The sequence below is a fragment of the Perna viridis genome, chromosome 2, assembly GCF_037379345.1.
Source record: "Perna viridis isolate PV_CMFRI_1.1 ecotype Kerala chromosome 2, ASM3737934v1, whole genome shotgun sequence".
In the NCBI taxonomy this organism is placed as follows: Eukaryota; Metazoa; Mollusca; class Bivalvia; order Mytilida; family Mytilidae; genus Perna; species Perna viridis.
The window spans coordinates 35286969-35347916 of NC_142446.1; the positions used below are offsets into that span (position 1 = coordinate 35286969).

General features: G+C 32.5%; 1 protein-coding gene across 3 annotated transcripts; it reads right to left on the minus strand.

Annotated features, from left to right (window-relative positions):
- Positions 1-28282: 28282 nt before the first annotated feature.
- On the minus strand, positions 28283-49871 carry LOC148624816 (kappa-type opioid receptor-like). Of its 3 annotated transcripts, none has more exons than XM_088567740.1 (2): positions 49649-49871; positions 28283-32865 (listed from the first exon to the last, which is right to left on the minus strand). In XM_088567740.1, exon 2 carries the CDS (start codon positions 32822-32824, stop codon positions 31670-31672), a length of 1155 nt encoding a protein of 384 aa, XP_088423866.1. In that variant the 5' UTR covers positions 32825-32865; positions 49649-49871; the 3' UTR covers positions 28283-31669. The 3 variants fall into 3 exon arrangements, 2 of the variants coding, with proteins under 2 accessions (XP_088423866.1, XP_088423865.1); XM_088567739.1 differs by lacking the exon at positions 49649-49871 and adding an exon at positions 41261-41692; XR_015919784.1 differs by lacking the exons at positions 28283-32865; positions 49649-49871 and adding exons at positions 39999-40798; positions 41261-41768.
- Positions 49872-60948: the final 11077 nt, after the last annotated feature.

Sequence of the window (60948 nt, forward strand, 5' to 3'; positions counted from 1 at the left end):
AACTGTTTATATTGAGGATATACATTGTAGTCTCTGGTGCAGTGCTGCCATGTAGTTGAGGAGGCAATGGTAATACATGATTTGTATTTTTGTCTCTTCTCTGCTGATTCCGCTTTCGGTGTGTTTAATTATGTCAATTGTTGTTGAAAAACACTACTTTAAGGAACAGGAGACAGCAATTATTGGTTGCTTAAAACTGTTTTACGCGTAGATTGAAGTAAAGGGAAGTACAGGGATAAATACGTGGCTGCACCAAATCGTGACTACCCATCATTATTTCCCTCATATTAAGGTCGGACACTAAAGATAAACTTGATATCAATTACAAAAAAGAAAAAAAGAACCTCAACATATCCACATCAAACTGAAGGAAAAATAGTACCACCTCTCAAAATTATCTCTAACTGTGACATTCATTAGCTCGATGACACTGCAAAACATTTCAGGTACAAAAATGTTTTTCACTTCGTTATACTTGATTTGATTTTGTGGTGATTATTGATTCGTCTTCTCGATTCGAAGATCCCTTTTGTGTTATTTATGTACAGGCCAACCCAAATCTCTCAGAAAATCGACAGTAGTGAATGATAAATAGAAGACAACATTAAGTTGAGAACGACATATAACTAGCAGAAAATTCTGATATCCCGATTTGAAAGAGTAATCAAGGTAACCAAGGTTTTAGCGGTAATCAAAAGAATGTAATCCAGGGACAAATCCCAGACATGGAAAACAGATATACACAACAAAGAACATAAAGTAACTAAAAGGAAGTGAGAAATTAACTATGTTCACTTATTTCAGCAATACATGAAAGTTTTATTTGTGTGTAAAGTTTAGATTAATTTCACATCAATTGAACATCGTCAAAACTACTTAAAACGATATGATCAAATATAAACTCATATACAGATAAATTCTGTAGTATAGTTTTAAACTGATAATAGTATATGTTAACTATCTATGGTGCACGAATATTCGAACTTTCAAGACTATAATAGATCAAACATTTAATGAAAGTTTCCAAATATCATAAGCGGAACGTATTAAGTTAATGACATTAATTCCAATCATTTGTATTTATTAAGATTTATAAAAAAAAATCGACTTAAAAGCAATCCGTATTAAATCTAGGTATACTTGAATAAGTTCTTTTGTAATCTTTTTTAACAATAACTGTCTAGACGAGGCAAGTAAATTCAGCCGGTGCCGACACAATTAAATGATTGTACTGAAGACAAGCATTAAAAAAAACAAAGCATCATATTTAACAAAATTGTAGTCCAATAGAAGCTACTCAAGACAAAATTAGTAGGCGTTCAGAAACTCATGCATTAAATATTATTAATAATCCCCTCCTGCTCATAATAAAACATGATACAGGACCTTCACGTATAATTTACTTAAAGCTGTAATCTTCCGTTTTACCTTTAATCATCATAAATGAACAACAGTATTCCTTCATTCATAAAATGAAAATTCCGTTTTACCTTGCATTTTAAAATCTTTAATATTAATACAAATATTCGATAGTTCTGCTGTTTGAACTACTATTTTCCTACTGGTAAAACCAACCTCTGATATATTGGTGCTTTTATGCAAAATTGCTATGGAAATGTTGACAATTCTGCAACAGTTTTATTTGGATGCATAGTCATTTACATAACTTCCACAAGATACACTGGAGTTGACAAAATAAATGTATGTTTATTTCTTTAAATATTTAAAATGAAATACAAAATTGTTCGAATTATTTGATTTATTTACCATTTCCTTCATTAAAATGTAAACTAATCTTTCCATTAATTTGTACCTTGCTCTCTTTCTAATGCCAGTAAGTACATCATTAGCATTCTACCAATTTAATTCTAATACATTATGTAGTTTCATGACGTTAAAGCTTCAATAATTAGCCACAAAGAGCCTAGTATTGAACTAAGATACGTAGACAAAAATTCCATCATTAATTAATTTGCATAAAAACAGAAAGAGCTTCATCGTAAATATAAAAATACGTCCGACCTAAGTTAAATTACTGCATAATGTATACAACTTCAAATGTTGCTTATAGTAAATCATGACACAACGATTAAGGATGATAACATAACCAAAACGAAAAAACAAAAACAAAAAAACAATAAACAGATTCATAAACATAAAAACAACACAGTGCAAATCAATATTAACATGATAATGAACGCGTTTTTGTGCCAGCTATACTCTCCCTCTAGTTCACCCAACTAAGTACTTTTTAGGGCGATGATTCCGCAGCTGTGTCCCAAAAGTACCCACCAGTATCCCTGATTTGTCATAGAAAGCTCCGCTGCAATGTCATTGACATCACAGTATTATACGATGTCCCCGACAAAGTTAGGTGCAAATTTCATTTAAAATGCATTGTATGTGTCTTTTTTGAAGCAAATTGAAAAGTCTAGACATATTTATATAACACAAAACTGTTTGAATGACGTCTAAACATTATAAACAAAATGAGAGGTTTATTAAAATCACATAAACTATGAACTTTGTCTCCTGTTTTATGATAGCGTCATACAGTAGTCGACATATTTTAGGGGAAAGCATTATAATGGGCAGTGAATTTCCTTTGATAGAAAAAGTTACATAATTAATTCCACCACTTTAGGGCCGTCATTTCGTTCAATTTTAAAAATAAGGGAAATCTATATTTCGAGTTTATTTTCCGAGTAAATACCATTTCCGCGGTAAGAGTTTACTTATCTTTTGCAAAAGAATAATGTTGAAAATAAGCAAAAATATATATATAAAAAAATAACAGATAATAAAAGTATACTTGTTAAATATTAAAGACCAGCAAAAAAAGAAACCAAACAAAAAACAACAAAAAAAAACCCAAAAAAACAAAAAACAAAACAAAACAAAATAAACAAAACAAAACAAAACAGAACAAAAACAAAACAAAAATGACTAACATAGCTACACAATTTTCGAAAGCATACCTACCGAAGTGAAAATCTTATATTGCATGACACTGAAGTCAAAACTGAATAATTGGTTTATGTACAGTAAACATTTTAGATGTCTAATTAATTTTCCTTTAACAAAATACACTAACTTATCCAGTTAATGACTCCAAGTTATTTAAATTACTCAAGCAATTTGTTAAAAAACTGCAAAATAATAAACCGACAACTTTGAAGTTTAGATGCAATTAGTAGGCTGTCCACTACTAAAACACAATAGTTGTTACGCTGAGCAAAGATGGCAAGTATAAACGAGTTTTTTCTCGACAAAATATCTGTCGCTCTTGTAGTTACAATTTTTCAACAAGATATCGGCTTTCCAATCGGCAATACTTAGGCCCATTTCGTAACAAATCTATTACCCTATTCTAATGAATAGGAGTTCCTGTAAAATCTCGTGAAAGACCGTAAATTAAAATGAGTAAATTCTCCATTAAAAATAACCCTAGATTTGAAAGTGTAATCAAGGGAACCAAGGTTGTAGAGGTAATCAAAACATATAATCCAGGGACAAAAACCAGACATGGAAAACAGAAATACACAACAAAGAATATATGTAACTAAAATCATACATACAAAGTAACAAAAGCAAATGAGCAATATGGAGCATGGACCAGGTGCACCGGTAGGGTAAGCGTTTAAGCTTTATAGAAACACCCGCCGAGTTGCTCATAAAAAGTCAAGTCCGGGGTAGACAAACGAGGAAAGGGAAACTATGACCCGTTGAATAAATCAGTTTTCATGGCGCAGATTGATACACCATAACGATCCACAAGTTCATGATGACGACAATAAAATTTCTGTAGTGATGACTTCAATCTTGTAGCAACATATCCCTGTTCCAGAAGCTTGATTGTTCGAGTTCTAGCGCAATACAAAAAACCTGCGTAGTTTCGGCATGCTCTGGCATAACGTATGAGTTGTGATATGAACACTCCGTACGCAGGTGCTGAAGGGATGTTGCCACAGATGAAAGGAAAGTTGACAATTCGGAATGAAAAGTAATCACGTTTGTCGTAAAGTTTGGTCAAAAGTTTTTCTTTACCATCGATTTCTAAGTGTAGGTGAAGATATGAGGCTGACTTCACAGTGTCTGTAGTATCCTTTATCTCAAATTCCTTGGGGTAGATGCGATGTATCAAATCCCCGAAATTAGGATTGTTTAAAGATAATACGCCTTCTATAAAGAGGAAACTGAGATCAAAGGATCTAGACAAACAATATTCTTTCTTTCAAATCAGACCAGCAATAAAGTAAGCCTCATAAGAATGAAGGAATAGTCAACAAGTAAAGGAGCACAATTGGTTCTCCTTGTTGGAATGACGACCCCTTGTTGAAAGAGTAATCAAGGGAACCAAGGTAATCTAAAGAATGTAATCCAGGGACAAAGACCAGACACGGAAAACAGACATACACAACAAAGAATATAAAGTAACTAAAATCGTACATGCAAAGTAACAAAAGTAAATGAGCAACTCGGACTCCACTAAAAACTGGGAGCATGGACTAGGTGCACAGGTAGGGTAAGCGTCCTCTGCTTTTCTAGAAACACACGCCGAGTTGCTCATAAAAAGTCGTCCGGGGTAGACAAACGGGAGAAGGAAAACTATGACCCGTTGAATAAATCAGTTTTCATGGTGCTGGTGGATACACCATAACGATCCACCAGTTCATGATAACGGCCATAAAACGTCTGTAGTGATGACTTCAATCTTGTAGCAACATAACCTTGTTCCAGACGTCTATTTGTTAGAGTTATAGCGCGATACAAAAAGTCTGCGTAGTTTCGGCAAGCTCTGACATAACGCAACACACGTCCACCACACTGGACAAATATGTTGTCCTCTGTATATTTGGAAGATGATTTGGAATTATTTCTTACATAGTATGAGGAATCTCTACCTAAAACTATATATTCGTATCTAGGTATACCATCTTGTTCGGAAAAACAACGATTTATAATGTTTTTAAGTCGCGATTTTAACTGTGTATGAGGAAGAGAAGTATACAGTGTTGAAAAATCATAGGTTTTAACGCTACTATATTCAGATAATAGTCTTGAACTGATTGTCTCAAAAAGATCTTTCGAATTTTTCAGGATCCACATTGAATTAATACCAGTACGGGAGTAACACGTGTTGTGGTAGGACTGCAGACCCTCTTTGACAGTTGTGAGTATAGAAGTTAAAAGTTTTGAAAGAGGTTTGGTGGTACATTTTGCAGATCCGGCTATGAAACGTTGTTTGGATTATTGTGGAGTTTAGGAATCCAGTACATAGACGGTAAATCACAATTATCGTCCTTGGTAGACCAAAAGAGGATAGCACAGATTTATGGTTTTCCACAATCTCTTCTTTGGAGAGTGTGGTAGCAGTATAGGTCTTATCACTGCTATTATTTTCTACGTTTACCTCTGATAATAAACATTGGATGTAAAACGTTTTGCAGACAAAAACAATGTTGTTTTGGGCTTTGTCTGCTGGTACGACAACATATTTGTTATGTATAGTAGACAATGTTTTTGCTACATCGGGGTCCTTGAAAACTGATGTAGCCATGGCACTCATTGACCTACTTAAAACTTTCGTTCGTTTCAAAATTAAAGACCTCATGGCCTTTACCCACTCTGACAAAGAATCAATGTCTTTTTGTTGCATAGTCCTCCACGGCATCCATATGAACTTTAAAGTTGTAATTCTAATTTATGGAGCTTGGTTCACGGTACTTGGGACCTTTAGAAAGGATATCACGCAGAGGTTCGTTTTCGATGATGGTTAAATCTCCATAACGACGTGACCAGAAGGACCATATTTGAATAGAGTTTTTGCAAGAACAGTCAGGTGGTTTAGCCTTGAAGTCCTCATTCTCGAGGTTCTGCAATAGCCTTTTATAACTGAAAATTTTGGATGCAATGGGTGAAGTATAGGAATATGAAATATTTGGTTTTGAATTGTGTTTGAAATATGGGGGAATTTCGTTGGTAACGTTTTTGTGATAGAGGATGCTAGCCAAATTAATCACATCTATACCTTTGTTGACAAACAGTAGTGGAAGAAATGATCGTTTTTCTTCATCTTCACTTTTCTCACAAACTGGTTCAAAGAGTCTGTGGAAACCAATATTCAAAATGATGGCAACAAAAATTGACCACATTGTAAATAGGTTTAGGCAGCTCTAAAGTAAATTGTTTTGAATCAGAACTGGTAGAATGAAATAAATTAGAAATTCACACACGTTGCACTATTTTCACCAGTATACTTTGATAGGTAGTTAAATAACACTATAACAATGAAGTTGAAAACGATCACACTTTCCGTATATCCGTTACACCCTTCATTTCGTGCATTATAAAGCTAGGAAATCGTTGATTCTAGCAGATAATTCGACTGTCTTTGTGGATATAAACCACTAGAATCCCCATACATCTTTTGTAACACAGTTTTAGCCATTATTTGCACGATATTAGAGACGCTGACTATCAGCGGACTTTTCCTATACTTGGTTATTTTTTTTTGTTTTCGTGCTAAAATATATATTCAATACTGTTAGACCCGGTTTGCACTCATATTTGGTATTTGTAGTTCATAACGGACTGGGGGGTTTCTTAACGCCCTTGACAATTATTTTGAGTCTCTCACGGACGGTGTAAAGCATCGAAGCGTTATACAGTCCCCGGGCATAATCATACCCGCGAATGTGGGTCATGGTGTATTAGGGGAAATTATAGTAGTCAGTAGTCATGTGACCACGTTCATTCATTCAATTCATTAAATGCATAAACTTTTAGAATTATCGTCTGGAAGCCTCATATTTTTCAGAAGGAAATTCAGTTTTTTTTAAGACTGTGACCACAACCTATAACCAAATTTCGTTGTAAAGAACAAAATTAGAAAGTTCGGTTTGAGTCATATGTATACTTTTTATCGTCAGACCCTTCTACATGTATGCCTATGTTATTTTTCCTATACCAGTTTGACCCGATGGAGCATTGAAGCGAATAGAGTCGTCACATTCTGAGACGTATATATAATACTGTTTTGTTATGATATGTATCGTTAATTTGATCCTCAACCTCCATAACAGCACCTAGAAGAGCTGTTCCGTACTACCATACATCATGCACTAAGTTACAACCCTAGATCAATCCTACGAGGAGGAATGACTCGGTCAGCCAAAGCTATATTGTACATAACCTAGCTGGCCGATTGGTCTAGGGCGCTTGACTTAGTACAGGCGGTGTTGCCATAGATGTCACAGCGTTATATATCATTTTTGGTTTCAAATTAGTAACCTAAGTTATGAGAGAAGGCACCGTAGTTATGACCTCATTTAGCAAGTAGTCTCTATGAATTTCTTCGTAGAATAAGCTACACATGGAATTAGATAAACTTCGACCATTAAAGTTTATTGCTGCATATAGATGGTCTTATGACAGGTGTGAGTTATATGCTCTAAAGCTTGAAAAGATGGAAATTAAATTGACATTTTACTGTCTTATACACCTTTACATGAAATGATGCCACTTTTTTTTTACTGTAGAACTAATCAGAACGTGTTCATGAAGAAGAACTATAAACTTTACAATGCATTATTTACCAATTGATTACAATATTGAAACATTTAATTACCTGGTTTTTATATAGGGAAAACATCATGTGCATTATTTATCTCGCCAGTCCATTATAGTATTAATCGGTCCTTGACCTAGATTTTCGGACTGGTCCATTTTGATTTATACATAGGGCATTGTACGTCATCATAAGGTATATGATAGCTGTGCAAGCGTAGGGGTGTAAATTTCAATTGATATTTTCTTGATAAAATTATGCAGGAATAAACTAAAAAAATATATTGCCTTTTTTAACAAAACGTCATGCAAACGTTGACAAAAAGACATGCAAATGTTTTTAACTGGTTTATAAATGTATTGGACAGTATGTTTTTCGTCATTATATACCAGTCATACAATCAACAATAATGGCCTTTAGGAGACTGTTGTAGTTTAGTTTTCTGCATTGTCTCATACCATTTCTGTCTTTCGTGGGACATTATGTATTATGTCAGACTACAGACATAAAACAGTTCAATCTTGACTACAGACATAAAACTGTTCAATCGTGGAAAGACCTGTGCAGGTCCTGTTGTCAAAAGAATATGCCCGCAGGAGCGTCAAGCTGGTCATAAAAGACAATTTAAAATTGTTCAGAACCCTGGCCGCGGGCTAGGGCGCTCTAACCACAGAGTAACTGGATTGTGCCCCCCCCCCCCCCAAATAGTGGAACCATGGGGCTCCGCCACAGGAGGCTAAATTGTGTGACGTCACCCACCTCTCCCTATTTCTTGTGGCAATCAAAATTTGTCGACCCCATTATCCTTGCGTTCCATCCCATTTTTCATTTCATCATTATTTCATATTTATTTTATCATCGCCTGAATATAACTGAAATATTGCTGCTCAGGCGTTAAATCCCAACATATACATATACAAACTATATACATGTATTAATACTATAACATTGATATTAAATTTCAATAATCAGTTGATATACTTACCAACATAGATATATATAACACTAAACACAACATGAAAGTAAGTATGAAGTTAATCCGGTAGGTAAACACGGTAGATTTTTTACTGCATTTCATAACAATCAGCTACAATGACTTCAGGATATCAAGCATATCATAATAAGGCGACGGATTGTTCCCTTAATTCAAAAGTTCAATGTATGATCTTAGTCCCTTTATTTTCTTTATTGTGTATATCTGTTTTCCATGTCTGGTCTTTGTCCCTGGATTGCATTCTTCTGATTACCGCTATAACCTTGGTTCCCTTGATTACTCTGTCCATTTTTACAAATTTGACTCCCAAATTTTAGCACAAATAAAGCTATTTATTTCATTAATTCAATGGCATAATTTTGTTTAGGAGTACATGATATTACTTGCTAATCAATCAAGCACGGAGAGTGATTTAGACAACGCACATCAATACAAAAAAAATCAAAACCAGCCAAATCGGTATAGTTCAAATTTAAACCTAATTTTACAAAATTTCTATTTTTTTCTATTTTAAGTAATATTTTATTCCAGTAACTTTTGTTTTATAAACGCGTATAATTTTGAAAGCGTGTTTAAATCATGATCAGCTTTTAAGAAAGTCATCTATGCTTAATCATGCACTATTGATAAATTACATTCTTATGATAAGGAAAGATTCTAATTAATTCTGACATCATTTTAATTTAATTCAATTAATACTTGTAGTTTCATGTCCTCAGATAAGTTGATGCGATTAGATCTTTGCAAGGATTTTCGAATTGATTTGAATTTGTATTCTAAACAAAACTAACGCTACTAGACAATATAAGAACCAAGGATCTAGTCAGGTGATGACCACTGTTTAATTTACGCGGATTCTGTCGAGTGATCATATTTGCGTGTGTGTGTGTGTGTGTGTGTGTTTTAAATCAGTTACTGGGTGTTGCTTAATGATTGTGATCCTGACAAATTGTATACTACGTTGTGTTTTTTCTCATTACAAAACACCCGATCTAGTAAAACAAGTTTACGCTGGTTTATTTTCTTCAACACTCAAACCAATTATCCGAACATAATTATTTTTTTTATTACAACAACGAGATCAGAATAAAAATAAATTGAATTTCATAATACATAGACTATCAAAATTGCATTCATATCTTCAGTGATTTGACTTTGATCTTTTAGATCAATGCTGAATAGGTTGGAAAACAAATTCTATCCTTCAAAGTTCTCTCTATGAAGTTATGGACATTCGATATTTATTTATTAACGAAAGGGCATTGTTTTTACATCGTCCGTAACAAAAAAAAATTGCATGGGAATTAACGCTGACATTAATGCGTAAAGCAGCAACATAACTATTTTATAAGTTGAAGTACACTATTATAGCATTTCGTATTTTATCCTGCAAAGGATGCATTTTCTGCCAATATTGCCTGTCCAATATTGTAAATTGATATTGGGCAGTTATTTTTAGAATAACGCGGTAACTACTTTTTGCCTTGGAAACTGTAAACAATATGGCGGCCTCCGTGTCGATGTCGCTTAGAAAATCAGTCATACATTTTGTACGTTTTCTGCATGTAATATTTCTCCTCATTGGAAATGAAAAGTTTGAATATTGAAATCGTGACTTGTTTTTATGTGCTGTATGAATAAATGATGTCTGGATATTTTTGTGTTATTTTGTATAACCTGATGCTGGTCCATCATTCTCGTTCCGCATTCTACTGCAGACGACCGGTAGTCGTCCACAAATGTCTTCCGACAGTGAAACGGGGCCTGCATCGCAATTTAACAGAGACTGGTCGCCAACATTGAATTTTCATACTATTAATGTTTACATGCACCCACCGCCGAATTCCGTGCATGGATGACTCGTTTCGTGACGTCATGATACAGTAAAAGCGTTTGACAAGACTTGCCGACATTTTTATCCAGGTGTAAAACAGTTTCCTTTTTTATTTCTATTATTGTGATATGTGGTTTTCACGATATAAAGTTCAAAATAAATCATAAATTTATGAACTCATTTTAGCGCCCATTGTCATCAAGCGCTTCAGAAAAGTGGGTCGCCGGTTACGGAAAAAAAAGAAATAACTAGCAACCGTAGTGTTGTATAAGAATCATTTTTCGGCATGGAATTACATTTGATCCTTGACATACAGCATTGGCAATTAAAGAAACTATAGCGATCTTCCGTTTATAATGTGACCGCCTGTTACTGGGGAACAACTTCAGAAACGTCTTTTGTATCGCCTTCCAAATCGAATCAATGGACTTTGCAAGTTAATTATACAACCGTCAACATTTCATATGACTTGTTTGTATCACATCAATGTTGGTGTGGTATCGTAATTATTTGGCCTTTCGAATGGTGGACAAAATATCTAAAAAGTTCAAAATACCGATCGTTATTACTTTCCATTATTTAACTCGCATTGATCAATAATGAAGCCGCGAAATAAATATAATTCCTCATTCCTTTGCTTTGTCTACCTCACAAAATGTGTTTATCATAGACTATATATTTTTGTTGAATTGAAATTAGTCCATTCTAAATTATACTGCTTTTTTACCAAAATGTAATCTTCATACATGCGTTCTACCCTTCCATTTTTTTTTTCAGACAAAGCATGGATTTGAATTAACAAAATCAACATTTTGCATATCATGTGTCGCTAAATTGCTGCTGGGTGGAAACTCAGGTATGCTCAATTACCTTGCGATTACATTTAGGTAAATATGAGTCATAATGGTGATTTGAAAATAACTATTTTTGTTTTGATTTGATTTGGTTTTTTATTCTTTTTTGGGGGGTTCCAATACCCCTTTCATTCTTCGATAACTCCGATGTTGATTTTTTTTATTTTCAAATTGTTATTTGATTCGAATCTACCATTACCAAATACTAAGTTGTAAAATTTGCAGGTTGATGACATAAACTTGATGTCAACTGACCTCAAAATAGAAACTTTTACCAAGAACCTTTTCGACATATTAAATGGAAATCTATAATATATTTTAGTAAACGATCTTGATTCGCGTGTTCATTACACGTAGTATAGTGTTCAGTTTTTATTCCACTGAAATTTGCTGATTAAATGAAATAAGTTTGCAGCGTAACAGAAGATCGATAGCTCTCAACTAATTATTTTTCGCCATTACTTAAGATGGCCGACAGGACATTCACCTAGGTTAAAAATACTTTAACCTTGGTAAAAAAAAATAACAATAACGTCTACATAGGTAAGCACGTCTCTTGTTTCCATTTCATTTCATCAATTTGTTGATTAGTTTTCAAATAAATAATGACCATATGAGCATCATTATATCACAATACGTACGTCAATTTTAAAAGGATCCTTGCGTTATATTCGAAGTTTTTCCTTTCCGGCTCGAGTCCATCGGTCTTCCTTGCCGTTGAATAACAACTTTCGTTTTGCAATCAGATGTGTTCTTATAGAAGGGATTTTTACAGCACATGCGCGGATTAAGGTCACCAGAAGTCACATGCATACGGATTTATCTAGGTCGATGTTTTTGTCTTGCAAGAAAATAAATATATAGACACCTATTTCATGTATTTCATGCATATTATTTGTGTATATCAAATGAAATTATACAGGAAAAGTATAATTTACAATTTACTAGAGTTAAGGTATATTTCAGCAGAAACAAAAAATTACGAAAATGACAGCTAATATAGTTTTAATATAATACTAAATCAGTTTTGTTTTCTTTATCGATTGCCTCTAAGTAAGGTATTTAATATAATATTAAATCCGTTGTGTTTTCTTTATCGATTGTCTTTGAATTAACCTGCTTAAGCTTCATTGAAAACTGTCTGAACATTGATTGATCACATAAGTATGTTCTAGCTTATATTTGCTTTTAAGTAATTAAAAATAACATATCTGCGGGCATTGACGTCTTTGAGGATATATTGCAACCTTGACTCCTAAGTTGAAATATCACTATTAAGCTACACTTTAGATTTGTCATGATACTAATTTTTATCGACAATACATTATAATGAAATACTTTATAATTTTATGTAGCAATGTTACATCTTAACTAATTTGTAAAAATATAATAAGTTATACCTATTTAGGCTCAATAATTCATAAATGATCTAAATACTAAAATACATAGAAAGATCCACTTAACTTTATAATAATTTCAAGATTAATGAAATGTTTAAAGGTAAGCAAGTAGTAAAGAATTGCTAAAATAAAACTAGATATATAGCTTGAAATTAATCGTAGTTCCTTACAGTGTATCAATTTTGCTAGACTGAAGCTAGCGAACAAATGCTAGCGAGCAATTATATGGTCATATCTGATAACAAAAAAATAAAAGTAAAACAATAACGTACCATCAAATTTTAATTCTTTTAAAACCGACAATAAAAATTTTCCAACTATAAAACTCTATACCCCATGACCCTCTGGCACTATTTCAAATACGACCTTAAAATTTGGTCCAAGTGAGCCCCCCTCCCCCCGGTTTATAGTTGGAAAAATTTCCATCGACTGGCATTTCACTAAATTGAACTTGACCCCTACTTTTCCGACGTAGAATGGTGGGTACGGGTCTCTTCTACAACGCTATACCCCATGTCCCCTTGAAACTATTTCAAAAAAGGCCCTTAAAATTAGGTCCAAGTGAGCCCCCCCCCCCCTGTTTTATAGTGGAAAAATTTCCACCAATTGGCTTTTCATAAAGTGAAATCGTTGATATTTTAGATAGAAAACCTTTCGATATTGAATTGAATTTTTTTTATCGGTTTTAAAAGAATTAAAATTTTATTGTACGTTATGATTTACTTTGATTTTTTTGGTTATCTGATATGACCATATCATTGTTCTCTAGTAATTGTGCGCTAGCAATTGTTCGCTAGCTTGAGTCTAGCATCAATTTTAGTAGTAAAATTAAAACGTTTATCATGGTGTAAGTGCTATGTTCTGTAAAATTCAGGCGATTGGTGAATCATGGTGGGAAAAGCACACGTTTACCAGGCTTTTCATTAATTCTTATTCAAAATGTTATCTGACATGCAGAAATTTCATTTCTCGTTAAAGTGTCAGAAATTCGAGGTATAAATTATATTAAATGTATTACCATTTCATCATCAAAGGGGGATAACCAACTTTATCGGTATTATTCTATTGTAATGGTGAGCTCTCTTGTCTGCATCCTTTGGCACGACTAAGACTAACTATATGTCAATCCGTTTTCAACAACTATGTGTCAACATTGTCAAATTTTCTAAGAAAGAAACATGTTTAATTCTTACAGATTCTAACACACATTTTCATTGATTTATAAGAACATTTCTTTCTATTTTCCGAAATGGCTGATTATTTTCTAGACACATGTTATATAGACAGCTGTGTTAACCTATCATGGAAAACCATGTAGTATATATATATATATATATATATATATACAGAAGGGTCTGAAAAATTCCCAACGACGTTAGAACTGTCAAATTTGCGAAGCAAATTTTTGGTCGTTCCCTCCGCGGGACTCGAACTCGTACCGCTGTGACATCTATGGCAACAACGCCTGCACTAAGTCCAGCGCCCTAGACCACTCGGCCAGCTATGCTATATAAAAATATAGCTTTCGCTGGCCGGGTCATTCCTCCTCGTAGGATTAATCTAGGGCTGAAACTTAGTACACGATGTATGGTAGTAAGGGACAGTTCATCTAGGTGTTATTATGTAGGATAGAGGATCAAATTAATGATGCGTGTCACAACAAATCAATATTATACAACGTCTCAGAATGTGACGACTCTATTCGCTACACTGCTCCATCGGATCAAATTGATACAGGGAAGATAACGTAAACGTAAACGAAGGGTCTAAAAAATCCCCAACGATGTTATAACTGTCAAATTTGCGAAGCAAATTGTTTGTCGTTCCCTCCGCGGGACTCGAACTCGTACCGCTGTGACATCTATTGCAACACAGCCTGCACTAAGTCCAGCGCCCTAGACCACTCGGCCAGCTAGGCTATATAAAAATATAGCTTTCGCTGGCCGGGTCATTCCTCCTCGTAGAATTATTCTAGGGCTGAAACTTAGTACACGATGTATGGTAGTACGGTGCAGTTCATCTAGGTGTTATTATGTAGGGTAATCAAGGGAACCAAGGTTATAGCGGTAATCAAAAGAATGTAATCCAGGGACAAAGACCAGACATAAAAAACAGACATACACAACAAAGAACATAAAGTAACTAAAATCATACATACAAAGTAACAAAAGTAAATGAGCAACTCGGACTCCACTAAAAACTGGGAGCATGGACCTGGTGCACAGGTAGGGTAAGCGTCCTCTGCTTTTCTAGAAACACCCGCCGAGTTGCTCATAAAAAGTCAAGTCCGGGGTAGACAAACGAGGAAAGGAAAACTATGACCCGTTGAATAAATCAGTTTTCATGGTGCTAATGGATACACCATAACGATCCACGAGTTCATGATGACGACCATAACACTTCTGTAGTGATGACTTCAATCTTGAAGCAACATAACCCTGTTCCAAAAGCCTATACGTCAGAGTTCTAGCGCGATACAAAAAGTCTGCGTAGTCCCGGCAAGCTAGTGGATCAAATTAATGATGCATGTCACAACAAATTAATATTATACAACGTCTCAGAATGTGACAACTCTATTCGCTACACTGCTCCATCGAATCAAATTGATACAGGGAAGATAACGTAAACTTATAGAAGGGTCTGAAAAATTCCCAACGATGTTAAAACTGTCAAATTTGCGAAGCAAATTTTTGGTCGTTTCCTCCGCCGGACTCGAACTCGTACCGCTGTGACATCTATGGCAACACCGCCTACACTAAGTCCAGCGCCACCCCAACCCGTTGTGAAAAAAATATTAAATGGAGTTTCTGTGATTCATGTCTTAAATTTACACCTCTCAATATGATCATAGTACTATAGGATAGTTTACACTGGACAGAAAGATCAAGGCGACAACTGTAAAACATTTTACTCCGGTCAGTAAGATCACGATTACGACTGAAGAACATTTTACTCTGGTAAGTAAGGTCGTGGTCACGACTGAAGAACATTTTAGTCTGGTCAGTAAGATTATGATTATGACAGTAGGATATTTTACACTGGTAGGTAAGATCATGATTACGACTGAAGAACATTTTACTCTGGTAGATAAGATCATTATTACGACTGAAGAACATTTTACTCCGATCTGTAATATGCTGACGACTGTAGACATTTTACTTTGGCCAGTAAGATCATCTCATCGAAAGTAGGCCGTTTTACACTCGTCAGTAAAATCCTTGTGACGATTTTAGACCGATTTACTCTGGTCAGAAAGATCATGATGACGACTATAGAACATTTTCCTTTGGTCTGTTAGATCATGAGTGCAACCGTAGAACATTTAACACTGGTCAGTAAGATCATGATAACGACTGTAAAATAACTATACTGGTAAGTAAGATGATGATAACTACCGTATAACATTTAATGATGGTTACTAAGACAACGGTAATGTCAGTGGAATAGTTAACTCTAGTCTGTAAAATCATGGTGACGACTGTGTAACATTTAAGTCTGGTCATTAAGAACATGGTGACGTCCGCAGAACATTTGACACTTGTCAGAAAGACTATTCTTATGTCCGTAGAACATTTCACACTGATCAGTAAGATCATGGTAACGCCCTATGTAAGTTATAAGTTATGTTCAGAACGTGTACCTCATACATGTAGAAGGGTTCGATGAATTTAGACATTTGAATGTCATATAACTTCCTATAAACCTTGACACTTGTCAAGTATAGACATAACAGTGTGTAAATTATTTAAGAACGTACACTGATGAAAAGAAAGTCATGGGAAATAAAAAAAACAGCTGATCAATATATAACTTCAAATTAAACAAATAAAAAAACAAGTTAAATATACCATGAAGCTATATGGTTAAATCAAAAACATCTACATATAACTGCATATAAACATTGATGTTATTCACGTCGATTGGGGAGATATTTTCCAAGGCAATGTCAGTTTGGTGGAATGACATTAATTGAAGATAACTGAAAGCAAAAGGTAAATATATTCATATTTTTGAATGGCGAAAGAAATACCATGGGTACTATGTCTTTATACCTAATCTACATTGAACAATAGACCATATATGTATTCATGAGATGTTTGATACATATATAAGCTTGATTCATATGTACAATTAAGATGTTTCCCAATAGACGTAATATGAAAGACATTTTGTTGAAAAATTCAAATGAAAACATTCTTATGATCCAACTTATATTACTTGACCGTTGTCTGTTAAAGCTCCTAAATGTTCTTTTTGAAATGGGAAACTAGTGAGTAGTATGTAAAGAGAGTTCTCCTAGTTGGTCCCGATATAGATCAATTTCGTAAAAACTCAAACAATGATTGTCTAAATAAAAAACAGGGGGTGTACATTGATAAGAAGGAGCAACAAATAAACACAAAAACGAAAGATTTAACGATATATTAAACTCAAACTTCAATGGATGAGAGAACAAGTTACATCATAAAGCCACGCGTTTTTCCGGGTATTTAAAATCTCTCATTACTCAATATATTGCGACATTGGTGACAAAACAAATAAAAAGTATTTCTAGGAGGACCCTTGATGAAAGTAACCATGAAGAAACTTTTATCGATAAAACATCTAAAACAATCCCTTTGTATATTTGTTCAATAGGTACACAATCACAGAAACACTTAACTAGTGTCGGATCTGTTTAAACTAAAAGGATACATGGAAGATTTGTGTTAATTTATTAGTACAATACAAGACATGAGTAACCACATCCAAAAGGTATTGTAATAGTGATCGGTAATCATTAACATATAAGTAGCAGAAAACTCTTATATCTCGATTTGAAAGAGAAATCATGGGAACTAAGGTTATAGCGGAAATCAAAAGAATGTAATCCAGGGACAAAGACCAGACATGGAAAACATACATACACAACAAAGTATATGAAGTAACTAAAATCATACATACAAAGTAACAAAAGCAAATGAGCAACTCGGACTCCACTAAAACCTGGGAGCATGGACCAGGTGCGCAGGTAGGGTAAGCGTCCTCTGCTTTTCTAGAAACACCCGTCGAGTTTTTCATCAAAAATAAATCATATGTAAACGTAAAAAGTTCTACACTAATAAACATGACATGTTTTGTCTCAAATAATATGCTGTACTATTTGCAATTACTAAATTAAATATGATTCGTATTTTTGTCTTAAGATACTGCTTGGACAATGCAACCATAGATCACTAAGAGTAGTCACTGGCCCAATAGTCAGAACTGTCCGACTTGAATCATATCATTTTGGCAAAACAAAAAAAAAAGAAATACCAAAGCGTCAACATTGTGGCTATAAGTCAAAATCCAAGCACATGGTCTAAACGTCAAAACAGGGAACAAAGTTGACCTACATACACAATGTAGCGAAACTTATAGAATAGAATATATATATAACAGACGATATGTAACACAAAAATAAAAACCTTTACTATTATAAATGTGAAATTCCATAAAAAAAGCCGGAGTGATCCATATTACTTCAGAAGAGTAAACATCCTGTCCTGTTCCTCTAGCGGCACCCGTAATATTGCAAATGAGTATAATCCGGTAATAGTGTATATTTAGTGACAATAATGCAAATGTCTAACCATAGTTTTATTTGCCGAAAGTTGTAATACCACAAGATTCAAAACCAATTAATCTTCGAGGCTTCATTTGATGTTTTGAACATTGTAGATCTTAATTTATTTCATTCTTTTTTTGTGTGTGTAATATTTTGATTTTTTTTTTATATCGAGTACAACGAAATTTGCAATGGTTATATATGTGGCTATGAGTTTGACATAGTTTGTTTTCATTGTACGGTTGGTAATAGATATAGAATTTAACGCTCGAGAAGTCGGATAAACGTTTAACGTTTAGTGAACAATACTGACTTTTATTGGGATACTGTATTACTGATTTTGTTTTATTTCCTTTAAAATAAAAGCTAAAAATGATGACATCGATCATACTTACATCTTAATTGAAGGCATGCAAATTATTTCACAACTCGAATTCAGACTACAGCCTTGTCTTGTGTATCGTTTTACTTGAAACTAAAAGAAGCAAAGGTTTTAACATTCTTGCAATAGACGCCAAGTAAATTACCCCTTTTACTTGCTATGAAAGGCTTCAACGTTCATTTGGCTTCATCACTGCCCGTTTCTATCAATAGCTTTTTATAATAGTAATAATTATTTGTGTTTTTATGAACCAAATAAGTGATATGTTAAAAACATCGTTGAGTAAAAGAATTTCAACTTGGAAGGCAAAATCTGTTGCTGAAAAGTAAGCATTTAGAATTACTTGCCTTAAAAATTGTCAGCAAAAAATTGAAATTCATATTACATGTACTAAACAATATTTTTTTAATAAATGTTCATATACCAATCACAATGATTAGCTTTACGGCTTCTGTGTGAATAAGCCATATATTTGTTTATCCGTGTCACAACTTTACAAAAAGTATTTATTTGAGTAAACTGTTTGTGCGTTGTTAATTGATATTAAATAATCTAACAAAGGGATATTTTGCAGAAATGGAACTTAATTAGGGAACTGCATCAAGATGTATTGAACGCAAATGAGTATCCGAGTACTTAAATTATACTCGAGTACTAGGCCTTCTAATTAAGTCCTCGAGTACTAGGCCTTCCGATTGAGTACTCTGGTACTAGGCCATCCGATTGCGTACTCTAGTACTCGTTGCCATCATTTATTCTATTTAACTATAAAAAAAAACACGCTTTGTAAAAATAATTGGTAAATTTTTTTTACTGGGAATATGTCTTCTGAGAATGGGCAGTGCAAAATATCTTTTCAAAGTGAACATAATGAAGTGTTATATTCATGACATACAAAACTATCCCTTACTTTGATATATTGTCCATAGGAGTCACGATAAAATAGACATCAGTTGTTGAAAAATATACTACTCGCATCAGAACGTGGCACACACGTCTTACCTTGGTCATCTTAAGGCACTAAAGTTTCATTTTAGTCATAGGTGCATTTACACATGTTTTGTGATCTTTGAAAGTATTTTACATGTTTGTATTAAGGTTATTTACTGGTGCATTAGTTACGTTTTATCATATCTGTAATCTATCTTTTAAAAGAGTCATAAGTTATTGTCACTCCCTTTGTGATCACTTTGTTTGCTGATATTAATTCAGGGTTCATTTTCACGGCCTTAAGTAAACAAAAAAAATTAATCTAGTAAACAAAAGGTAATTCCCAATGAAAACATACAAAGGCATTATTGGTAACATAGTAGAGTTTAACGACCTGTCCTACGTGCAGTTTAGCAAAAATTGGTTATCTATCATTGGTTTCGAGTATATAAAAAATGTCGTATCAACATCTATGAAACAGTACAATTTCGTTAAAGTAGGGAAAACTAAAAAAACTTTGTTAATTCTGATGATAATAATAGATTTAAAAATGAAAACCTATGAATAAAGACACAAGACTGAACATTTTTTTTAGTTCGTGTGTAGGAGCACATATATATTCATATTGACTCAGGCTAAAAAAAACATAATTTTATCGAACAGAAATCAAAAGAATATACAAGAATGGCTTCTGCATGATGCATTTGCCGAGGGAGACACATTGATAGGTGATACGGATTACGGTAGCTTTTTTAATATATCATATTTTTCAACTACACTTCAAGTGTTCCAGGTTAGGGTGCAATATAGTGTAAACAATATACGGTTTATACGGTAGTTAGTTACTCATATAAAAAGACGATAAAATCAAACGTATTTATTAATGCCAAATAAAATTATACCTCTGTTTACTGTTAACCGGGCGACTCAAGCCTTGACTCCCGATAGGCATATTTTCAAGTTAAACTAACGACAAATTTCGGTTTCAACTTATGATGATGGTTAAAAGGATGCTTTTGAAATTGTTTTCTATGAAATTAGCGAAGAAGCGATAAAATCCCGACCTTCCAACCCATTTTTCTTACATGTAGTAGGAAATAGGAGTATAATTTGATTTGTCCTAGTACAGTTTTTGACAACAATTCTTGAGAGTTATCAATATTTTTAGTTAAGTTAAATTGTTTTAAAGACACTGAAACTCGATTGACCATGAATAATGATATCGTTGTATTCCCCGATTTTTATCAGAGGCAATTCAAATATCCACAAAGGAGACGTATACGGTCGATATGTCGTGATAAAAGTTTGTTGTGGAATCTTTGTCCCTGGATTACGTTCTATTCATTTCCGATAGAATCTTGGTTCCCATGATTACTCTTTATATACAACAAGTTGGCTTCAACACAATATATTAGTATTTCAATAGTGATTTATACAAAATATTGAATTTGGGCAAAAGGAAGACTGCGACTCCATATATCATTTATACATTTATAGTCACAAATAATATGTATTTCACACATTTTTCTACCATTTACTTTGATGGTGTCTACCAATTAAGAGAATTGGAACGAAATTAGATCAATTGTACCGAAAAAATAAAAGGCAACTTGAATGTTTTAACACCTTAGATAAACTGATGCCATTATTTGGGTGTCGTCATCATCTATTTCTGTTCTTAAAATCGTACGTTGGATTGTGTTTTGAACTCTTGGTGTCTACCAATTTAGAGAATTGGAACAAATTTAGATCAATTGTACCGAAAACATAAAATATATGATAAGGCAACTTGAATGTTTTAACACCTCAGATAAACTGATGCCATTGTTTGGGTGTCGTCATCATCTATTTCTGTTCTTAAAGTCGTACGTTTGATTGTGTTTTGAACTCTTTATAATTCATGTTTTTTTCTTTGTTTTGTGTTTCAAGTATACATAATTTGAATATATTTTTCATAATACTGAAAAAATACAGACGAATATTTTACAAAAGGTAGTTGTTTTTCGACTTTTACTTATTCACTACGGAACTTAGAGCTGAGACTTCATTTATATCCGAGAAGCAAACATAAATAAATAAACACAGAATTTATTAAAAAATCTTGAAACGAAATTGTCATCATTGTACTAAGAAATACATACAACTATTACGCTAAGCATTACTCATAAATTCATTTTATTTAATTTATTTTTATTTATGTTTGCTTTTATCTAGAAACTATGAGATGTGATAACAAGCACAATGAAGAAATGATTCCGAATCATTTTCGAAATATACAGAGGAAGATGTTTACAAAATACTGGAATTTTTAATCGACAACATATTTGTCCAGTGTGGTGGACGTGTTTTTCAACAAACGTTCGGCATTCCAATGGGAACAAATTGTGCTTTTCTACTTGCTGACCCATTCCTTCACTCTTATGAAGCTGAATGGATAACTAATCTGACCCGACAGAAAGAATATCCTTTGGCTAGATCCTTTAATCTCAGTTTCCGCTATACATATAGAAGACGTATTACAATCCTAATTTCGGGGATTTGATACATCGCATCTACAACAAAGAACTTGAGATAAAGGATACTACAGACACTGCCTCATATCTTGACATTCTGACATAAATATAATATAAATTTTACATTGTCATAAAAATGCAGCTGGACAAAATGATTTTGTGCCAACCATAACATAGAATTAGCCTGGTGTTTACATGTACAGCCTCGGAATTTTGTGTATTGTTGTCTTGTTTCTTGGGAACATAGTTGATGATAAACGAGAATAAATGCAAGTGTGGAAAGGTCTTAATTTGAGTACAACGGAGGAGTGAATTCTAATGAATTTGAAACAGAAAAAATCAAGGTTTGGTTCCCCAATGGCAATGTCGTTGAATAATTGAAAAGAAAGTATTGATCAATGTTTCCACCAGGACCCTGCACGGAATCTGCATTACCCGGTAGTTTGTCATTGACTAATTCCACACGGTCAAAGAATTCAGATATACTATTTCTGAGACATTATGGTATTGTCAGATATAATCGGCGTATTTTATGCGTTTAAGATTGATATAATAAACAAAGACAACAGAAACTGTGCCTGTGCGTAACAAATTAGTTTTTCTCTCTCAATAACAATTGAATTTGTTTCTATTATCTTGCATCATGAAACTCCATCAATAGTATGTCCATGCCCAACGTCATTTGGAGTCTGCTATTGTTTACTACTCAGAAGAAAAAACCATTTACATGATACTGATAGGTAGGTCTTAAACAGCTATGGTCCAATATAGAATGTCCTTTAATGTATGTGCATTTTAACATCTGATACACAAAACTAAATATCTGTTTAAAACAGCGTTCCGAATTGTAAAGCTAAAATAGTGAAATGGTATTATGAAAGAGAGTATTTTTTGGAATTAAATTTCAAAACTTTGCATCCATGATATATTTTACATATGTTTATACTACATTTACTTTTTCATTCCAAAAACGAAGGTATATTGAATTGCCACATATGTCAACGAAACACCAATAATTTACGTCATGATAACGCAATTGATTATTAAAGTTTAAAAAAAACTGCTTTTCAAACATTTTTTCACACAAATCATATTTTCAAATGTTTGTTTCTTCTAATAAAAAAGATCTTGTTGATATATGATAAATTGGCCCGATATTCTTCTATTTCAATAATTTCGTCGTTGAAAAATAAATTGACCTTCTGTTTTACCTTCATAATAACAATCATGTTTTGTTAATACTTGTTCATTGATCATATTTACTACATGGACTGCTTTGTTTTAAATAACCTTCAGTGAAAACTTCAAAGACAATGAATCATAGATATATTCATTTGTAAAGTGTTCTTGAACTCTTTGAAGACGTCGCTACTAATATCAAAACGAAGCACATATGTTTCTTGCCTACTTCGTTTCCTACTGATTCTAGACCTGTCTATATAGCTAGTTTCCATGCTGTCAGTTTTTAGTGGGGTCCGGGGTTGCTCATTAATTTTTTTGTCTTTGTCCGTTTTATATTGGTTTTGTCATGATCTTTGTTGGGAATGTACTTTTTTCCCTGTCTAGTCTTTATCCTTAAAAATATTCCATTGATTTTCGCTCGAATTTTTGTTCTCTTCATTATACAATAAGAATCACTGATAATTCAGTTCGTTAATTTTATTTTGAGCAAAATCAAAGGCAGTTTAAATAAGCCTCTCGAGTCCTAATAGACACTCTATTCACTATGCAGTCCTAAATTCATGAACGATACAGAGTTTTCAAGTCGATTTCTGAATACTTCAAACCCAATTTGAATTACAAATGAGGTAAGTCGTTCAGCAATGTCAAGTATTGTTTGATAAATAGTGTTTGAAATAGCAAAACAACAACAAATTTTTTAATAAAGTCGCAAGATAGATACACGATGTACACAATCTAGCGATTAAAATGTGTAATTGAGGATGTAAAATGCAGCCCTTATTAAATAGATGCCAACCTCAAAATGAAATCATTTGCAATTGTTTAAAATCGACCCATCACTGTAATTAGTATTTGTGTTAAAAAAAAACAATACACCAAAGCAGTTCGGAGATTTTAAACATATTTGCTTAATGCAATGATATCAATAATACTGCAAATGAATTTTAAAATCGGTAAAAAGGGCAAATTATTTCTTACTATAAAAACTCTAAATTTTATATAAAACTTTTGCAAATACTGTATTAAAAATGAAAAAAATACAAACATACGAACTCATCATATACTAGGAAGCAGTAGGGAGACAATTTATGTAGGCTTATGCTTATGCAACAATGCTTATTCCTTTCCCGTAGAAAAAAGATGTTTTGACATTTATAATAGATTATCTTGCAATAGGTATAGACAGTGAAACCATACAAATTATACAATTACTATATTATCTTGCCTAGTATGTCTTGATTTAATTGTTCTGTCAGTTGTAGTTTGAAGAAACTACCTGATTAAGTGACGTGTAATAGCCTTCTGTTACGTTTCCTTTTCGTCGTTAGTTGTACTTAACATAACAGAGTTTCTTTGACACTGTTCAAAAACCAAATTGATTTGAAAAAAATTCTTTTAATTTCTCATTGTTTCGAACAAGGATATGGGGATTGGAAAGAGTAATCGAATTATTAAGTTATTGCGTTTTTATTTGCTTTAGATACTTCAGCTTAAATTCCAGTTTATGGCAAAAATATATTTGCATTTCAGTCTTAGATGTTTTTAACAAAAATAAAATAAACAAATAAAATGACGAGTAACCCAATTTTAGCGAACACATAGGTTTTTGTTTGTCTTAATTGATAATGCTAAACCTACTTATTTGGTCTTACTTGTAGCAACTCTATTTAAATAACATCATTAAGGTTGCATGATCATTCTAATAGACAAAACATTACACTTTGTGGTCTCGAATGGCTTTTGGCTTGTGGGTTTTGTAAGTACTACTGATTGGATGATTGCTTTAGACAAACGTCACACAATCTTTTCTGTCAATCTGCGTGAAATGGAAATTGGATTACTCACATGGTTGTCAATACGAATGACGGTAAAACACCTACGCAATTCCCAAATTATTTTCGTAATTTTGACACTCGTATCAAAAAAGACTAAATAAAAAATATTCGGACGCTCTTTATCAGACCATGGGAACAAAACATCAGGCCAAGATAATACAGTTGAGTGTAGCACTGATCAATGACCAGCCTTGACAGCATTGCATGAGCTTTATTCTTTCACTGAAAAATTCTTATTTTTATTATTTCTTTAAAAACAAATAATAAGACTAACATTTGATTCACAAGTTCTGTTAAAAGATGCCCAACATTCACAATATATACAAAGTTAAATAAAAAGCTTCAGCCATACCTTTTGTTTTTTAAAGACGCAAAATATGCATCAAATTTTGATTTAAAAAAATGGGGGAGGGGAACGTACACATGTGCCTTCCTATATCTTTTTGTAAAAATAAGTATCTGTATTTTCCAAACTAAGTCTTTGATATTTCAAAAATATGCCATGTAAATGTGCTACAAGAGTAATTAATGAAACACACTTTTCATTCGGGACACATTAATTACCTCCATCCCCCCAATCGACGTTTTAAGCTTTCATACCAAAACACCTCAAAAATGTTGATGGCGAAACCAGACATGTTTCAGGCCCAGGGCTCATAGATGATATTATGAGGACATTATTTTTTGAGATTATGGATAATTTCGTAAATAGGTAAAACAGATTTAAGTTCTCAACAAAATGTAATACTTCCTTAGAAACATTAAAGGCTATTCTCCAATCTACAAACCAGAAATTCAACGAACTAACAAAGAATAAAAAACAAAACAAAAAACAAAAACTAAAAGTAAAAAACAAATGCATGCATTCAAAATTAATAATAAAAAATACTAAAATATGCATTAGTATGTAATATTATTGTTTGTTTTACCTTTCATATAATCAAGGCATCTATTTAAGGTAACTCATATCAATATAGCTACTTTTTCTTTTCTCAAAAAAACGCCACAGGACTTAGGACAACAATGTAGTATCATTAATGGTCTCCTGCACTATGCTATTTATTTGTCATTTCTATAAAAAAAAAAAAACGATATTAATTGCGATACAAGTACGTTATTTTTTATAGGACTCCTTTTTGATACTGTTTGGGTGCTGCATTATTGAGCTAAACAATTAACGATTACACTGCAATGTGACGGGTACAACTGGCGGAACAGGACATGCTTACCTTCCAAAACACCTGATGTCGCTTCTGGTTATCAGTTTATATTACTTGTGCTTCAGTATTTTGTGTGGTGTCTTGATTTTCTTTTAATATTTTATTTTTGTAATTATGTTTTATTCTGTTCACTACATTGCGTCTATAGATCGTCTTTATTTACCTTTGTCAAAGGTAAGACCAAATACTCTGGTTTAGATGTGTCTGAATGACATTTGCCGCTGCGGTTTCTTTTGCCGATTATTAAAAGGGATCATTCAATTGACAATGAATTTCGGTATTCTATCGAATTCAAATAGACAATATGTATTTAAATGAACAAACACTGTCTCATTGGCACAACATAAACACTTTACCATTAAATAACTCAAAAATATATTTTACATGAAATTAAATATGCCTTTATACACACTTACAACAAATCTTTTTAAAAACGTCTAAGCGGAATATTATATAAACAATATAAGTGCACTGACTTGAAATTAAACTGATATACGGACGAGGCTTAGGACCGCGGGAAAATGCGAGGATGTGCTAAGAATTTTCAGCAGTTGAGCCGGATTCGTATATGAAAGTTTTTGTCAAGTCAGAGCGGTTAAAAGTTCTACACAAAGATAATTTGAATATCAAAAAATAGTTAGTCCTCATTTCCCTGGTTGAAATATGAAATAAATTTATATTTTTATCTTTTATACTTTTAAATATTTAAATATAAATGTGCGATTATCCTACAGTCAATCTTAAAACATTGTAATTGACATCGCTAAATAATTCTGCTGAATACAGTCTGCATTTAGTACCATGATTTGCCACATCGTGTAAGTACTTCGGCGCAATTTCTATTTAGGCAGAAGATCTTTATCCTTCTCCTGCACCTTCTCTATACTTACCTCATTCATTCTTTAGTTTCTGTGTTTGTTTATTTTAGTCAATTTGTGTTATCTTTTGGTGTTTTGCCTGTTGTTTTGCTGTTGCTCCCAAATTGTGAATATCATGTTTAACGTTCTTGTTTCCCTTTCTAATCATTGCATTGAACAATCGGTTTGTTGAGTAATAGCTGGTGTATTTCTTGATGCAAAGTTCTTGTATTTGTTCAAAGGAACGGAATCTAATTGACAGAAAGCAAATCTGATTATGTGTCATGTGCTGACAGACGTAAAAACGGTATCACTTGATATCTAAAGTTGTTCCAGTAAGGTAGCAGGTGCTATGAATGTCAGATGATATTTTATTTTTGTCTGTTAATAAACTTGATTTTATAGTATTATTGCGTAAGTTCAATATGACTAGCTGAGGCCCAATAATTCAGCCAATATGGAAAACCTTACACAATTATAATATACCTTTATTGACTAACTAGTCAAATATGTCATATTGACCGAAGCCAATATTAATTTTAATCAGGTCAATATGACGTAATGGACGAGTAAAAGTAGTATTTGACGGCATAATTCCGTATTGGCACTCTTATGTTTTTTGTATTGTATTGCACTTTAGTTGATATTCGAACGTTATAATATACGGTTTAAGTTTTCAATTGTAGTCAAACAGAATATTGTTTTTCACTGATATTGCCTACAAATAGATAAGTAGAGAAAAACTGTTGTTGGTGTTTGTTTTTCGTTTGTGTTTTTAAAATGTTCTATACCTCTGTTAGACGGATTGGAGAACGGAGAACTGAAACAACAGAAAAATGCACTCTATTTTTAAACATCGATTGATGTCATGTATTCGTACAATTTTTGATAGTATTTCATTCTGCTTTGTTTTCATCTTAGATGGTTATTCTTTTCTTTCCTGAATACGGTATTAGTAACTCATCGTACAGTGTGTGTCTGACTCAATGTAGATAAATTATCTTTTTTCTCGCCATGTTCTGCAGTTTTTGTTGCTTCATATGTGTTTTAACGTGTTAACAAGTTTACATCGGTGTTTATTCATATTAAGAACGAGGGTGGAAAAGCACGCATTGGTTGAAAGCGTTTATTCTTTATCTGAAATAATTTTACAAATTTAAAAGAACACAAATTATGATTGAAACCCTATTCACGATCATTTTTTTTATAACAGTTCTGATTATATTTATCAACAAATAAAACCAAAATTTCTTGAAATCTGTTACTAATAATAGACACTTTGTTCATGTGACAATAAGCTCTCCTGTTGCCTACAAATTGTATTAGAGATACCATAAATAAATCAATTCAAAAGGGTAAGATGTTATTGCTGTCAACTTGAGTATTTAAAATTTAATACCAAAAATATAGCTTAGATTCTACTATTAAATACTTCTCCTTTATGAACATTTCACTAACGATTTTATTATTTTTTAGATTAATAAAATTTATGTTTTATTGCCACATTTACCCTCACAATTGTTGAAAATCAGAATCCATACGATGTATCGTAAATGAGACTATTCAAGCCTACGTGATGTTATAAAGCTCCAGTGCACAAATGTCAAGGTTTTTCTTTTTTTTTGTATAAAGGACAGGATTGGAAATGTGTCAGGTTTAAGCGAATTCGTCACTTATATTCACGACATTGTCGTAATTTTTGTCGGTAAACATACTCAAAACAAAACAAAACACAACAAACGAACAAATCAATCAATCAAGATTTTTTTCTAATATACATGACTTGCACTATGAACATATCATTCAAACTTGACAGTATACGTTATAGAGATATAAAATACATATATTTAATGATTTCTAAATAGACTACCAATTCTTCAGTCTAGGCTATTTTGATTCACACTTGTAATCATACGCAGATTAAGTGCAATGTTTCAGATACATATCCTTATATACACCGATAAATAACAGACCTATGGGCAGTTTCACGTTCATATTTTGGACCACAAGGTAGGTGTTTGAATTTTAAATTAGTCTATCATTTAAAGTTTATAGGCGAACTTTCACCCGTATCTATCACTTTCTATACATACTGTTTCAAAAATTGAAGCGGTAAAATGTTTCCTCATTCGACCAACCCACGCGTAGGATATATCTCGATCGTTCTCCCCACGTAACTTATTTACATACGATCTTTGTAGTACTACATGCAAATTATTTTTTTTACTATAGCCAATATCCATGTTAAGACGGAGACAGCTGGAATCAGTTCTTTACTTATTCAGCATCAAGGAAACCACGATTCTTGCGGAAATCAAAAGAATGTAATCCAGGGATAAAGACCAGACATGGAAAACAAACAAACACAACAAAGAACATAAAATACATAAAATAATAAATACAAAGTAACAAAAGTAAATAAGCAACTCGGACAACACTAAAAACTAAGAACATGGACCAGGTGCACCGATAAGTAAGCGTCTCCTGCTTTTCTAAAAAGGCTCGCGCAGTCGCTCATAAAAGGTCAAGTCCTGGGTAGACAAAAAAGAAAAAGAAAACTTTGATACGTTGAACAAATTAGTTTTCATGGTGCAGATGGACATTCGTAATGATCCACGTGTTCATGTTGACGACCACAAAACTTCTGTAGTGATGACTTTGCAGCAACATAACTTTGTTCAAGAAGCCTTATTGTAAGCAGTCTAGCGCGAAACAATAAGTCTGCATAGTTGCGGCATAGTTCGCTGGCATAGCGTATGGGTTGTGATATGAACACTCCATATGCAGGTGCTAAAGGGATGTTGCCACAGATGAATTAGGGTAACAACAAAATTACCCAGAACGAATCCGTTCATAATCAAGTCAAGTCCAATATACATTTGGCAAAATAGATGTTAAACCACAGGAGCAGCTGGTACCGCAATGGTCCGGACTTTGTATAGGCACTTGAAACGAAATGGTGAGTTTTTTCAGCGCGCTAAACCTCCCTCTTCCTTTTCGGCATGACCATACGAGTGGTAATTAAAAATTACGCTATTGCCATTATCTGTAAATCAGAGGTCACTTCAACACAAAGAACAATTTACAAAATCAATCATTACCAGTTGTTTTAGGAGAAACTGAGTATTTTTATCAACCAAGGACTGATATCTAAAAAGGAATTTAATAAGAGACCTTTAAAGACGCATTTTTTCATACCCCTGATTCAGGAGTCTGTTACGCAGATATTTATAACGTTCAAGGAAACCAGAATAGTTAGTACTTGCTCTAGGGTAGCGAATCAATTGTGAAATATAAACACCATATGCAGGGGATGAATGAATATTGCTACACAGGTAAGGAAAATTTATTATATTAAAAATGAGGTCGTCTCTTTTATCATAAATCTTAGTGCCCTTCTGCGATGTTTTAGAAAAAAATATGTGGATTGATTTGTAACCAAGACCAACATAGTTTTTTTTTTTGAAACAGCAAAGAATTTACGAATAAGCCCTTTCAAACGAGATTTCAATTTATAATGTGGTAATGTACATATTTGTATCTAGGTGTAACCGTCTGTTTTGGAGTAACAACGACGTATAATGTTTTTGAGTCGGGTTTATAACTGAAATGGCGAATAAAAGTATAAAGTGTTGAAAAATCATAGTTTATAATGCAAATATATTCTGATAATAACCTTGAATTCAGGGTTTTCAGAAGATCTTTCAAATATTTCATGATCCACACTGATTAAAACCTCTACGAGGTATGAAACGAGGAATTTGGTTAATATGGGCAGCATTTTAGGTGATTAAATATCATTGTATATAACTAATCAATAAATTAATCTTCAATCTATGCTTATATGAATTAACCAATGTAATTGATTTTACGCCAATTCGTATACGTTTTATGTATAAAAAGGAAACATTCTTTATGAGTAAAATATCAGTGTTTAATATTTATGGTATTTATGTTTTCTACAAGCTTGTGTGATTTTATGATTTTTAAAGTAACAATGATAGAGAAAAGTCGATGAGATGTCTTCTCTAGATTTATACAAATATAGACAATGGAAAGGCGCCTTCTAGCCATCAAAATAGAGATGAGATAAAAAACAAAATACTTTACGTTAATACGTTCTAAAAAAAACCAAACTACAAACACGAAAAGACAACCACCGACATTTCTGTTTTGCTCATTTCTTTTCTTATTTCATTATAGCGCCTTTGTTTGTGTGTATTATTGATTGGTGTTTAATTATGCTCCATCAAAGATTTAATCAAATAGTTATTAATTTCTTTTTTCCGAGAAAAAAAATTTAGTCAATATGTATTTTTTGTCTTGTGATCACGGTAATTAACACTACTGAAGAAATACGGTAGACACATTTACCGCCATCATCGCTACACGCAAAAAAAGCGGTAAAATTCAGGTAAAATTGTATTCTAGATTTACACGAAACAAATAATAGTTTTATATTTTACTTACAGTTCCACTCATATATTATATAACAATGTTAATAAAGGTCAATTTGACCTGATAGATCCATGATCCAAAATTACTGTGAGCTCTGTGGTCCCTGCTTCAGATATTCTATCTTCCTCAAACTCTTCGTCGCAGTTACATAACAGGACGTTACAAAAACAAAACTCTTTACACACTTTTCTGAAGTTGCTTCCGCAGATATAGTACACTAATATGTTAATAGAAGAATTCAAATAGTACATGACTAGGAAAACATTTCCTACGGCACGAGCAGTGGTGCTAGGTTTCTCGTATGTACCTGATACAGTTTCTATAATTACTTTCAATTTAAAGATGTGTATTGGTGTATGGAGAAGAATAAACGTGATAGAAACGGCTGTAAGTAACCCAGCAACACTCCCATAAGCAGGTGACAATCTGTATTTTCTTCTATGACGACCGAGGCGAAGCTTCCGTTTGGAAGCCTCGATTCCTTTGAAAAATATAATAGTCAAAAGAACGATTATAACCACGAGTGGAATAATAAGTGTCGTTGCAGCATCGATGTAGGTAAGTACAAGTTGCAAATGTTCGAATTCGTTCTTTGGGTAACAGTAGTATGATTCAAACATTTCAACTATTTCGTTGCTCCACAAAGGTATGTTATAAATACAACACGAGGCAAATACCAAGAGACACAACACTATGATAGCATTTTTAGGGGTACAATACGGTTTGACAAGAAGTGGATAACTCACTCGAACGTAGTTCTCGATTGTCACACAGACCACGCACCACACTGATAGAAAGCTACAAATGTAGGCCAGGAAAACAACAATCTGGCATAATCCGGACGTATGAAAAATTCTCACATCTAAAAAATCCAACCATACAACAAATAAAGTCAGCAGAAACCCGTTATCGGATATAGAGCGTGCCCCTAGTAAAATACAACATGAATATCCGCGCAATGATTTGCCAAAAAATAACGTCATTGAAAGTGTGTTTCCAACCATTCCAATCACAAAAACTATTGGTAAGGAATATTTTCGTAAATTAAAGTCAGCACCATCAGTTTGTGGCGTATACTGCATATCAGGAGTATTATTATGCATTGAAGTGTTCTCGATGTGAAAAACCTGAAAATGTTGCATGCTGTTTCGATCTACGGTCGGAATGGATACCTTTGTTATATAGTCACTTATATCTACATTCATATCAATATTGATTTGTTGTTCATGACACTTAATCAGAAATCCTGAAATAAATAAAATGAAAGTTGATATATAATACATGAATATGTACATGACTGACTATATATTATTTACGAGACCATTGTTACGCCAGGGATTTATGCAGTCATTTCTATAGTTGCACACAGTACTTAAATGTTAGTGACATTGAATTTATTGTGTAGTATGAGGAATCGAAACATTATAAAAGCCATTGTTCACTTAACAATATACAAAAGAAATTGAGAAGTACCATATCTATTCCTTATTAATATTATGTTTGCAATTAAACAATGCATTTGGATGAAATAAATACAAATATTACTTTTTGAAGCTTTATATCACTATTAATTCAAGATCAGTTACGAAATTGTTTTTAATATAGTTTACTTCTTCTTAAGTTAATTGCAACTGTTTGATGATAACCTTGATTCCTACAATGTAGTAGTACCATTATCGAAATTGTTTTTTGTCCTTTATATTAGAATATATATTCGGAAAGTACATTTTATTTAAAGCTGCACTAGCTGCCAAATTTGTTCAGTTTTGATTCTACTGAATTTTGTTGATTCAATGAAATAAGTTTGTAGTATTGCAATACCTACAAAATATTGTGAAAACAATGTTTTTTTTTTAAATCAGAGAAGATCGATAGCTCTGATCTAATTTTTTCGCCATTACTTCCGAAGATTGCTGAAAGGACATTCGCCAGGGTTAAAAATACTTCAACCTTGGTCAAAAAATAACAATAACGGATACAAGTAAGCACTTGTCTTGTTTTCGTTTCATTTCATCTATTTCTTGATTAGTTTTCAAATACATAATGACCATATTTGAGCTACATTATATCAAAAGGATCCTTGCGTTAAGGTAACCAGAAGTCACATGCATACGAATTTATCGAGGTCGATTTTTTGTCTTGCAAGACAATAAATATATAGACACCTATTCCATGTATTTCATTTTATATGTGAATATCAAATGCAATTATACAGGAAAAGTAAAATTTAGTAGGAATAATTCAAAGTGAAGGTATATTTCAACAGAAACAAACATTTATGATGGCCTGATGGGTTATTTTCGTTCTTCGTGATTGGCGCATTTTCGCTATCGTGATCCGTTTTTCCGAGTTATTTTTCGTGATTGCTGATGAAAGCATTATTCATGAATCGTTTTCATTGGAGTTTTATGTTCGTTCTTCGTGATTGAGACATATATTTCGTTCTCTTGATCTTGTTCTCCATTACGGAAATAAAGAGTTGTCTTTCTTGGTTTAAAAAGTGGCGCGATTTAATTCAGAATCTGGGAGAATTCAACACGTAAACAAGTAATGAGCCAGTAATGTATTTGATTGGAGCTTAATTGAACCTATCTACAACACAAACAAACAGCTTCTGAATCTCTATTATCGAGATTGATTGGGGATACTCTTTTTTATATTTTCGTGCTCCGTAATCATGGAAATTTAGGGCGCTTCGTAATTTGCAAAACAATCAACTCGTGAATCGTGATGAGACCCTCCTCCCATCAGGCCCCTTATTACTGATAAGTTAATATCATTTTCAATTTTCCCATTTGGCTACTCACAACTGGAAGGAATGATCTTTTTCAGGTCTCGTCGGAACAATTTGAAACATAATCTTTGAAATAAACACAAGACTTTATTTTCGTAACATTTCCTTCAATAATTCTTTGAACAAGATGATGATTAAAGCATTTAAGTCCGTTTTACGGTTGTCGCACATACGATAATCTCACAGTTAAAACTTTTTACATAATATTATTTATAAGGTAAAAACATCAAACATCAAGTATACATGAAAGGTGAATAAACTTATCAAAAAGATATGCTAGGTGATCAAGTCTCTCTTCCCGCAAATAAAGATAAATGATGGTGATTGGATTCGGTCTAGAACTAAAGGAAGCAATTTGTTTCTATTACACATTAAAAACTTCAAAGATTGTCTATAAATTAATGGGATAATTGTAGCAAACCATATTGCTATCTATTCGTACATCATTACATTTCAAGGTAAAATTATCACAATACTACAAATTATGAAAGATATCATATATATTTATAACAATATGGCACAGCCAAATTGAAATTGTTCTAAGAGCCTACTTAAGAGAACACCAATTCAAAAATCAAAATTTTGTCCAAGAACAATTTTCTAAAAGTGATCAAATGAGTTATGTATTTGAAAGATATTGATATGAAAATGCATTGGGAACATAAAAAATCTCTACGATGTTTTTATTTTTAGAAACAAGGTTTTCTAAGTTTATAGTAAATTTTCCAACAATTTGGCTATTTCAATACTGTTTAAAGTACCATGTTTTGTAGAACTTGAAGATGAATATAGTATATTTTTATATATTTACTTAAATCTTAAAAATAAACAGTGTACAGTTTAGAGTTCCTCAAAACTGTGTATGCGGTGTTTCAATCAAAATCAAAGAAAGTGGCACGATGCCAAGGATATGGAATATATATTAATAATGCTGTTCAAATGAGAAACCCTTTTTTGAAGAGCTATATAGTAACAATGAAAGGCTACAAATCTCTGTATATTTTTCTTTAATTAGTTAATCAAAGACTACATTTGGATTCTACCCTTGTAAATGACTGATAGTTGATTTTGAGTTGCTTGAAGATGGCTAGTTTTGAGTAATAATATTGGCTTGTTTTTTTTTCAACAAAAACTAACTTGAAAATACAAAGAAAAGTATTTATTTCATGGAAAATGGTAGTAAATGCTTATTTAATTGTAAAATAATATATTATTAAAAAACATCATATGGAGATAAAAGATGCAGTTAGGCTTAATTAATGTATTGAATGTTACGACCTTTTCAAGATTTATTCGAGAAACATTTCAGAATTCAGAATTTCTTTGCTTTTCTCAACAAAAATATATTTTGTAAAACTTTTTTAAGTTTTAGTACACTAACATAGCATGTTTCATCAGTATTCATTGAGTTTGTTGAATCCTATATCTGACTTTCTATAACTATTTATTTTTTTATTGTCATAATCATAAACTCGTGGATCGTTACGGTGTATCCATCTGCACCATGCAAACCGTTTTTTTTCAACGTGTCATAGTTTCCAATTCCTTTTTCGTCTACCTCGGACTTGGCAACGAAACATTATATTGCAGCTATGTTAAGTCTCATACCTTTTTGTTTCCGTCAGATTTATGACAAATTTCTTCAATGGATTTAGATGTAATTTTGCAGGATTATAAGCTATTTTCATTTAACAATTGTTATGGAGTTAATGGAATTAGTTCAGTTGAAATGCTATACGTTGTAGATAAAAAAAATTATAAATCTATCTCTTAGGAAACTACTTAACACAGTTTGCATTTCAATAAATTTTACAAGACCTTTGCAGTAGATTTTTTTTCAGCCATGGGGGCAATATAGCAACGCATAGTATTCTTTAATTTATTTTTTTTGTCCTACCAACTTTATTCATATAGACATATAGTTAATATATGGTCAATACGTCTGTGTGTTTGTCTGTCAAACTTAAATTTATCATTGCCTTGAATAAATGCGTGAAAGGTTAAAAGTTTTGTCAAATATTTGCCCGAATGGACATCCCTGTTTTCAATCAATATTTGTTTGTTCCCTTTGATCTATGAGAATTTTGATAAAACTCAGGCTAAACTTTACAAGACTGTGACACGAAAATTTTAGTACACGGGTAAATGACTGTCATATCACTTGTTTAAGTTTTACTTTTTATTTTATTTAATGTGTACTTGTTTTTTAGGGTTACATATAAAGGATGTTTGCAGATTATTTTTTTTCTCAGTTTATCTGTTCATCGATAAAATATTAACATTTTTTTTTTAAACTCTTTTCATCTGAAACTACTGAACCAATAAGAACAAAACTTGGTATTAATGTTCCTTCGGGAAAACATGGCCGGGGTTACCAAAAATATGACATAGAGGTCAGATAGAAGTTTTTCGCTTATATCTCCGTAATGTTTAGCCATATTCTGACAAGGACAAAAGTCTTCAGCATGATAAGATTTATTTGTGGTCATTTTAATCCGTTAAGCCATGCTGGTGTCATTGCCCTTTTCGACCTTTTTGCTATTTTCAATGTTGTTATTTTCAAAAATCTTCTCTTCTGGCACTACTAGACCAATTAGAACCAAAGTTGGTATGAATGTTTCTCAATGCATGGAACTGATTGTTGATCCGTCAAAAAACATGACCGCCATTACCAACAAGAGGTTCTCAAGAATTGCTCACCTGGTTTAATAGCATTAAAAAGTTAAGTACATGCAAAACCTAACTATGATCCAACACGTTTGACCAATTTTGCAAAGATCATATTTGTCATGGTACTGAATATATAAACATTAAACATGTGTCTACTTATGTTAACTGAATAACATGCGTAAAGTGCAAAATAATTTTAAAATGCAATCAACAGATGTTTTCTTAATTTGCATTAATTATAAATCGTTAAATATTTTTAAACATATATTTTGTTTAGATTAACAGACAAAGAAAAGAAAAAAATGTCACTTCCTGGGGCCATAATTCCAAGAAGTGTCAAAACATTTTTTCTGAAATAAACACCAAAAATAGATATTGAAATACAGAACATTTTATGTGTTTAAATTAATAATCAATTCGTTTTTATTTTCTAAATAGTATGAAAAATAAACAATAAAAACGTCAAAATTGACACTTAAGACGACTATAACTCCAAGAAGGTTTAACAGATTTTTCTGAAATGTGCACCAATAATAGATATCGAAATATTGAATATTTTATCAATCAATAGCTCAAAACTGATGAAACATCAAAAATTACACTTTCAAGGGCCATAACTCCAAGAAAGATCAACGCATTCTTCTGAAATTGGCACCACATTTAGATAGCGAAATACTGAATATTTTATCAATCACATTAATCATCAATCTGCTTTCGTTTTTTTTCAATAATAGGCAAAAACTGATAAAAAAATAGCCAAAAATGACTTTTATGGACCATAATTCCAAGAAGTTTTAACAATTTTACTTTGGTGAAATGACACCTATAATAGATAAGCATTTTCTCAATTTACAGTGATCATCAATTTGCTTTCGTTTTCTGAATAATAGGCAAAAACTGAAAAAAAACGTAAAAAATAACACTTTCAATGGCCATAACTCCAAGAAGGGTCAACAGAATTTTCTGAAATTTACACCAATAAAACAGTATGATTTATTTGTAACATATGTAGGCAGTAACTGTATGGATTTGTTTTCTTCATGGGCATACAGTGCAAAAACCTTTAAATTGTATAAAAAACTAGGATTGTAACAAACTCAGTTAAAGCTAACGATTTCACAAATCCTGTTTTGTTTTAATGCTCTTCATTTTAAATTTGGAATCGCAACATTTTTTGGCCTTGCGCAAAATGTTGTGGCTAATTGAAGAAATGTGCATGTTGTTTACCCTAAACTTGGCATCAGATTAATTTGATATTCAACAGATATTTCAATAAATTTAATATATATATTATATGAAATTTCCAATTCATAATTCTTCTACACGCTAAATAAATCATACAGAATGGTATCAATTTTGCGCACCATATTTGGTCAACGACCAAAAGAGCATTCTTTTCTAAAACAATATTTGTATAGGGCTAGAGTTTCAAACCCGACTTCTCTGCGATGATTCACTCCGTGTAGTGGGTCAGCTCCAAAACATACTAACAATAACTTTATAGATGAATGTTCTACGTTGAGTTTTAACATGTGGACAATATATAATTCAGGCTTTCGACATTTTGATAACATACCTACTGCGATGTTGTTTTTGTTCATGAATATCAATTTGCTTGATTTGTCACAGTTCTGTTATTTATTCATAATTTCGCGAATTTCATGATACCATTGTATATGTCAATGGAAATAAAACATTTTCTTTGAATTGTGAATTCATTGTTCGATTAAACTGAGCGATGATTTGTTAGATAGAAAATAGCCGTTTAGTATGATATTATTTTCCTTTTTATATTAACTAATGTAAATGCATATTTAATATATATCTAAAATGCTCCATGATGTACTACACTATTTTAAATTAAAATTTGCCCACACAAGTTATCCATGACTTCACGCAATCATTTTCAGCAGTGTGGGAAGAATAACTGACAAATGCGTGAAACTTAGTAACACCTGTTCAATTTATAATGAAACATTACGCAAGACAAAGTTTTTCGTTTCATGTCTCTAATTTTATTTTTACCAATGTAATAGCAAGAAATAACGCATCTGCTATCGAATTTTATTTCCAATTAAAACACTATGTGCCGATGTGGTATGATGTAATTTCGATGTTTGATAAAACTTAAATCGCATTAGATATAATGGAGAAAACCTGCCAATCGAATTAAGTTTTTGTGCATTAAATAGTACAGAAATACAGTATTGTCAATGACTGGTACAATTCAATCTTGATGAATGACGGCGTTATATAACATATGTGATGAAATTTTGGAAATATCATCCATTTGATTTAACACGTGGTTAATTAATCGAATTTCCATATTGCATTCAAACAAAATTAAATTGCATTAATCTGCAGTTAATGTACGATTCATTACAGGTCGATATCCTAATAACAATTACATGACATATTCGTCTTTCAAATATGAATAGGTCAAAGAGCCTTATTCTTATTTTGTTTTTCTGTTTGCATTATTTAAAATCATTTTTTTTTCGTCGTATTTCTAATCGCAAAACCGATAACTAGAATCATTTTGTGCAACTGTGCAGTATCATTGTAAACCAGCGAATTGTATTAGATGCCACTGAATTTATGAAAACCAGACGATAATTTGTACTTGTTTAACTTATGTATTACCTGTAAACACCCATACAATATAAATCACGTTTAAGTATCATATACAAACGTTCAATGTATTATATCAATAAAAACAAACCTACAGTTAAAATCTATGATGCATTTAGATAAGTTTTTGAATATTGATATTACTCATTGCAATTGATTATTAACGATAAAATAAACATTTGTATTTTTTATTATGAACTTTTGGTTGGTATCTTCACTCTGAATAACCATAATAAGATAACATTAGCAAATTATCATTTTTAATCGTAAAATGATTAAGCGTATTGTCATATTTACTTCAACAAAGAGGAGTTTACGAAGGTTTCAAATAGGGCGCAAAATTATAAAGAGTAATCAAGGGAACCAAGGTTATAGCGGTAATCAAAAGAATGTAATCCAGCGACAAAGACCAGACATGTAAAACACACATACTCAACAAAGAACATAAAGTAACTAAAATCATGCATACACAGTAACAAAAGCAAATGAGCAACTCGGATTCCGCTAAAAACTGGGAGCATGGACCAGTGCACCGGTAGGGTAAGCGTCCTCTGCTTTTCTAGAAACACCTGCCAAGTTGCTCATAAAATGTCAAGTCCGGGGTAGACAAACGAGGAAAGGAAAACTATTACCCGTTGAATAAATCAGTGTTCATGGTGCAGATGGATATACCATAACGATCCACGAGGTGATGACGACCATAAAACTTCTGTAGTGATGACTTCAATCTTGTAGCAACATAACCCTGTTCCAGAAGCCTGTTTGTTAGAGTTCTAGTGCTAAAGATAATACGTCATCTATATAGCGGAAACTGAGATTAAAGGATCTAGCCAAACGATATTCTTTCATTCGGATCAGATAAGCTATAAAGTCAGTCTCATAAGCGTGGAGGAATAGGCCAGCAAGTAGAGTAGCACAATATGTTCCCACTGGAATGCCGAATGTTGAAAAACACGTCCACCACACTGGACAAATATGTTGTCGATTCAAAATTCCAGCATTTTTTAAACATCTTCGGTATATTTGGAGGATGATTTGGAATTAAGTCTTACAAAGTATGAGGAATCTCTACCCAGATCTAAAACTAAGATAATTCATAGTTCACCAATTAGAAAGAATACTTAAATTTATTGATTGATTAATAGATCGTTGTATGTAGTTTGAAGCTTGTGTATATGTCTATGTAGTCGATTTTGACCTATCTTTGTCCACATTTCGCTCAATACTCATGACCCTAGCCTACCTTATGCATTTTTGTTGTGAATTAATAATTCACATTCTAAGCAAGATTGATAACGACTTCAATTCTTTTCATATGATGTACAATGAAATGTGTTACTTTGCATGTCATTGAAAAAGTTTTAACTGCCTAAAAAGTCACACAAAAATGGAATAGAAATGGGGTCCATTTCAATATTAAACAATGCATTACATATCATATTCTACAACGGAGTTAATAACACTACCATTCGCGTCACAAAGCCAAGTTGATACCTAAGTCCGAAAATATCTATAACTTAATAGAGATAAATTCAATATAACATACCTCTTTCTATTATAAGACTTCATCCTTTTAATCAGAATCACAATAATAATAACGTCTTCATCTGTAACATCTAAAACCAATGATTACCATCACTTCTAAGGCATTTCCATATATCATTAAATTAAAGAATCCGTTGGGCTTAATATACCAACAATGCGTTATCAATTTCACCCTTGTATTATATTGACACATTTAATATACACCGCCTCTAGCTATACATGAGTTATTGAAGTCATTATAAGGTACATTTTTTCCAATTTAAATTGCAGTCAGTCCGACATCCGGTGAAATCGATTGTGATATTGCATTCTGACGTACAGAAAAATCTGTTGTTTGACCAAATTGTAATGAGGCAATTTGATTTAATGTTTTTTTTAATCTATTATATACTTGGTACTGAAATGAAAACAACTTACCTGTATTCATTCTTAACTTCTAGCATTTAAAGTACCTGAATAGTTTTTTATCAAAATAAGAGCTCGTCATAAAATGTACAAGGAATTTTTTTTCTTTTTGATCAGACATACAAATTTCCTGATTTTTTTAATACAATTTTTCCATTGAAAATATACCAAAGAAAACATAAGAGTGTTTATATAATAAATTGACTATGTGAATTACATAACATGTATCAATAGAGATAAAACAGGTGGAAATAAAGAGTCCAAAATGTAAGACCAAGCGTACACTTACAGTTTGACTTAACGTCTGTAGCGCATTTCGACAATCTTTTCCAAATATTTTTGAAAAGTTAACGTACCGCGAAATCCATGCACAAATGAGCAAAACTAAGATAAAAACTAAATAAAATATCTATCCTCAACCATTATTTTCAATTCGTTATATTGGGTCATAATATCATCTAGAAATTAATCTGCAGTGCATGATTTTATATAACATTATGTACACTTCAAAATGTTTCCAATACGTTTATACATAGTGGTACATGAGGTGGCCAGAGTACTCTGTATTCAAAGCAGGCAGGACGATTGTACACTAACAATATTTTTTTTCTATAGGAAAATGACCGAATCAGTTAGATAAACACAGACTAGTAATGAAAGTACTGCCTGTCTCCTTTAAAACAAATATACACTTGAAGTCTTACAAATTCAATTATACTGCTGCTTTGCGGAAATCTGATCTTTTTGTTGTCGTAGGCAAGGCATGCATACCACAACACACAGAAGATTTGATATTATCGCGTCTACTGTTTTCCTTTGTTCTAGTTCCGCTTGTTTGTCGTATTTAAATACCAAGTAATTTGATCAAATATGTAGAATAAGTCTGTCATTTACTGTCTTAAAGTCTTGATGATTTCGAGCCCCAACCTGTTAAATCTGAAATTGTAGTAAGGTGTTGGACTTTCGTTTATTTACATGAGCTTTATGGCTTTTAAGTGATAGGAAACCAAAGAACTGATAATGCTTTGAATCTTAGCAAACAAAGTGAAAATTCAATAAACTTGAGAGAAAGGTTTCTGTTAAAAATACATTATTTCTTTATTAAGCATGCCAATATTGTCTACTGCAAATATCACAAAACATACTGAAATGATAATTGATTGATTGATTAGTGTTTAACCTCTTATGCCTGGTAGATATTTCATGCAAGCAGTTCAAAACGAAAACAATTTACCAAATGAACAGAACCTGCTTAGCATTAGACTGACATAATGAGCCAAATCTTTATTGTGCTTGATCACAGATGCAATAGCCCGCAAGCAGGCATGTCGCCCCATCCCCTAAAATACAGTGTGTTTGGCAGGAAAAGCAGTAACTTAGTACCAAATTTAACATGGTGTTTTATATATAGATTATAGTTTAAATTAAAGTTGATTACCTTGGAATTTCGGGAGAAATGCAACTATTCAAGCACACGTCTGTTTAGTACATGTAAACTAATATATTGAATACAAACTCATTTCTTCTTATGATTGGAAACATCAAATAAAATATCCTTCTACTTTTTTCTTCAAATATACTTTTTTCAATAAGTATGTTAGTATAATGGTTGAATATCAACATTTACTAAGAAAAAATGCATAATTCCAATCAAATACCGTTGAGAGATAATGAACTAAGTTGGAGATTAAATTGAAATATTGTTCTATTGCTATTAGCTATTAAGCTACAAAAAGGCATAGGTAGTCACATGTCGAATAATTTAGGAATAGATAGACAATAAGGGTGTTTAGGGGATTCTGTAACAAAACCAACAGGAACGAATAAATAGGAAACAAGTCTTTTGCACAAAATAATGTATTTTTTTAATCACATTTTCAAATGTATAATTGCAGTAACAATTTGAAAAAAAGGATTAAAAGAAATAATTGTCCTATAGAAAAAGTTCATATCTCTTCACTGGCCACTAAATATATTGTTTTGTTGGAAAATGTAGTTTTAATCAAAAAGCAATAAGATTTTAAAAAGTTACAATAAATTTCAATTTTATAATATAATTATATAGAAATCCCACTGAAAATAACAAAGCCATTGTTAATTTTACATAAGTCAATCAATTCAAGTAAACGTTATGTTTTTATAAAAAAAATAGTCATTGTACACTTATATTACATTAAAATTTATAGTCGTGATCGATAAAGCTGACAAATGTGCCCTCCAATCTTTATTATCAAGAAATATGCATTTTGGTAGTGATGGAAAAAAAGGAGTTAGAATCATTTGGAAAAAAAATGTACTTTAATGTGCTACAAAGCTATGACCGACATGAATATATATCGTAAGAGACGACGTATTATAAACGATGAAGACCTATGCCGCAGACAATAACACTTCATAAAATATCCCTCGGCGGTCCTGGTTAAGCCTAAACAACATATTTCGAGATAAATAATAGTCTAAAGGAGAAACAAGAGAACAAATGCAAACATGTATACAATAAATGTTACAGCTGTGTCTCTCTGAATAGTAATAAAAGCTGTTTTTGACACTATTTTTGATGATTAATGAATATTCATGACATGCTTAGTATGAAATAATTATTTGGAAAAGGGGTGGACGTCAATATTAAAACCAGTCCGAACATAATAGTAGAAAAATAGGAGATGTAGTATGATGTCCTATGAGACAGTCATCCACCATAAGCCAAGCAACGAACAATTAAAATTCTACAGGTCACCGCATGGCCTCCAATGATTGCAAAACATATACCATAAAGCAAGCTGTAAAAGACCAAAAAATACATGAAGTGAAACTAATTATAAAAGTCGAAAATCAACTTAATCGAAAGATAAAAAAAACTAAAACGAATAATAATAAAAATAAAATAAAACGAGGACAATCGCTGAACTTCAGTTTCTTGGCTTGGGACAGGCTTATAAAGTATGTGGCGGGGTTTGGGAGCGCTTAACCCTCCCCACAACCATAGACAGCGATGGTAAAATACAAAAAATAAAACGAACTTTAAAAGTATGTTGAATTTAGATTGAAACCTTTAGATCGATAGATAATACAAAAACACTTTGGCAAATAAGACAAAAGACACCAACCTGTATCTACCTCGAAAGAGTACTTGCTTTTTCTGTAGACTAGCTCAAAATCCAAACGCAACTGCTGATAAGCACATCTTGTTTACTCAAACAAGAGTAAACGTATCGATAAAACACGTCAAACGAGATTTAGTGAAAATATATTATAAAACATAAAATACCTGAGCAAAACAAAGTATTCGTGCCAATGCCTAAATAAAAAGCAGTGACGTTCACCTGGTACATTAACAGAATGATTTAACGTGTGATTCTTTAATCTTGAACTATTTAACACCACCAGCATGCTAGAAAATATGGAATATAGTTTCTTTGTAAAGACCTTATTAATTCAATTGATCTTACAGTCTTTTGTGTGTTAACCAGCAAGTAGTAATGTAGAATCATGTGTATTATTCTTCTAAATTACTCGATTTTTAAAATTAATTTGAGTCAGATTATTGGTTGAATTTTAAAGTCAAGGTAGTAAATTTGGTACATTATTGTTTACTTACATCTTTTTGTTAAGTTTGTCGACCTAAATTTCAAACAGACTCTAAGAATTTCTCTATATTATGTCGCATATTACCGCAACTAAAAAAAATATCAATTCTTAAATAGTGCTTCCTTTTTTTCTCGTATCGTTGGCGCCTGTTGATTTGTAACGCTACTGCTTCTAGAACTTCCTTTACCTAAGTTATGAAATGCAGTAGGCATGACTGAACGAAAACATGAAGACATTGATTCTCTGTCAGAGTGGTTAAAGGCCGTGAGGTCCTTAATTTTGAAACGAAAGAAAGTAGGTCAATGTGTGCCAATATCACATCAGTTTTAAGGAGCCTGATGTGACAACAACATTGTCTACTATTCATGTCAAATATGTTGTCGCACCAGCAGACAAAGCCCCAAACAACATTGTTTTTGTATGCAAATCATTTTACATCCAATGTTTATAATCAGAGGTAGACGTAGAAAATAATAGCAGTGATAAGGCCTATACTGTTACCACACTCTCCAACGAAGAAAATGTGGAAAACCAAAAATCTGTGTCATCCTCTTTTGGTCTCTCTACCAAGGACGATGACTGTGAATTACCATCTATGTGCTGGATTCCTAAATTCCACAAGAATCCATACAAACAACTTTACATAGCTGGATCTGCAAAATGTACCACCAAATATCTTTCAAAACTTTTGACTTCTATACTCACAGCTGCCAAAGAGGGTTTGCAGTCCTACAACAACACTTGCTACTCCCGTAGTGGTATTCATTCAATGTGGATACTGAAAAATTCGAAAGATCTTTTGGAGACAATCAGTTCAAGACTATTTTCTGAATATAATAGCATTAAAACCTATGATTTTTCAACACAGTATACTTCTATTCCACATACTCAGTTAAAATCCCGACTTGCATATAGTTCTTGGTAGAAATTCCTCATATTATTTTTAGAAATGATTCCAAATCATCTTCAAAATATACAAAAGAAGATGTTTACAAAATGTTGGAATTTTTTATCGACATATCTGTCCGGTGTGGTGGACGCGTTTTTCAACAAACGGTCGACATTCCAATGGGAACAAATTGTGCTCCTCTACTTGCTGACCTATTCCTGCACTCTTATGAGGCTGACCTTATAGCTGATCTGATCCGAAAGAAAGAATATCATTTAGGTAGATCCTTTAATATCAGTTTCGCTATATAGATGAGGTATTATTTTTAAACAATCCTAATTTTGACTATTTTTGATACATCGCATCTACCCCAAAGAATTTGAGATAAAGGATACTACAGACACTGTGAAGTCAGCCTCGTATCTTGACCTGCACTTAGAAATCGATGGTAAAGAAAAACTATTGACTACACTTTACGACAAACGTGATGACTTTTCATTCAAAATTGTCAAATCTCTGTGGCAACATCCTTTCAACATCTGCGTATGGAGTGTTCATATCACAACTCATACGTTATGCCAGATCTTGCCGAGACTACGCAGATTTTATGTATCGCGCTAGAATTCTAACAAATAGGCTTCTGGAGCAGGGTTATGTTGCTACAAGATTGAAGTCATCACTACAAAAGTTTTATCGCCGTTATCACGAACTCCTGGATCATTACTATGTGTCCATCTGCACGATGAAAACTGATTTATTCAACGCATCATAGTTTTCTTTTCCTCTTCGTCTACAACGGACCTGACTTTGTATGAGCAACTCGGAGGGTGTTTTTAGAAAAGCAGAGGACGCTTACCCTGCCGGTGCACCTGGTCCATGCTCCCAGTTTTTCAGTGGACTCCGAGTTGCTCATTTGCTTTTGTTACTTTGTATGTATGATTTTAGTTACTCTATGTTCTTTGTCGTGCATGCCTGTTTTCCATGTCTGGTCTTCGTCCCTGGATTACATTCTTTTGATTTCCGCTATAAACTTGGTTCCCTTGATTACTCTTACAGAACATACTGAAAAAGTGTAATTAATAAGTCAAGTCCAAACTTAGAAGCATTTTTTAAAGTCACCGTTTTTATGGTCTGGTACAACATTTATGTTACATTGTGTTATCACATGTCGCAAGAATGTGCGTATTCAACGATCATGAGGCAGTTGAATGCCTTTCCTCACTACATTACAAATATGTTATCGTCCCTGCGGAAAAAAAGCTTCCAACAACATTGTATCTGTTTGAAAAGCCCATTACCTCAATTGCCTTAAGGGATTGGGCATTGATAGTTACAGGTAATGACAGATACAAACGTACTACTTTTGACAAAGATAAAATCCTAAACAACCATCAGTCCTTCATGTTTCGTTTCAACATCGAAAAAAAATGTGAGAACTTACCTTACCTGTTTAAGAATCCTAAACTTCATCAGAATCCATACAGAGAAAGGTATATAGCTAGATCTTCATCTTGCTCCACGAAAGAGACGTCAATTCATCTTACAAAGATATTGTTCGCACTGAACGATGGACAGCAAGCTAGTTGCAATGTTCAAGTTTGCATACTCATGTATGGCATTAATCATATGTGAATACTGAAAATTATAAACCTTAAATCCTGAAGCTTTTCGGAAATTAGTTCCCTCCAAGCTGTTGACTTTTAAATTCTTTACACTACATGATAAATTAAAATCTTATTTGAAAGGACTCATTTGTAAATCTTCTGCTGATTCGAAAAAAATAATGTTGTTCGTGGTTACAAATCCACATTTCTTACATTTTCCGTTATTTAATTTAAATACTGTTTCATAAGCGAGAATGAAACCTATTTCACGTTAAGGAAATGTACGACCGAGACTATTTTTCAATGAGAAGAAACAATTAGAAGTCAAGTTAGCTAAACACTAGTTCTACTTTTGTTCAAAACTTCTGTTTATCCAAATCAACCCATTTTTATTCATTAGAGATTGCATAGCAATTTAAATATTTTCTAAAGCATGAAAGTTTGTTTCTGTACTTTCTCCACATTCTACTAACAAAACAATAACAGAATGATTCGTGATATTTTGTAACATCTCGCTTGAATTCGTACATGTCGTTTCACTACAACGTTCTTTAAACTAAATAGTGAATAACTGTGAGTGAAAAAAAAAACTGAAAAAGAGGATCTGCTAAATTATCATTTATTTATCTCTTTTTAGTATTGAAAATAAAGACACATATATATCACAAACAATACCGATAATGTGATAAATCGAAACTTGCTTTTGTTTACTCACACAATATTTATACTCGTGAGCTGAAATATTAATTCTTTTCAGCCTTTTTTCCTGTGAGGTCATATATAGATTCTTCTTCTGTCTCGTGTGGGGTTACAAGAGTTAATCACTCGAGATGGTTAAATTTTAGATTACAACCCAAGTTTTTTAATATACATTTATTTATTTATTTTATTTTATTTATTTATTTATTTTATTTTTTTTTTTTTTTTTTTTGGGGGGGGGGCAAGTGTATGAGTAGCATGGGTAACATTTTCATTATTGCATTGGTTTAGGTATAGATATATGTTTCCCTGGCGAATATACACCGTACGATGAAAAATTCCACCCTCCTAAGACTTCCATAAGCATGATAATAGATTCATATACAAGTATATATCGACAAATAATAAACCATGTCCAATTTTAAAATTATCTTTCAATGTAAACATTACATTTAGCTAAAGCCAATTGCTAAGCTTGAATCTTCAGTGGAATATTTACGTTCATTTTTCTTTCTTTTTTTATCTGACGCCATTGTCTCCCACGAAACATGGGGCAATCCAATATGTCAATGGTAAAATTTCAGCTGGAAAAATATGTTTAACAAAAGAACAACAGAAAATTAATTAAAGAGATTTTTTTATGAAATGAATAGTACAGTTTTAAGGATAATACTTTTTTCGTCTTTGAAAAATGTTTAACTTACGACAAAAATTTCTAGAAATTCAATATTTATGTAGTCATCAATATTGAATAATTGAATATACTTTTCTTTTTTGAATATTTTGGTTTTAGCTAGCTTTAAAGAATCAAATATATGATGAATGATCTGGAGTTTTGAGGAATACTAAGCACGACATATACAAAATTAATATGATTTCATTGTTGAGAAAGATATAATCCAGTGTCTCAGTGTGCTAAAGCCATTTCATCAAAATGCATATGCTCTCAATTTAACAATCTAAAGAATAATATAATTGCTTCTTATCATTATCTAAATAAGCAATATCTTAAAATTGTTATATTGAAACAACATTAATGTATCGTAACAACACATGTACTAGGTGAAGTGACAGGTTTGTCAAAAGTTTCCATTGTCACCACATCAGTCAATTGATACTTCCAAAGTCATTGTGTTCAAGAAATTAATTAATCATTTTAATGAAATTGAATTGCACCAAATAAACGTAAAGTTACAAAACTTACCGCTTTTTCTAAATGCAGTCTTTCTATCCTTTGTTTCTTTTAATATAACATAATGAAGATAAATCCCTAGCAAAATGTTGCTTTACCACATCATTCTAATTGCATAGACCTATTTTGAGTACGGCATATAACGAATGCTTTGATTTAAAGTGGTAGAAATGATGATAGATCTCTTCATTTAAACACCCCTGTCGTATTACAGTATCTTCTTGATCTGAATCAATACTGGCTGTCCTGTATCTACTGTGTCAAGTATGTTTAAAGCTACAAGATCAATTAATTGATCACATATATTGTATTATCGATGAAAAAAATAAAACAATTGTCATCGATAGCCTGGGCAAATGTGATCACCTAGATTCATTTATATAGGAATGCCTCTCTCTCGTTTCTCTTTTTATTCATTTATAAGAAGCGGCCGTACGGAATAGGTAAACGAATAATCAAGGGAACCAAAGTTATAGCGGTAATCAAAGGAATGTAATCCAGGGACAAAGAGCAGACATGAAAACAGACATACACAACAAATAACATAAAGTAACTAAAATTCCTTCCTATTTTGAATATGACCGTGTTTTGAAATAAATTTCTAAGGATAGATCAATGTATGCAAAACCTGTGTTGTTTCAACCAGAGTACATTGAGATTGTTCTTAATTGTCGGCGAATGGCACATACACTCTAATGAAACATATTAATATTTATTATGAACTAATGGCAGTTTTGTTATATTATCAAAATGTGTATTCAATACTTTATCTAGAAAAATAATGGACAAAAGACACGTCCAAAAATGATTTTATCTTTGTATGACACATTTTGTAGTTGGAACTGTCAACACGATGGTAAAGGCCTAAATATTGAGGGATGTTTTTAAGGGTTGGCAAATTGCAAATGTATCTGCTTTAGAAAAGCATAACTGGTCTCTCATGCGAACATTACTTTGCAGCTTTTGAGTTTGAAATGCATTATTTTTATGGTTCAACTCTTTGGTCTGTTAAAATTGCCGGAATCACCCTGGTTAAGCACATAACTGTCATGAATCATTAATTTATGTATAGTTTATACACGAGTTTGTCTTTTTTCCAGTGTCATTACATATATATATATACATATCTCAATACGAAGACCCTATCTAAATTTTCAAACGTATGAACTCTTAGGATTTTATGATTTTGGCTAACATTCCAAGAAAGATAAAAAAAAAGTTTTAGTTTTTTTATTTTATTTTGATCCATTCATTCTGAATACAGGTATATAAATATCAAGATGACGTGCTCAGTTACTTTTACTGAAGACTGATTGGTTTATACACTGGTATTGTAATGTAAAGATAAAAAAAAGTGTGTCAAAGAGGCTTTAGCCCTTCCGATCAGTGAATTAATAGTCAAATACAGTCAATTCAATACAAATACAATTCAACACTTATTAAATCCGTCTTTTTATGACCTTTAAAGCGAAAAATATACCAACTCAGCGATATGGGAATTCCAGTACATCGTAACACTTTTACCCTGAAAATAAGCGAGGCAATTTAATACATATTATTTCCATTGTAATTGAGCAAATACAATTTGTGGCAGAATGAATGGAGCCGTCACGTTAATTTCATGTGCATTGTTTTACATATATATGAATCTACGAAAATAAAAACAAATATCTAATAATACTAAAGCTATGTTATACCGTCTTAAATTATTACTAAAACAATGACAACGTAATATTGCTTAACTCACCTCACAGGTATTACCTAACGAATACAATCCTATCATAGTTAAAAAAAAAGACAAGACAGCAAAACAAAATGATAGTTTTATTCAAACTGTATCAATAATGTCTCGATATGACATATCAAAAAGACGCGGAACGTATATTTGAATATTTAACTAACTTTTTGTTTCTTTGAATGATACAAATGCATTACTTGATCCAGATTTTAATGGTTTTGTCTGCATCGTGTCCATCACAATAAAACTGATTAACGACAAAACAACAAATGAAACTTCCCTGTCTATAGACTAACCATACTAATGGGAAATTTTGACCTAAAAGGTTATTTTTACCCTAAGTTGTTTTCCTGGTTCGTCAAGTGACGTCTTTTGTACTTTAGTGCCTTATACAAATCTTCATCAGAATCAGGAAAACGTGTGAAACACGGTCAGAAAATAAACTTACCATTTTGACAGTTCAATTTCACTACTATGGATTTTCTCAGATTGTTATTGTAAATTGAATTTTAAAATTTGCGATCGGCAGATAGATATTTCAATCATCATCATTGAAAACAAATATAGTAATTAAGGGAACCAAGGTTATAGCGGTAATCAAAAGAATGTAATCCAGGGGCATAGACCAGATACGGAACACAGGCATACACAACAAAGAACATAAAGTAACTAAAATCATACATACAATGTAACACAGCAAATGAGCAGCTCGGACTCCACTAAAAACTGGGAGCATGGACCAGGTGCACCGGCAGGGTAAGCGTCCTCTGCTTTTCTAGAAACACCCACCGAGTTGTTCATAAAAAGTCAAGTCCGAGTAGGTAAACTGAGATTAAAGGATCTAGCTAAACGATATTCTTTCTTTCGGATCAGATCAGCTATAAAGTCAGCCTCATAGGAATGAAGGAAAAGTAAAGGAGCATAATTTGTTTCCATTGGAATGCCGACCGTTTGTTGAAAAACACGTCCACCACACTGGACAAACATGTTGTCGATTAAAAATTCCAGCATTTTGTAAAATTCTTCCTCTGTATATTTGGAAAATGATTTGGAATTATTTCTTAAGTATGAGGAATCTCTACCAAGAACTATATGTTTGTATTTAGGTGTACCATTTTAAAAAAAAAAAAAAAAAACAACGATGTATAATGTTTTTAAATCGGGATTTTAACTGCGTATGGGGAATAGAAGTATACACTGTTGCAAAATCATTGGTTTAAGGTTATTATATTCAGATAATAGTCTTGAACTGATTGTCTCCAAAAGATCTTTCGAATTTTTCAGGATCCACATTGAATTAATACCACTACGGGAGTAACAAGTATTGTGGTAGGACTGTAAACCCTCTATGACAGTTGTGAGTATAGAAGTCAAAAGTTTTGAAAGATATTTGGTGGTACATTTTGCAGATCTAGCTATGAAACGTTGTTTGCATGGATTCTTGTGGAGTTTAGGAATCCATCACATAGACCGTCAATCAAAATCATCGTCCTTGGTAGAGAGACCAAAAGAGCACAGATTTTTTGTCTCCAAAATCTCTTCGTTGGAGAGTGTGGTAGCAGTGTAGGTCTTATCACTGCTATCATTTTCTACGTCTACCTCTGATAATAAACATTGGGTGTTAAACGTTTTGCAGACAAAAACAATGTTGTTTTGAGCTTTGTCTGCTGGTACGACAATATATTTGTCATGTATAGTAGACAATGTTTTTGCTACATCGGGATCTTTGAAAACCGATGTAGCCTTGGCACTCATTTACCTACTTAAAACTTTCATTCGTTTCAAAATTAAAGACCACACGGCCTTTAACAACTCTGACAGAGAACCAATGTCTTCTTATTTGTACAAGAAGCTCATGTCAACTTAGAAAAAATATTGTAATATTTTAGCTGCAGAAAATCCAAAAGTGACATAACACTTTTTCAGATGTGAATTATCAAAACTTACTACACAATAACATTCAATATTTCATGGTATGATAATTAGAGAAAATTTTTCTGTTATCAAGCTTTTTCTTAAATTCATACCTCCGATGAAAATGGCCTGGTAAAAATTACCTCCATATGTTTTTTTTTTTTTTTTCGCCAGCGCACTTTTTATACCTCCAACTCTTCTAATGATTGATTTTTATGACGTTTGATATAAATGGTAATTGTCCGAAACGTCGCCATTCGATTGAAGATAATTTCATATATGCCAGTCAATGTTTTTTTTTTTAATTTCAATTACTGCTACATGGATTTTGTAATTTACCAAGACAAGAAATTTGTTTTTCATTTGCTTCATACATATGTATTCTCTAACATTTTTTAACTCAACAGGCACTAAAAGCAAATTTGCTTATAACTTACTGTATACTTTATCCAGTTGCATCATTAATATTGTGCATACATAAGAAAATCAGGAAAAATGTAAACGATATCATGGATAACTATAGGAATCAAGGAATACAATTAAAACATTACATAAAACAGTCTTTGTTTATCACACAAGTAATTCGTGAACATTTATTTCAGAAAACATGGCAATGCAAGTAATGTTACTTTGCGCCAGCTAGATGCATGGATTAAGTAAACATGACCATAATCGGAAGTATCAAACCAATGGTGTTTTTTATCATATTGAAGTCGGTTCATTGTTGTTTAAGATACAGAAACCTTTCAGTTGCTCGATTTCTTTCTTTCACTTTTTAATACTTTCTTCATTTTACTTCTGGTAATTTGTTAGCTTGTTTTCTACAGGTGGTTGTACTTGGAATGACTCATTTGTAAACATACTTTGGCATTCACGAATTTTAAAACAGTGTTTTTATTATAGCCCACAAAAAATCTTTTTTTTATAATTTTCTATGGATTGGTTTATATGTCGAAATGTATGAACCTTTATGCTAAATTATACGATTTTGTTAAGCAAATTGTTTCAATAATCTTACATTAGTTTGACTTGTGGTTTGATTGATTGACATTTTCTTGTTTTAACCAAACACCCAGAGAAGACTATTTTGTGTCGGATTTTAAGGTAATATTTTATGACAACAACACTACGCAAAATTCTCACTTAACTTGGATTCATCTCACTGTTTTGGTCTTGATACTCTCATTAAAAAAACCGTTTGTCATTAACTCATGGCAATGCAACCGTACCTGTCGCTTCACCTAGTGTAACTCTTATTTTGCCGACTAAGAGTTTTTCACCAACCTAGATAGTAAAATATTTCCCATAAGAACTATATGCACTGAAACGTTTGACAGCTTGACAATATAACATACTTCCCGTAGTTAGAATAATATCGTACAAAGAATTGCAGGTTTTATGTTCTTGACTGTTGTCAACTTTATGATATCTTGGTGTATGATAAAATATGGATAAAGGGTAATGTTTGAATTATACAGTTGCACATAATACAGTTATACATAACAGTCTGCTCGTTTCTTTCTTTTATTTTCTCCAATTATTTAATAGTACTTTAGACTTTACCTAATTCTGTCGTCATTTTCAATATATCTTATCGTTTTTTAAAAGAAAAAAACTTCACTGCAATACACATTTAATGACAACCGCATTTACAGAAGCGTTCAAACAATATCGAACATTACACATGACCAAGATGACATAGCTTTCTCCAAAAGGGGAGATTCAATCCTTGCAAACAGTTGTATATGCAAATGACACCGCATGACAGCTTCTGATTTAGTTAAGCAAATAATGCTTACTATTACCGACATGACGTCGACGTAACCAGCTTTTCGTGAGGATACATTTATCATAAAGTCGTATATAATATGATTCTTAAGTGACATAATAACAAACAGAATGAGGCATGGGTTTAATTTCTTTAGACGTTTCCTATTTTTCTTAACTAGAGAGACAAAGATATATGAGTTTGTCTGTAGATTAAGCATTTCAAAAGATAAAGAGCTTATATTATAGCTTTTCATGGATATGAAGACCCAAATAAAAGACAGAATCTCAACAAGGATCAACGGCACCAACATAAAAGCCTTAAAGATCAAAGAAAATTCTGCTGTGAACATTGTTGAATCGTTATTGCTTTATTCTTCAACATTGACAGATACATCCATATAAGAATAGTTTAGGAATTTGAATAAATGATATGCTTCATTCGAAACGAATTTAATATTCGCTACAACACTCAACATTTTTTCAAAGTGATTTTTTGTTGAATAGTATTCAATATTAACAATATGAAGTAATAATGCGTGGCTTTCGTCCATGTGTAAATATTGTTTGACACGTAACCCGGAGCTGCATTATTGTTGCAAGATAATTACCGAATTATATTCATTTGCAATATGACGGCTATCGAGCAGGACATGCTTACCTTTCCCAGTTTTATGGGAGTTTATTTTTTATTTTTTATTTATTTTTTTTGCAGCTATTTACAGAATTGTCCACTTGCCTACAGCTTGCAAACAATTAAGGTGCAGACGAGGTTAATAATTTCTATTATTTTATCTCGTTATGCGTTTATTGAATTTGATGATTATAACGAACAAGAAAATCAGCGGTACAATAATATTGTAATTCAATAAAAAATAAATTTGATATTTCATTTTGTATATAATTGGAAAAATCGTGACTCAAACACTTTAAGTGTTACTGTAATGAGGAGTTACTGAATTATCCGGGATGCTTTTGATATTGATTGTATAGGTTATTAACATCACTTATAGATACCAGTCTTTGTACCTATTCCTTTTGACGGAGTTTGACGCTTTAGCTACAGCGCGCGTGATCCTCTGAATCGGGCTTGTATAGTAAATTGAATTTGAGGTTCATTTATTTACAATTTACGTTTTCTAAATATAATCAATTCCAATCAAAAGTAGACGCATTCACATACAATTTAATATTTTTCTTTATTAAAATAACTCTTCCTATATGTTATGGCTAATTGAAACCAACAACACATCCGAAGCATTTAAAAAAAATAAACTTTTCAAGGTTATAATATAATCTTACAAACTTTTTGTGGACCTGAAGACCTATGCTGAAAGATATTACATAACAACTAAGCAATTTGTATCGCTCTTCTTGTTATGTAGCATCATAGCTTTAGTGCAGTCAATTAATAGCGTTTTGTAACCATAATGTAAAAGTTTGTGCATCCATGTTTTGTTTTTGAAAATTAAATTGAGACATCAGTTATATCATAAAATATACTCTTGGGCATAGTTTATTGATATTGAATACTGTAACTTAATATATGCTTTAATGTTTAACGACTAAGTTTATTGTTTGGTGTAAATTAAACATTAAATAACTTAAGTTTTGCAATATGAGGAACAGGAGCCGGTCATCAAAAATATAGTCAAACAATTTTATTTATATAAACTGTGCAAATGTCTAAAATGAAAATGGTTAAAAAAACACTTGGTGTTCAAATCAAATGAATTTTTGAATTAAAAAAATAAACATATATTCTAGCAGTTAAAGTCGTTTCCTTATCAGCTACAGTTCTTTAACTGATGTTCTTAACCAGAACCGTTAACAAGTTAATGTTAACCATTAATGGTTGGTAACTCCTCATATGAGTGTTTTCTTGTCACGATCCAGTTGAAACGTTTGTAAAAAAAAAGATTTAAAAGATTATTTCATTAATCGTTAGTTTTATTTTGATTTTTCCCAAGAAATGTGCCTAAATATATATTTTTTTTTCATTTCAACGGAAACAACTTTATTAATTAGCCCTTTGTTCGACTCAGTAGAGACTTTCGTATGTCTTATCATTTGGATCATTTTATCAGCAAGTGTTTTTCTACTTATTTATTGTTTCAAGATGTAACCTCAAGTCTGCTGGAAAAAACATATTTTTTCCTTTAAAATGCCAACAATTTGTATTAGACTTCTGCTTAGCTCTTCTAGTAAAAAAAGATTTTTCAAAAGAATGTAATCAAGACACAAATACCAGACATGGAAAACAGACATACACACCAAAGAACATAAAGTAACTAAAATCATTGACTGCAATTTTGTAGTAACATAACCCTGTTCCATAAGCCTACTTGATAGAAGTCAAGCCGATTAAAAAGTCTATGTAGTTTCGGCAAAATCTGACATAAAGTATGAGTTGTGATATGAAAACTATGACACGTTGAACAAGTCAGCGTAACGATCCACGAGTTCATGATGACGACCACGACTACTTCTGTAGTGATGACTGCAATTTTGTAGTAACATAACCCTGTTCCAGAAGCCTATTTGATAGAAGTCAAGCTGATTAAAAAGTCTGCGTAGTTTCAGCAAAATCTTACATAAAGTATGAGTTGTGATATGAACGCAGGTTATGAAGGGATGTTGCCACAGATGAAAGGAATTCTGAATTAAGTCATCACGTTTGACGTAAAGTTTGGTCAAATAAAATCATACATACAAAGTAACAAAAGCAAATGAGCAACTCGGACTCCTCTTAAAAACTTGGAGCATGGACCAGCTGCAACGGTAGGGCAAGCGTTCTCTGCTTTTCTAGAAACACCCCCCCGAGTTGCTCATAAAAAGTCAAGTCCGGGGTAGACAAAAGAGGAAAGGAAAACTATGACACGTTGAACAAATCAGCGTAACGATCCACGAGTTCATGATGACGACCACAAAACTTCTGTAGTGATAAATATGTTGTCGATTAAAAATTCCAATTCCTGCATATTGTAAACATCTTCTGTAAGAAAAAAGTGATGATAGATAAAAAAAAAAGGCAAAACACACAAATCAAACATTTATTTCTAGCAACTGATATACATCAAAAAACGGCACAATCGAAATCTTAAAAGACAAACCATGTATTGGGAAAATGAGGTTCATGTTAGCCAATGCTCATATATTTTAATGAATGCATGTACACTGTTTATTGAAAGAGTAATCAAGGGAACCAAGGTTATAGCGGTAATCAAAAGAATGTAATCCAGGGACAAAGACCAGACATGGAAAACAGACATACACAACAAAGAACATAAAGTAACTAAAATCATACATACAAAGTAACAAAAGTAAATGAGCAACTCGCACTCCAATAAAAACTGGGAGCATGGACCAGGTGCACCGGTAGGGTAAGCGTCCTCTGCTTTTCTAGAAACACCCCCCGAGTTGCTCATAAAAGGTCAAGTCCGGGGAAGACAAATGATAAAAAGCAAAACTATGACCCGTTGAATACATCAGTTTTTATGGTGCTGATGGATACACAATAACGATCCACGAGTTCATTATGACGACCATAAAACTTCTGTAGTGATGACTTCAATCTTGTAGCAACATAACCCTGTTCCAGAAGCCTATTTGTTAGAGTTCTAGCGCGATACAAAAAGTCTGCGGAGTTTCGGCAAGCTCTGGCATAACGTATGAGTTGTGATATGAACACTCCATACGTAGGAGCCGAAGGGATGTTGCCACGGATGAAAGTAAAGTTTGGTCAATAGTTTTCCTTTACCATCGATTTCTAAGTGTAGGTCAAGATATGAGTGTAACTTCTTGTCTAGCCCTAAAGTGTATATAAGTACTTAATGTAGATAATATCTTACTCTAAAATGTTTTAATTGTTATAATATTCATTACATGTAACAGCATCAGCGAGTGGACGTAAGGCCCGTCAGTCAACCAGCCAAGTTGATTTAAAAAAATATATATAATTGATTGATAAAATGACTGTTGAACTACAACAACTTTCCTTTATAGGGTGATGCATCGGTCTTCTGGTATTGAAAGGAGTACTTATTAGAGATCAACCGCATTTTGGATTACGTTTCAATATGTTTTCGTACGTTCTTCCAAACAGCTACCGGAGTTATTGTTCTTAATTAAATGACTGTATGTGTTTCTTTTATATTTTTTGATGATATTTGCAATGAAATATAAAGTAAAAATATTTTGCACATTCAAATAATTATTTTTGTTGTATTTGCACCAAAGCGTTCTGTTTTAAACTATGCTGTGTCACCTTGTCAACATTTTATATAGTATATAGTTTTCCCATTAATAACTTCTTGTCAATAAGTTTGAACGATAAAGTTATTTGACACTGAAGATGTAGCGTCTCAACGAAGACTACTTCATGTAACTAGATCCCATTAGCGTCAAACAAAATTCATATTTGTTCAAATATGGCAAGTACAACTCAAACAGTATTTATTATTATTATTAAAAATTGTGTTACCTGTACCCAAATCATTTTTTTTTCTTTATAACCAGGTAAATTATATTTCAACTGCATACAGGCCTACATTGGCAGTCGTTGGTTTCTTCTCTTACTACCCGCTGCAGACAAGCCTTTCGAAAAAAAATACTCGAATCGTTCGTGATTTGACGATCGTGTAACGTTGATTAAAATCATTCACCTTTTCCCGACTTTGCAATTTCTGGGAAAGCTGGCTGCAGCGTCTACAGTGTTTCAGACGTCAGACGCTGTTTCAGAGCTTCGGTCAATTAAAGCTTTGAAAATTTATCACCGTAGGATATGATTGAGGACAAAAAATAAATAAGTTAAGAAGAAAATACCTTATTAACTTTCTATTGCACGAATCACTTATTTTGTATGATTTTTATATGGATTTCTACCTAACTAAATAAAAAAAAGAAATCTTTATTTAACAAAATCATAAAAGAAGGCGTTCCGCTAATTTATGGTAAAAAAAAACATGGTATATTCTTTAACACAATGCGTGCACTACTCCTATTCTTATGTGTCAATTAGTTACAATATTATAATATGAAGTCACAACCCTCGAAGTAAAGGCCCCATAATAAAGACATTTCTCTAAAGTTTGGTTTGACCAAAATGTTTTTTTTATAATATAGTATTTATTCTGAAGTAACAATAACACGCTCATATATCTGAAACAATATTTCAGTTTTGAAATAGCGTTGTGAGGTACTTCAAACACACTGTTTAATCTGCATTACTTCACGACTGGGACATTGATAGAACGTTGTAATTCAAATTATTGTACAGTTATTCAAGACGAATCCTTGCCCGAATAAGTCATTTCAAGTTACCAAGATACAAGCTAATACTCCATATGTAAAGCCCCTCTTTGTACAGATAACGGTTGTTTACTTTTTTCTGCTGATCTATAAAACCCTTCACTTAGCTTTTGTAAACTATTTAATTGACTTCGTTTCGTTCTTTTATGAAACATTCAATAAATTCTACTTTTCTCAAAAGAAATGTGAATCTTTTCGAAAGTCGAAATACGCCTCAGAATGCGACGATTCTATTTGCTACACTGTTCCATCGGATCAAATTGATACAGGGAACTAACGTTAGGATAGAAAAAGTCTGAAAAAATCCCAAAGGTGTTAGAACTTTGCGGGACTCGAACTCTAACTGCTGTGACATCCATGGCAACGCCGCCTGCACAAAGTACAGGTCCGTCTCTCAATAAAAAAAAAATAAATCGTTAGCATTGGTTTTAAAATTGTAATGTATTGGCACTCTTCGAACACAGCATTTTGACGACAATCTATGACCGATTTAAAATAAATGAGTGCGGGTGCATACTATGAAACAATCAAACATTTTCTATATATAAATGCATAATTAGGTATTTATCAAAATGATCATTAT

What these genes read in the sequence shown, in the direction of transcription:
- LOC148624816 (XM_088567740.1), bottom strand. Translation starts at nt 32,824, where the DNA reads ATGAATGTAGATATAAGTGACTATATAACAAAGGTATCCATTCCGACC.